The sequence below is a fragment of the Vanessa cardui genome, chromosome 4 (assembly GCF_905220365.1).
Source record: "Vanessa cardui chromosome 4, ilVanCard2.1, whole genome shotgun sequence".
Classification (NCBI taxonomy): Eukaryota; Metazoa; Arthropoda; class Insecta; order Lepidoptera; family Nymphalidae; genus Vanessa; species Vanessa cardui.
Window position 1 is genome coordinate 15250253 of NC_061126.1, and position 60948 is coordinate 15311200.

The 60948-nt window shown below is 36.0% G+C and overlaps 6 protein-coding genes across 6 annotated transcripts; 2 read left to right on the top strand and 4 right to left on the bottom strand.

Annotated features, from left to right (window-relative positions):
- The first annotated feature begins 16821 nt into the window (after positions 1–16821).
- On the top strand, positions 16822–38467 carry LOC124544302 (liprin-beta-1). Its single transcript, XM_047122783.1, has 12 exons — positions 16822–17410; positions 17728–18359; positions 18720–18893; positions 26576–26725; positions 28945–29101; positions 30430–30589; positions 31173–31389; positions 31456–31897; positions 32376–32487; positions 33800–33896; positions 34900–35016; positions 37549–38467. The coding sequence occupies exons 1-12, from the start codon at positions 17134–17136 to the stop codon at positions 37624–37626; spliced, it is 2613 nt and encodes an 870-aa protein (XP_046978739.1). The 5' UTR covers positions 16822–17133; the 3' UTR covers positions 37627–38467.
- A 118-nt stretch (positions 38468–38585) lies between these two features.
- LOC124544468 (testis-specific serine/threonine-protein kinase 3-like) lies at positions 38586–42513 on the bottom strand. Its single transcript, XM_047123033.1, has 5 exons — positions 42223–42513; positions 41537–42145; positions 41216–41375; positions 40387–40518; positions 38586–39932 (listed from the first exon to the last, which is right to left on the bottom strand). Exons 1-5 carry the CDS (start codon positions 42334–42336, stop codon positions 39859–39861), a joined length of 1089 nt encoding a protein of 362 aa, XP_046978989.1. The 5' UTR covers positions 42337–42513; the 3' UTR covers positions 38586–39858.
- Positions 42514–43216: 703 nt separating this feature from the next.
- Positions 43217–43804, bottom strand: LOC124544259 (testis-specific serine/threonine-protein kinase 1-like). Its single transcript, XM_047122730.1, has one exon. The coding sequence runs from the start codon at positions 43802–43804 to the stop codon at positions 43217–43219; it is 588 nt and encodes a 195-aa protein (XP_046978686.1).
- Positions 43805–44001: 197 nt separating this feature from the next.
- Positions 44002–45783, bottom strand: LOC124544398 (testis-specific serine/threonine-protein kinase 1-like). The gene is made up of 6 exons (XM_047122929.1): positions 45544–45783; positions 44670–45444; positions 44457–44590; positions 44274–44351; positions 44092–44196; positions 44002–44017 (listed from the first exon to the last, which is right to left on the bottom strand). Exons 1-4 carry the CDS (start codon positions 45637–45639, stop codon positions 44292–44294), a joined length of 1065 nt encoding a protein of 354 aa, XP_046978885.1. The 5' UTR covers positions 45640–45783; the 3' UTR covers positions 44002–44017; positions 44092–44196; positions 44274–44291.
- A 298-nt stretch (positions 45784–46081) lies between these two features.
- On the bottom strand, positions 46082–50067 carry LOC124544165 (ER degradation-enhancing alpha-mannosidase-like protein 2). The gene is made up of 8 exons (XM_047122623.1): positions 49440–50067; positions 49072–49368; positions 48743–48986; positions 48220–48370; positions 47724–47903; positions 47360–47616; positions 47030–47274; positions 46082–46930 (listed from the first exon to the last, which is right to left on the bottom strand). The coding sequence occupies exons 1-8, from the start codon at positions 49583–49585 to the stop codon at positions 46222–46224; spliced, it is 2229 nt and encodes a 742-aa protein (XP_046978579.1). The 5' UTR covers positions 49586–50067; the 3' UTR covers positions 46082–46221.
- A 435-nt stretch (positions 50068–50502) lies between these two features.
- LOC124544356 (cyclin-A2-like) lies at positions 50503–60098 on the top strand. Its single transcript, XM_047122872.1, has 8 exons — positions 50503–50888; positions 50957–51249; positions 51779–51995; positions 57571–57794; positions 57947–58151; positions 58591–58744; positions 59237–59375; positions 59833–60098. The coding sequence occupies exons 1-8, from the start codon at positions 50742–50744 to the stop codon at positions 59939–59941; spliced, it is 1488 nt and encodes a 495-aa protein (XP_046978828.1). The 5' UTR covers positions 50503–50741; the 3' UTR covers positions 59942–60098.
- The last annotated feature ends 850 nt before the right edge of the window (positions 60099–60948 follow it).

Below are 60948 nucleotides of genomic sequence, written 5' to 3' on the forward strand. Positions count from 1 at the left end.
TTCATCGATGTGAACTTTAAAATTGCAGAGCGTAAAATAGTTAGAGCAATGTACAGTTTCCATCTATTCATCTGTGTTTGAATATTTCAATGCGTTAAGCAAACAATTCACGATCCGATATTATCGATTCTACATTCGACTGCTGGGAGACAAAAAACAACTGTTATTATGAATCATTTGATGATGCTGTGACATGCTGGTATCAATGTGAGGCTGGGGTAGACAGATATTAAAGATAAACATCAATATCAAAATTACTTCTGCTTTTATTTTTATTATATTTTATGGTATAGCTTGGCGGACGAGCATATGGGCCACCTGATGGTAAGTGGTCACCATCGCCCATAGACAATGACGCTATAAGAAATATTAACTAAGTATTCCTTACAACGTCAATGCGCCTCCAACCTTGGGAACTAAGATGTTATGTCCCTTGTGCCTGTAGTTACACTGGCTCACTCACCCTTCAAACCGGAACACAACAATACTGAGTACTGCTATTTGGCGGTAGAATAACTGGTGAGTGGGTGGTATCTACACAGACGGGCTTGCACAAAGCCCTACCACCAAGTAAATTTTTTATACAAAAGATTTTAGAATATATAATAATGTAATTTTAAAAGTAAAAAATTTCATCATAGCTAACGTATGCAATTCTCGTAATACGGTAAAGGCAAATCGGTCGATGCAGCCAGTGCAAGTTTTATTAAAGCCTTGGTTTCAACATTAAAGAGAAAATCGAATATCGAACTTCGGGTTCCACCCAATCAGTGAATAGTTTGAATTCCTTATTAAAGTTTTTGAATCTCGTTTGACACTTTGGAGTTTAATCAATATTTATTTGAATATTATATATAGGTATAGTACGACACAACTCAGATGTAGCATCGGCAAAATTCGTAAATCCGATCGCATCCGAATTAAGTACGCTATCCCAAATTATCAATATATTTATTTCTTATGTGAATATGATCTTTACACAAACGTTATATATTCGTCAAATTGACACGTCGCTTTACTTGAACTTGCTTTCTAGGATTGAGCTACGCGAGAATCTATAGTGAGCAATAGCGTCGAATGGCGCGATAGGGAGTTATTTCCATTGGTTGTATAAATCGACAGTAATCGGTTTTAGTGAATTTGCCGGTGCTACATCTAAGTTGTGTCGTACTATACACGTTTTTTTAGACGGGAAAATCAACATCGTTATCCTGCGTCATCATTTATTGGAACCCTTTTCAATAGTAATTTAACACGCTTGTGTAATAGTAACTAACAATTGTTTTAGCGTGGAATTTAGAACAGTAGGAAATGAAATTTCAGAAATAGTTTTAATTAGTCAGTCAGTGCTTAAACCAGTTAATATGGAAGTTAAAAATTCACAATAATCAACACGGGAACATTACAGAAAAATACATTCAGAACTACTAACACAAATAACAATTCTCTTTAAGACTTTAAAATAATTTCTTAACGTAAGATAATAAAATAAGATGTTAACAAAATAATTTATCATTTTAAATGTTCCTCCGCACGAGAGATTGGCGAAATAATCTGTGCAATCTCTCTCGGCACAAATAAAAATCAAAAAAAAAATTAAATGCTCGTAAAATGACTGCGTAACTTATTTTGTAGCGTTTGTGGAAAAGTGCTTCGTCAGCTATCGCTCGTAAACTGTACAATGTGTATGTCGAGCGTAAAACCGCTTTAAAATTGGAGAGCTCGCACTAGGGTACCAGGTGACACGTACGAGATGAAAGGATCTTGTTTACTGACCAGGATTGCGCACGCCTGAATGGAATCGTGTACATCACTTAGCGATTCATTGGGGCATCCCTGAGAGGAGGTAACTAACCCTCTCGTGAATACTCGGCTGTGTCATCGTCGTGTATGTATGTGCAATAGGTCAAGCAATGGTTTTCGTAAAACAAAGCGGTAGCTAAATACTGACGTGTAATTCGTATTTTTTTTTCATCGTCATATTTTAGATTAGATAGATGATGAATGAAAAACGTGCATAGAAATCTTTTATGAAAGTTCCATTGTGAATATCTACGTCAAAATCGTCTTTTGTCCGCGGTTTCCTAAGGCTAAATAAGTTCTTGAGTTCATTGATCAACAAATAATATAGAACAGCGGTAATGGTTACGTTTGAAAATGGAACACGACCAAAAACATTCTACATTTACAGTTTTGGTAAAATGTAAAAAGTTTTATAGGGCATACGCGTTATAGTCTATCCTGTGCCAAAAATTATGTATTCGAGACTATTACACATGCTGCCAGGTCAGTGGCCTATTAACCTTTTAAACGCTTATAATATTAATTAACCAAGGCAGGTCGTGTTCCCTGCAGACTAGATACAGGCGAACGAGCGTTCCATTAGTGATAATTAGAATTTCTCCAAGCCTACCTGATAGGTAGCTAGTTATAAGTGCATACTAATATATAAACGTCCCCAAGTAGTCAATTTATATTCGAGTAATAAATATACACGAATACGTGTATTAGGTGCTTTTATATGATATATATTGTACTAAGTTTTATTTCATTGGAATTCATGGCAAAGATTTTATTTCACGCTTAAAAGGATATTGTTTTCAGAGTTCCGTAGCCAAATGGTAAAACGAAACTCTTATAATTTCGACTTGACTTATTGATCGTCGGTTTGTCAAATCGTGTGGTGGTAATAAAATTCCGCAGAAATTTTTAACTTTGCCGTCTCGTAAATTCAAAACGTTTATAAAAAATACATTGGCGTATTATTCGACACAAGATTTTGTAGATGATGAAAAGGCGTGGAATTAATACCTGTTGACTTCCAGGCAGGATATATTAATTTAAATAATTGTATTATATCACTTTAATTCTGGCTTCAATAAATAAATAGTTAATTTAAAATAGTACATGTAATAAAAATTTTAAACACTTGGTAAGAAAAATTATTTGAATATAATGTTGAGGACTTTTTTTAACTTTCAATCTTAACAATGATCGACACAATTTTGGGTGTTTTATTATATCAGTAGTTGCACGTAGCTTCGCTCGCTTTTTAGGATGGCAAAAATGCCTAACACATGGCCATAAATAGACTATATCCTTACTTGGAGTTCAAGTTTGCTTCATACAAAATTTCATCAAATTCGGTTCAGCGGTTTAGTCGTCAAAGAGTGACTGACAGACAGACAGACAGAAAGTGGTACTTTTATACATGATAATATTAATAATATAGATTAGTATTGAATGCGATCTTAATGTATTTCATTTACGTTGTTAAAAAACCAAAATTTTACTTTTTAAAATAACCAATTGAGTAACGTAAGATATCAAGTAAGCCACTAAATAAATTAAAATGAAAAAAGCTCGAGTCTATATTCCATTTAAAAAGGAAAATAGAATTAATGCGCCAGCAATTTCCTTTTAGCAATGATTCAATCGGGAATTCTTGCTACATCAATGGGAACAGGCGCTCGATATAAATAGGCCTTTATTTATAAATGGCATTGGCTTTAAGTAAAAAGTTCCATTTACAGCGGAAATGTAACAGCTAATGAATGTGACACAAACGACACGTGGCTAAATTGAAATTTTTGATGTATTTTCCGGATGTCTCACATCGTAGGACAAATTTTGTAAACGATGTAGATTATTTTATTCCTGAAGTTTATTTTAGTAATTACTAACACATGCTGCGGATATCGGGTATAAATGTTATGGTTTTGAAAATTAAAATAGGAAAATAATATAATAAGAAATACATACTACGAAACCAATCACTGTCTGGTGCGACACACGTTTTGTGATGTGAGTTATTGGTTTCGTAGTTTGTAAATATCTTCACTTTCATATTAATATACTACTAATGTATTCATTAATTATGATTTGTATATGTTTACTTAAGTTCTAAATTTCAATAAATATGTATATAAACCTTCTCTTCAATGTCATTTAAAATGTATTGATACTAAATATCACCAAACGTTAAAATTAACGCCAAAATTCAATGTTATACCATAATACGTCACACGTCTTTCAAAATAAGGTTTATTTTACCGTTTGTATAAACGCTCATCAGTGGGTGTGAAAGTAGGCTTCACGTCCTGTTTCCGGCGTCGAGCTGCCACCCGCTTCCGCTCAAGAGTTCTCCAGATTCTCCTTGACTGATTCGTACTTGACCGTTTATATTTTGTACTCGTAATAATGTCTCAGCTAAGTTGTACCTAATTTTGTGTCTTTCTTTTGAGTATCGCAGCTGCCTTCCTCTTTTACGTTATATTAAATTTTTCATCTCGGTTTTATTATAAAGCTTAGGACGGGATATTTTTAATTTCAGACATTGTCAGTAGGGCGACTTGTAATCCTTCTCGGTGGTAGATAACAGTCAATAAACAAGTATAGCGCTCTTATTTTTAATAAAGATTTTATCTTGATTTTACAATAGTCATAAAAATAAAGAATTTATTCTTTATTGTTTGTAGCTACAATAGAATACCAAATGTGTAGAATTTTAACAAAAAATGGGTCTTATTATGATTCTTATCATTTTAAATAGATGGTAGCATTCTGTAATATAATCACAAAGAGTATCGTAGTAAATAAACCTGTCTATTCTTTTTTCATAAGATAGCAAGGTTATTTCAAACAAACGATCAGTTATTTTTTATGATACAGGTAGGGAGGAAGGCAAATGCCACCTGATGTTTACTAGTCACATTCATGAATGCGCCACCAACTTTGGGAACCAAAATCTTTTGTCTTGATTACAATAATACTAAGTATTGATATTTGTATAATGCATAAGTTTTTTATAGGATTATCTATCTGAAAATAACAGCGAATAGAGATCAATTCAATACCTCACCTCCTCTGTTATTTCTTACATCGTCAATGTGCCACCAACCTTACTTAGAAGTTATGTCCCTTGTGCTTGTTGAACTTAGTTGTTATGTCCCTTGTGCTTGCAGTTACACTTGCTCACTCACTCTTCAAACCGGAACACAACAATACTGAGTACAGATATTTGGCGGTAGAATAACTGATGAGTGGGTAGTACCCACCCAGTCGGGCTTGCACAAGGCCCTGCCACCAAGTAAAGATTAGAAGTTAGCACATGTGAGTCTCAATCACTTTTGCTAATTTATTTATATTTTTCATTTCCTAGCTGGAAATGCGTAAACAAACATCCTGCTTGTGTCTTATCAAATCTCCCACACGTGTATCCACCATGCCTCATCGGAGAAGAGTGGATAATCTCCAAGCTATTATAAATAATTTACTTCGACCAGCATTGGAATATTTACAGGCTGCCACTTTAATATTTACATGATTAATTTATTATTTGGAAAATTCGCTACTGGCACTTAAGCGCCGTGAACATGCTATATCGTCAATCTATGTCATCGAGGCTAAAATCAAATTTAGTAATATATTTAATGGAAATTAACATGTCCAGTAACGATATTGGCTTTCAATACCTGAATACTTGTTTGCGTTAAATTATTTTGCAATGACAACGTGACGGCGTCGTACATTGTATTCGCAATTGGCAAACCGTGCCAATACCGCGCGGCAATATGTTCCCCGGATATGGAATGCGAATGTAATAACACATGTTACTGTTCCGATCGGTTGAACGCATCTTTTCGATCCTTTTTAGACATTTTATTTGTTTATACCCAACATAAAAACCTTTTACTTACTTAATGGTAACGCTCATAACAGTGTAAAGGGACAGTAGCCTACAGGATCGGAATCGAACTCCAAACGATCAGATCACAAGGTTTTATTCTGCCGTTGGCGCTTGATCCCTTCTGCCGCTGAGCTATTGACGCTTCATGTGGAAAGTTAATCAGGGGCTAACAGTATCCAATGTAAAAATATAAATTGATATTTATTACAAATATTTGACTACCAATTGAATCGTGTTTATGTTATTATTGTTATTCAATGTTCCATTTCTAATATTGGGATTACATTTCCTCTCCGCTTGACAAGCTTATTCCACCACGCTTGTTCGATGCGGGTAGATCTACATGTGGTGAAACTTCCTCCAACGCATGCGGGTGTTCTCATGGTGTTTTCCTTGACCGCCAAGCATAGACATATGCTCGAAATAATACGCAATACGAATCTTCAAAAGTATAGATCTGATGCTGATTGCTTTAAATTTAAGTATACTTACTACTTTTACGACCTAGACGTTCAAAATAAGAGGATTTTTGGAAAATTTCAACGGCAAGAGGTACAAATTATAGGACTTACTTTTTATGATTAAAGTTATTAATTGCGGGATATTTAACATATTTTTTATTTTTATTCGGTGGAGCTCGATATTTCGACATTATCTACGAATGTCTTGTTCACGAGTCTCGTGACAGACATGCGAACTCTAGTAATAAAAATGATCATGTTAATTTTAAATCTTATGTTTTATGAGTTCTATCCATACAAAATCGAAAGGAACAGCTAAATTACTAAAAATACAAGCGCATGAAATCTTTGATTACGTTGTTTTTTAGAGATATACTCGAGAAATCTTTTGATCCAAGAACGAATGCGTTTCTTCTATCAAGATGACTGACGGATTCTACTGCACTGGCGTTTCAAATGTGAATATTCTCGACACGTATATCCCTTTTATTACGTTAAGAAGACGGGAGATGCATATTTACAATGGGAACAAGGAGCATCTGTACAAACAAGAATTTTATTATTAGCCAAATCTATGTGGAATTTTCACCCATTCCATCAAATAAACAGCGTATCTAGGCGTGTGTACAATTAACATAGTTTCACATTTTACGTGACACATATATGATGTTTTTATTGTTTAAAATAAATAATATTCATTAAAATGTTGCATAATATTCAACATGTTCACTGTACTGAGCCGTGTTTACTGTCTGCCTCAGCAAATTCGCTGTTGTGCAAAGAGTAATTTAAAATTCAGAGCGCTCAGTCGCGTCAGCGTCGAGCCTCTCATTATTGCCTTAGGGCGAGGATTACACATCGAAAACTTGTGAATGACATCGGAAACTCCTAGTTTTGCATGTTGTTTGAACACACGCTGCGTGTAATTATATGCAGGCGATCATTTTCTTACTTCTATAGTAAAATGCTTCCTACGTGGAGTGAATGATAAACAACTGCTAGCTCGTCCCGACTCCCAAGGCGACGTCGCACGGTAAAAATAAAGAACAGGATTGTGGTCTCAATCTCTTTGACTGAACTTGTATATATACTCAAATATCTTAATAACTATTCTTGAAACTATTGGTCCTAATTGCAATGAAATTACTGTTTTGTATGTTATGTATGGGATGTGTTTAGAATGTATGTGTCATTTTTTTGATTGGAATATTAAAGTTGTTTATCTCATCAACGTATTTGTTAAATGTAAACTATGTTAGCGTGACGTGTCTATTAAAAAAATATAAATAAGTACAATATTGAACAAAATATAATTGTTATCAATTTTATTTTTTGGTAGATCAATTTTCAGGCCGACTAGAGTATGGCTTACAATTTTATCTCTAACTACGTTCTTTTGTATTGAATTGGATATTGAGATTCAATAAAAGAACTATATAATAAATATTCTTACATTATACATAGTTTTTATCTCCTTTCTCTATCTACTTCTGCACTTACCTGTTTTCGTTCTAAGCTTCTAAGTTCTCAAAGGTTGTCTGAAGACTCCTTTTGCGTAAATTTTATCTATTAATTTAATGTATTTTTTGTTTGAATTTAGAAAAGCAGAACAATAAAGCTTTAAAGGTTGGTGGAATACACATAAGGTAGAATTTCTATGAAATTAGACACATGCAGGTTTCCTCATGATGTTTTCCTTCACCCCCGAGCGCGAGATGAATTATAAACACAAATTAAGCACATGAATATTCAGTGGTGATTGCTTAGGTTTGAACCCGTAATCATCGATTAAGATGCACGCGTTCTAACCACTGGGTCACGTACGTATAAATAACAGCCTAAGTAATATTGGAGTTCAAGCTTGCTTTATACCAAATTTAATTTCATTCAAATTCAATTCACTGGTTTGAACAACAGACAGACAATCGAACAGAGCTTCGCATTTATAATACAGATGATATATTATACTATCTATATTTTAAAACGAAATCAACGGAGCATGTATAACACACGTAGCAACAACAAAGCGTTTTCGAATTGATTCCCAAGTCTGATACATTGAAGTCTCCGAGCGAATTGTGCGCCGTTGTAGCTCGTTCCAAATAACATAAATAGCCTTATTCGTAATCCGTGTATTATGTAAACAGTGTTGCTCTTCCGATTTCAACAGGCAATAATTAAATAGAGCAGTGTATTATCGTTAGTGTTTTATTTATAGACGTCGAAGCGTCCATTTACCGCCCACTGGGCCCTAAGGGTGTCGACCGAGAAACGCTAGCGTAAAATACACCGTTTCCCAGCGTTCGCGGTGGAAAAATCGGTTCACGGTTCTTCTTGTATGTTGGTATTATATTAGATTCTTTGTTATTTTTTTTGTCGCGATGATTAAAAACGTCTTTTGTTTGGAAAAAAGAAATGTTCGAAGTTGAACCGCAAAGAGCAATACGTATTTGTGTCAATTTCGTTTTATAAGTTGGTCTCTACTGTATTTTCACGAGATCTCCATTGTTACGAACAGACAATAAAATCATGTCATATCAAATCATATATTTTGTGTTGTCTTAAATTTTCGCGATTACACATTGAAATAAAACTAGTTATAACGGATTTGAATCGCGTATATTAATTATTTTTGGCATCCCGACGTTTCGAGCACTTTACAGCGTTCGTGGTCACGGGTAGACCCTTCAAATCCGTTATAACTAGTTTTATTTCATATATTATGTATTTCTGTATGGAAATACTAATATTGATATTAGTTGCAATTCAAAATGTAAATCCTATTGAACGTATAATTGATATATACTAATATTATGTGTTTAAGCTTGGATCGCTGTATCGATTTAGATGAATTTTGATGTGGAGATAGTTTGAGTCCCGGGGAATGACATAAGATATGTTTTAGTAGCGGAAATTATCCCTTAAAGTGCATAAAGAGACCTTCATTTTGGGAAAGTTTTTTTTTTGAGGAATCCATCATTTGTTATCATCAATCCATCATCATAAATATATTTTTATTAGCTATCCACGTGAAACGCGAGTATAATTAAAATACGAATTATATGTAAAATATAATTTTTTTTTGTTACAAAATCCTCAACCTGATTTATATTTGCTGCAGCGCCATTTACCGATCCAATCTAAACCATACAGGAACCCATCAAACGCTCAAAAATAAATTATTAAAATAGTCCACTCATTTAGGAAAAGTTATTTGATTTACAAACATACACAATAAATGTACGTATATTAAGATGTCCTTATATAAATAGATACAAATTAAAAAACACAATGTACAAAAATATATATATTGTAACCTTATTTCCCACATCCTCATTCGACAATAACGACGTTACTATACCGTCTTCCCAGCCGCCTGTCATTTTCACCTAAATTCCCATCTCAGGGCACTGATAATGTCATTAGACTGGGACTCTTACATGACGGAAGGTTTTTATAATACCCGAGCACAATAGAACGCATCCATTAATCGTTTACGTAAAAGCTTCACTTTGTTTGGTGGCAGAGATCAATTTAATCCACTGAACGTCTCGAAAAGTAACAGGCGGAAAAGCTGCCGGTCGTAAAAGCTTACCAAATGCATATCTAAAACACTTTATACACGTCACTCTGTGCAAGCCCATCTCACTCGTCAAATTTGCCACCGTTAAACATTGCTAGGTAATAAAATTGTTTTGTTTTGTTCCGGTTTGAAGAGTTAGTGAGCCAGTATAACTATAGGCACAAGGGACATAACATCTTAGTTACTAAAGTTGGTGGTGCATTAACGAGGGTTAATATTTATTACTATGCCACCGGAAAGTGGTGACTACTTCATCCTACTGTTACAATTTAAAAAAAAAAACTATTAATAACTTTCTTAAAAACAGCTATTCATTTGTATCAATTCGATTGTATGTTAATATATACGTATTCTAAGAATAAATTAGTTGTATCTATTTAAGTGTTTCTAATATAAACGTCTCACTCTCCGAGCTGATCACTTTCGTGACAATTTCAACATTTGGCATCCGCTATCCGCAAGGTATACTTGAGATTTTAATTAATTCATCAGTTATTCGCGTACATAGTGTCGATAAAAAAATGTGTTAATTATTGAGTTATAATAATCGAATATATATTAAAGTGTGTGTGTCAAAGAATAAAATCATCCTGGACTCAAAGCCGTCGATAAGTCAGGCGTTCGGTCGATGTCAAGTTAAGGTTTAAGTTGGTGTTGTGGACTTCTTCTTTTGTAATTTATGTTTCGTGTTGGAGTGCCTAACTACGTAAACTTCGAAGCGGTCTAGACGTGGCTATATTTTTTTATTTATACGCTAAAGCTGGACCGTAAACTTTCTAATAGTTCTTTTCGTTTTACGTTGTGGGTAAAATAATAATAGCTTAATTTGAAATGTTTGACTAAGCAATATTGCGGTCACATTGTATGTGTTATTACCACAAATACATCCAACCCTTGAAACTCAAACTCAAATAACTTTATTCAATACAGAAGTATTACACTTTCTTATTGATGGTCAATTGAAACAGTACCACCGGTTCGGAAAAGAAATACCCTGACCTGAGAAGAACCCTTCAAATTTATCTCCTCTATCTTATACCTGTGGCTGTCCAGCATACACTTTATTTACTGAACAATTACAAATTTTGTGTCCTAGTTTAACACAATAAATTTGTAGTTTGTTTTTCAAAACTTTCAATTAATTGATTTTGTACCTTTATTATAATTTAACTTTTTGTAATGAATATGTCTCTATTCGGTGTACGAAGTAAATATTAAATTTTACATAAGTTTGTGTATTTTTATTGTTGATACCGGTATTGAATGTTTCTTTTGTAATAATTGCATCATTCGTTCGCTGTTTAACTCAGGATTAACGCGAATAATTAATTTTAACATCATGTCTGTCTTACCATAATCTAAGCAAATAATGCCACACAACTCACTATATACAGAATATATTATTTATTTTTATTTCAATATGTACTATGGAGTGTTTTAATGAATAAATCGGTAATATTCAATGGGCATCTATAGAACGTGTTCTTATCTGAGAGAGGCTGCGCACCTAATCCGATGCGCTGTTGGTTGGTAATTTTAAAAATACAACAAGAAAGCTTCTCCATTATTATATTTCCAATATTGAAAAGCTTCAAGCAATGTGTGAAATGTTTGTAACGTAATACTCGTAGTCCGTAAATGACTTCTAAGTAGACAATGGCCTCCACTCCTGAACGAAAAACTTTGTAGCTTGCTACGCAACGCTTCTTTTTTTATTTATTTAATAACATTCTCGCTCGTGCCTGTTTTAGGTATGTTATTTTTTTTAGTGACTGTATATTGGCAGATCTTCGCCGGGGTTGTGAAGCAAGTTAGTCTTAATATTTTTTTAATTGTTGGATTCATACGGTGGTATTTTGTTGGAATTAGAAACATGCAGGTATCATAAAAGCAATTTCAATTGCTAATGAAAATTTAGTGATGATAGCCTGGGTGTGAACCAGCATCGTCAATTTTATAACGTCTTATGAACCGATCTGATGATGGAGCTTTCGATAGTTACTACTGGTATTAGTAACTCAGGTTTTATCTAACAGTGACATAAGAGGCTTATATGTATAAAATAATAATAATAAATAAATATGATGTTCACATACATTACTCTGATCCCCAATGTAAGTAGCTGAAGCACTTGTGTTATGGAAATCAGAAGTAACGACGGTACCACAAACACCCAGACCCAAGACAACATAGAAAACTAATGGTAATCTACATCGACTCGGCCGGGAATCGAACCCGGGACCTCAGAGTGGCGTACCCATGAAAACCGGTGTACACACCACTCGACCACGGAGGTCGTCAAATATGTATATTGAACCTATGATTACTTGTAACTCTGCACATGCAAATCATGAGGTTTTAATTAATAACCATAAGGTTTTAATTGGATTCTGCGTGCGTGAGATAAACAGTATTTTCATTAAAAATGTTTTTTGGTGCTCGTAGGTACATGCTATAGTAGTAGTACGAGTTACGTGTTATACTTAAGTAGTTTGCCATGAATTCGCTCATATATTTTAGTATATAAATAAATATTGCTATGATGATATAATGTATGCAATACATGATTCTGATTCCAATGTAAGTAGCTGAAGCACATGTGTTGTAGAAAATCACAAGTAACGACGGTACAACAAACACCCAGACCCAAGACAACACAGAAAATTACTGAACTTTTCTACATCGAATCGCCCGGGAATCGAACCCGAGACTTCAAAGTGGCATACCCATAAAAACCGGAGTACACACTACTCGATCACGGAGGTCGTCAAATACATACATCAATATATGTTCCACTGTTGGGTTATGATTGGGAGCATAAGATGAGTGTTGAGTGTGAAATCAACAATCTGCTCCCTTACGGAGTGGGCACATGTTTAGAGCTTCAGGGAAAGTAGACATATACAGTTTTACTTGTGATGTGTTCTTTCACCGCTCGGCTCGAGATGAATTAAAAACACAGGCGCAATCACTATCACTTACCACTGGATAAAGGATATTCCAGCTCAAAAGTCACTTTCTATATTTATAAATTGGGTACATATGATCATATTTATATATAAGAGGTTTTCTTCGTTTAATTGGTGTTTAAGTGATATATATACACATATAACTCATACTATTAAGATACACAGCGTAGTTGTTAAATTATATTTGATAGTTATTGCTCAATTCAAAGTAGTCTATCTAGATTTAAATGAGGACCAATTAAATAAACTTGAGCGTCTTCAAAATCTAGCTATACGGTTCATATTTGGCTTACGCAAATATGACCATGTCTCTGAATTTCGTACTCAGCTCAAGTGGTTACCTATTCGTTTTCGCCGGAATCTACATATTGTTTGTCTTCTGTACTGTATGTTATTCAATCCTCACTCACCTATTTATTTGAAAGAAAAATTTAAATTTTTGAAGTCTCGCAATGTTATTGACGGACACAACATGAACTTACGTTCATCTGAAAATTTACTTTTAAATCCACCTGTGCAGAAAACAATTTTTTCCAAAAAATCTTTTACGGCTGAGGCTACTCGATTGTGGAATGCCCTCCCGCTTAATATCAAATCTGCAACCTCTTTAACATTATTTAAAACTAAAGTTATTAATTATTACCTCACACTCTCACACTGAATGGCAACTAGATACCATTTGTTATTTGTATATATGACTCTATGTATATATGTATGTATAAATGTATTTATGTACCTAGCTATATGTATGTAGTAGTTTATTTATGTATTATATTATTTGTATCTATGCATGTAGTCTATTTTACACCACCTACCATTTCTCTGTTGGCTACTACTCCATATCACCTCGGTTGTCTGGAAGAAATCGCTTTAAAGCGATAAGACCGCCGGTTGTACCATCTATTTTTTTTTTTTATGTGTTCTTACTTATCTGTTTAATTTGTGGTGTACAATAAAGTGTTTAAATAAATAAATAAATAGTCTGAGAGATAACTTTAGTCTGTGTTCATTTTCAACGGACGCTGGCGAAATTAAACTCGGTTTGATTTAGATTTAGATATTATAAATATTGACTGAAATGTACGTCGCGTGATAAAACATTAATCATATTCACGTATAGTACGACACAACTTAGATGTAGCATACGCACAATTCGCAAAACCGATCACTTCCGAGTTAAGTACGCTATGTCAAATTATGGTAGCTTCACTTAATTGTTAAATGACGATTCAAAAGTGCTTGTAAAAGCCCACTTGAATAAAGTATACTTTGATTTTGATTTTTGATTTTTATCAATATTTATTTCTTATGTGAATATGATATTTACACACACGTAATAACTTGTAATGTCATATGACCCAATATATTCGTCAATTTGACACGTCAGTGACGCGAGACTCTATTGCGACGAATAGCGTCAAATTTCGCAATAGGGAGCTATTTCCATTGGTTGTATAAATCGGCAGTTATCGGTATATAATTTGCCGATGCTACATCTAAGTTGTGTCTTACTATACAGTCGGCGCGATGCGAGTACGATGAAGTCATGTGTTATATCTGTTGATGATTGAATTCTAGTATTTAACAAAAGTCTTTGTGAGCCGAGGCCCAGTGGTTAGAACGCCTGCATCTTAACCGATGATTGCGGGTTCAAACCCAGGCAAGCACCACTGAATATTCATATGCATAATTTGCAATGAAAACATCGCGAGGAAACCTGCATGTATCTAATTTCATAGAAATTCTGCGACATGTGTATTCCACCAATACGCATTCCAAACTTTCTTCACAAATTGGGCCAGCGGTGGGAAATTGACAGGCTGTTGTTGTATGTAACAAAACGAATGTATATATAATGAACGGAGGCAAATATAACATAATTAATGTTTTACCGAAGTCGACGCCGGCCAATGATCAATGAGCTTGTTCAATTTATTTTAACAAAGTAAATTCCATTTAAGAGCTCCGGAGCCGCCGCTCAATTTATACCCAGAGCTGGGCTTTCATGAGAAATACTCGGGAGTCGGGGCTGGTTCGATCGCGGCGCGCTCGAGTGTTTTCATTAAGTTCGCTTAATCAATTTTTTATTCCAACCGGTGTCTGCTCCAGCGATAACTGCTGCTAAATTAATTTATCATAATGTGTACGTTCTGATAATCTATAGTAATATTATAAATGTGAAAGTAGCTTTGTAGTTATGTCTGTCTGTAGCTCTTAACTGCCAAACTAATGAACCGAATTTGACAAATTTTTTTTTATTTCAAATTTTTATTTTATTTTTAAATTTGAACTACCAACCCCCCAAAACTGCGAGCAAAGCTGCGCCCGATAACTAGTTTACAATATATCTGTATCTCGATTTAATATACTATTGTGTAACGTTATGAATGTGTAAGGCATCAATAAAACAGTTACTTTACTTCTCAGATTATATCATAAATATAGCCAAATAGAACGCGCGCAAACTAGCAGTGAGGCAATAAAAGTGAATACAATCATACTTATAAACAGACAAATATACTATAGTAAAGTAAAGTAACAGCCTGTAAATTTCCCACTGCAGAGATAAGGCGTCCTCTTCCATTAAGGAGAGGGCTTGGAACATATTCCACCACGCTGTTCCAATGCTAGTTGGTGGAATGCACATGTGGCAGAATTTCGATGAAATTAGACACATGCAAGTTTCCTCACGATGTTTTCCTTCACCGCCGAGCTCGAGATGAATTATAACACAAATTAAGCACATATATACATATAGTGATGCTAGCCTGGGTTTGAACCCGCAATCATCGCTTAAGATGCACACGTTCTAACCACTGGGCCATCCCAAATATACTATATAACTTGTATATATATGACTAATAGGAGTATAAGATTGCGTCCCCTCGACATCTGTCAACGGAGGAAGCATAGACGGACGTCAAATTATTTACTATATTTAAAAGATAATCTTGCAGTAAAATAAAAAAAGATATGTTTTTTCCTAATAAACTCTCCACACAAAATGTTGTACATTTGATTTATATATTTTCTAAATTTAATTGATGTGTAACGTTCGTCTCGATTACTTTTCACTGATAAAGAAAGTAAATTAAAAAAAGTTCACTGTTAGTTTTGTATTATGAATTATTTATATAATGCACATCTCTCCTAACATTCTTGAAAAAATTAAACGCACGAAACTATCGGTGTTAGAAAACGTTTTATTTTTAAATAAATTATCATTGGTTTACGTACTCGATACTTAATATAATAACACGTTGTCAAACAGTTAATTTAGATATGGTCCAGTGGATAACTTAGATCATATCGATAGCGGGTTCAAATCAGAGTACTATTTACTTAGTTTGCATGTTTTAACCAAATCTTGAGGTTATCTGCGTATGTCCAATGAAATGCAGCGTGGTGGAGTAATCTCCATGTTTCATCTTCAAAGAACTTTCGAGGAGGCCTTTTTCATACTTTAATATCTATTGAAAAAAAAAGTATGATTACATTGTTACTCAATAGTAATATTACTTATTGCTTTATTCTTTTATAAGCATGTAAACTACGCGTGTGCCCCCATTTATTTATAAATAGAATCACATACTTATCGAAAATTCTGTCGCGACAGCTGTCGTTCTATTTCCGAAACGAGGGGATGTTTTTATTGCTGGCTTAAGACTTCGATATATTATGCGGCACCTAATAAATGTACGTAGTACTACAACACGGAACATATTTTCGAGTAAATAAACACTTTCTGTAGCATATACAAAAAGAATAGTATAGACTGTACTTCGGAGTTAATTATTTCTGTTTTGTGTTTAGAATTAAGTGATCGTATTGTACAACGTATTACTTGTGTGTATATACAGATTGGTCGAGAAAATTATGAATTGCCTAACAGCCCGAAGTGGAAGTAAAAAATTAGATGAAGCAAATGCCGCGCCCTATTACCCACAACAGCCACCTTATAATCCAGAGTTCGTCTTTGGAAACGTCGAAAATAAATCAAATTATGTCTCGAGTTGGGGCGTCTGTTACTCTGTACAATACACTGTAATGTCTTGCGAAGACGAAGATAATAGCGGCGGGCGGGGGCGCCGATCGCTGTACGAGGGCGTCAACTGGATGCCGGTGAGTGCGCAAGTGTATCTACTTGTGTGCATTGCGGCGCACGCTCTCACTGCGCTTACGCATTTATCGTGCTGCCGTTTGTATAAACGTAGCTCTTGCCTGAAGTGTGATTAATATTGAATGCTCGTTATCGTAGTTGTAATATAAAATGTGCTTGTTCAAAAGAAAAATACATGCTAGTTATGTCTAATAAAAGAAGGATCAAAGTGTAAGGGTGTTGAAACTGCATCAGACGCAAGTACCGAGATCTATTTCCGAGCACGAACGATGGCCGTATTCGTATAGGCGTAGCTCATTTTGAACGAAAACATGCGTGAGCTCGGCCGCGGGGGCTCACTCGTGGCGGCCACCATCGCCGCGCTGCACAGCCGATCGGCCGTCGATGTGAAACTTCGTTCAATCAACTCTCGATCGACCATCGAAGAGGACTTAAACGTGCCTCGACCTTCGAGGGAATTTAAGACTGAGGAATTTTGTTCGCGCCGGGTATCCGAAGTGAGCGAGCGTCCCCTGTCTACTGCATCGGAAACATCAGAACGTGACTCGGCCTCCGTTAATTCTAGCGAGGACCCACCCCCACAAGAGAGTACGTAACTGACGCTCTGTGAACGAATCACTGACGTAGTATAATTATGCTGGAACTTAGCCAAATTTTAAAATAGAGGCAAATCGGTGACTCGTACTTAGAGTTTGTCGCTCAGTGTCGTTTAAAAGGGGCCTCATGTCCGACCAGGAGTATCTAACCGAGCCCTTTGATGAGGAGCAGGAGCGTGCGGTGGTGGGCTACGTGCACCCCGCCGTGCGCTCCTACATGTACTCACCAATGGGTAGGCATAGCAAGTTCGTTGTGCATGAGGCCCTGTCTTTAAACTATTTCATACAACAATTCTTATTTCGTGACAGGCGGTGACTCGGATAGTCCTGATGAGACGACCGTAAAATGTTCCACTTGGACGGAACGCGCGGGAATCCCGGCAAGAGCAGAGTCTTCGGACTCCGATAGTTCTACCTCGGGAGATGATTCCGATGAACATGAATATGAAACCGGCGGCTGTGACGCTGATTACCGGACTCTGACGCCGAACAGAGTATTTGATAACACGACACTTCGTGACAACGATTTCACATGGATGCCAAGCGCTGACACAATGCATAATCCAGACGAGCCACCTCTAGCGGACTCCAATGTTGTGGATTTTTCCGCTGCCAGCTTAGACCGGAGACGGAGAACGCCGGGTGATCGTAGTGACCGTGACAGGAAAACAAGGTCATCGACGACAGCTAAGCCCCCGCAGCATCCGACAAGTGTACGCGCCTCGCCGCGGTCTCGCCGCTCTCCTCGAAATGAAGAAACTCCACCCGATTTTCAGCGCCGATGGAATTCATATGAACATTTTCGTTACCCCGAAGGGGGGTGGTGGCCACCACCGATGTGCTGGTGCCACGGACCACCTGTTCCCCCGCCGTGCTGTATGCACGAGCGCACTTGGCCTTCGCACCCTTCTCTCTCAGTAACCTCGCGTTCGTACAACAAGGTATGCATACTTGCTATTGCTGGACTCAGAAGGGAAGTGTCTCCTTAATGTAATAGTGTACTACTGTTTAGTGATTTTAATATGTTTTAATTAAAGTTCTTCCTACGATTATATAATATACTGTGTGTTACTAATACAAATATTAATTTAAAGTGATTTTTGTGAAATTTATTTTCATTTGTTTTAATTATCGTATTTGACTCACATAGTGGCATTCTTTAACTAATAGTAAAAAAATATATATTTTTTATTAAATGTGTTATTTCAAGTGAGTGTAATATAGACAGTTTATTTACAAACTATCTTTAACTCGTTAAAACCAAGCCAGTAAATATACACTGTGTCGTGTTATCTTTTCAGAATGACGCCGAGGATCGCGTGCGTCGCCTCGAAGCAGATAAGGAGAGCTTACAGCTTCAAGTACAAGTATTATCCGAGCAAGTCGCCGCGCAGACCGAGAAGATGGCAGACTTGGAACGATCTCTCCACGACACGAGACAGCGACTGGACGACACCGAGCAAAGGCTACAGAAGGTATTTTGTCTCATATATTATGTATAACACTTGTGAAGATAGTATATAAAATAAAAACACTTGCAATTAATTTAAAAGTAACCTAGGTGGCTTTATGCTAACCTGTATAAGTACCACTCACTCTGTCAGATATTCTACCGTTAAACAGCAATACCCAGTATAGTTTTATTAGAGTTTGAAGGGTGAGAGCCAGTGTAACCTACCAAGAGACGTAATATCTTAATTCTCGATATTGATTGGTAATGTATTTAAAGGTTAATATTCCTTATCGCACCATTGTCTATGGGCGGTGATGTACATTTAACATCAGGTGGCCTCTTTTGCTCGTCCGCCTATCTATAGCCTAAAAAACATACTCTAGGTATTAATAAAAATATTACTAAGAGAAACAAGCTTGAAAGTTCGAATTGGACACCTTAAGCAATTGTCCCAAACGCGTATTACTGTTAATCGTAGAGAAATATGAAAATTTATAGCTGTACGAAAACTGATGCTTATAATCTTCAAAAATGATAAAAGGCTCGAGAAATATCACAAAAGTACGGTTCGTTCTTTAATGTAAAACCTTTTAGAATTCAGAACACATCGTGCCAGCGGAGTTGTTATTGAATAAACATGATTGGTAGGGCCGCGTAATTTCTAGCTGTAGGTTTCTGTACGTTTTCTCTTAGTTGTTAGTCTATAACGGGCCAGAGATCTCAGGGATTCAAATCCTTGTCGGACTTTATCGTAGGTATATTTACGCGTTAAGATACTATATACATCATACAAACGTTCATAAGGTAAGCTTTAAATATATTCATTCAACATAATGTTGTCTTAAATTTTCGCGATTATTACACATTTCAATAAAACTAGTTATAACGGATTTTAATCGCGTATATTAAATATTTTGGATATATTTTGAATATTTAATATACGCGATTAAAATCCGTTATAACTAGTTTTATTGAAATATATTCATTCAAATGAAAAAATAACTGCGTTAAAATCTTATATCAGATCCATTGACGTTTTAGTAATGTATTCAAAATCAAAAATCAAAATCAAAATAAACTTTGTTTAAGTGGGCTTTTACAAGCACTTTTGAATCGTCATTTAACAATTAAGTGAAGCTACCACCGGTTCGAAAAGTAGATTCTACCGAGAAGAACCGGCAAGAAACTCAGTAGTTACTCTTTTTCAACATTTAAAAAAATACAGTCATGTTAATTAATACAATTATTTAAATTAATATATCCTGCCCGGGTATTAATTCCACGCCTTTTTATCATCTACATAATCTTGTATCGAATAATACGCCTTTTTTTCCAATGTATTTTTTATAAACGATTTGAATTTAAGATAAATTTTTATAAACGGCAAAGTTAAAAATGTCTGCGGAATTTTAATATGGAAACGGATACCTTGCCCCAAGAAAGATTTATTAAATTTAGTATATCTATAAATAAATTATAAAACAAAATCGAGTTCTGTGTCTGCTTGTAACCGTTGAGGGGCTTAGAAGAAGATAGAGGATTTGATTCTTATACGTGTCTCATTTCATAAATATTCTGCAACATGTGTATTCCACTAACCCGCATTGGAACAGCGTGATGGAATATGTTTCAAACCTTCTCCTCGAATGGGAGAAGAGAGCTTAGCCCAGCTGTGGGAAATTTCTGGGCTATTATTGTTGTGTTGTTGATGCTTAAAGATATACATGTCTATTAAATATTCTCTTGTCAATTTCTGTCTCACTCTTTATTACTCTTATTAATAAAATCTGCCTCATCGTTTTTAATTCCATAAATAGAAAAAAAAATGTATTCCATGACGTCACGCCGATTGATTTCCTATTATAAAACGGTTTGTTCAGAGAAAGTGACGCCTCATTAGCAACGTAATGCAACGTAAATGAGTTCTCAGTTGAAAAATGTGCATTAACATACTTTAACACGTTCTATTCAGATTTAGGAAGTTACGTATTACTTTAATAAATCTAACATAACTGTAATAAAACTAGCGGCCCGTCCCGGCTTCGCACGGGCGGACATGATTTATTTTTATACATTTATATATGTATAAATATATGTATTTTTGTTGCTTTTTCCGACATGATAACAATTTTTGTGCTATTTCAACTTATTTACAAGAAAAAAATTAATAAAGTATATACCTAAACCTCCCTTATGATCTCTCCTGTCTATTAGTGAAAACCGCATGAAAATCCGGTCGGTATTTTTGGAGTTTATCTCTAACATACCGACAGACAGACGCTCCCGTGAGACATTGTTTTATAATATGTAGTGATATCACTTTGCGAATCGATAAGTGACGTAAGACACATCGATGACGTCATATCGTAGATGCTAAGACTGCTTAAGGATAGTATCTACTTTATATAAGATATTATATTTGTTAGTTTAAAAAGAAATTAAGATCAAAATATTTTAAAACAAATATGTACAATATTTATATGTAAATATTATTGATTTACAGTTGAATGTTATCTGTGAAACATTTAAAACATCATATATATAGAAATGTCTTAAAGAGTTTTTTTTTAATATCTGGTTTTCATCAAGCTTTGGAGTTATCATTACCGATATTCGGAACAGGCCACGTGTAACTGATGCGTAAAAATGTACAGTGAGTCATACCTCGTCTGGTAGATTAATAAAACGGTGGGCCTGTGTTAGATTTATACAATTTCATCATAGATTTCACAACTAGAAACCCGAGGCTATACTCGCGCCAAATTTAACTAAATTTTATAGAACACAAACCTTCATTGCTATTTTACTTCCTCGAATACTGGAATAAAAGCATGTAAGCATAAGTCCTTCTCTGGAACTCAAACTATCAACACACTAAAATACATCTAAATCGGTTTAGTAGTTTTAGCGTGATGAGGATACGTAATACATAGAGTTACTTTCGCATTTATAAAATTAGTGAATACAAATGATACTATCGCACTGCTTTAGAGGGGAGCTTTATTTCCCTAGAATAAATCGTAGATTTTAGTCATTTTTCTGGAAAAAACATTATAAATAAATATAGGTTTATGTACATCAATAAATATTTGAGTATTTATAGAAACAGGAATAATATTTATTTATTATACGCTTTGGTTTCTGACCCCTGAAATATTGAAAGGCCCATGGGGACAGTGCCTTCCCAAACATTAATCGTTCTAGAAACTTATATAATACAACATATAACCTTTTGTTTAAAATGAATCCCATATATAAAAAAGAATTACCTACGTTTAGTGTGAATACAGCATAGGTAATAACAACAATAATGCGCGGCGATACGGACTGAAATTTCCTGAATTGTTTTATATATTATATATAGGTATGTATTATTTAAATATATGTGTGGACTCTGATGTACTTATAAATCGAATTTGTGTGTTTTATTAATGTATAATTAATACTAATTACACATACATAGTTATCAAAAATAACTTCCTAACGTTAACTAATTCAAGAAGTTAAATTTTCATTACGCCTATGACCTATTTCGTAACACGATTTACGCGCATAGAGACGCAAATGGATGAAAAAAAAGTAAAGCTACGGCTTTGGTACCTCTAGTGTGTAATATTTAAAAACGGACGTAAAAGCTCGCCTGCGAAATATTTTCTAGTATTAAATGTTTATAGTTTTTAATGTGTTTCTCGCGCTCGGAACGCGGCCGGTCTGATAAAACAAATAGTTCTAATTTTGTATTCCATTTACATCTTACGTGTACGGCTCCTCGCCTCTAAGCAGACGTGGGATTTTATTTGAGATAAGAGTAAATGCAGCTATAAAATGTTTGATTGATAAAGTTTCTCTCTCGGGCCGACGCCTGTTCATGTTCCGTACTGCTTTGAGTCAAAACTTTTTATTTCTGCCCTCCTTGCAGCGCTTCATGTATGTTCTGTTTAAAATAATTTTTAACTATATTTTGTTTTTTTTTCTTATTGTCATCCGCGGCTTCGCTGGCGTTTAGGGCTAGGTTCTCAGGGTTACAATTATTTATTATTTTTTTAAAAAGAGTAACTACTGAGTTTCTTCTCGGTAGAATCGACTTTCCGAACTGGTGGTAGCTTTACTTATTTGTAAAATGACGATTCAAAAGTGCTTGTAAAAGCCTACTTGAATAAAGTTTACTTTGATTTTGATTAAGCATTAAAGTAAACTATAACTTTTCTTGGATTTCGAGCTTGCTTCATAGCAAATTTTATTCTGTTTAGTGGTTTGGTCATAAAAGAGTAACAGACAGCCAGAATTTCTTAATTTCAGTCTTTCATTTTTGTAATATTAGTACGTATAGATAAGCCGAGATAGCAGCAGATAGCGTTGACTAGAAGACGTGGATCTCAACAAAAGTTCGCATCTAAATTTTCATGGGTACATACTTATAATGTATCTAGTGCTTGGGCGTGATGGAATCGTGGTGATGGAAACCTAAATGTCTTAAATAAAATCCTCCCATGTGCATCTACCTCGAATATACTCGAAACATTATCCACAAAATGGATAACCAATAACTCATACATTTACCGGCTATTTAATATTTTATAATTATACTTTTAAAAAATGTTGTCGACCTCCGTGGTCGAGTGGGGTGTACACCGGTTTTCATGGGTACGCCACTCTGAGGTCCTGGGTTCGATTCCCAGCCGAGTCAATGTAGATTATCATTTGTTTTCTATGTTGTCTTGGGTCTCGGTGTTTGTGGTACCGTCGTTACTTCTGATTTACCATTACACAAGTGATTTAGCTACTTATATTGGGATCAGAGTAATGTATAGTACGACACAACTTAGATGTAGCATCGGCGAAATTTGTAAAACCGATCACATCCGAATTGAGTACGCTATCCTAAATTAGCAATATTTATTTTTCATGCGAATATAATCTTTACACAAACGTAATAACTTGTCATGTCATATGACCTAATATATGTATTCGTCAATTTGGCACCTCGATCTACATGTACTTGCTTACTCTGACGCGAGAATCTATAGCGAAAAATAGCGTCGAATGGCGCGATAGGGAGCTATTTCTATTGGTTGTGTAAATCGGCAGTAATCGGTTTTATTTTCATTCCATTGCACTTTCCGATGCTACATCTAATTTGTATCTAATTTGTGTGTGTACGTGATGTTGTCTCATATTTATTTATAAAAAAAAAATGTAATCATATTTCTAGATCTGAATATCTTGTATATTCCAATTGTATTCTATAGCTGGGTTTGCAATAGAATGATAGAAGTGTCTCCTTGTGTCAGATCTCAATAGGCAGGTCAGTTATTCTTACTTTATTGGAGTAATCCGTTCATCTATCGTGGTAGGACGTCCTTTACAATTGATACCTCAATTATTTTTATTTATATGTCCAACGGTTGATCAGTTTTATGTCTGATAACTTTTGTTGCGAAATAATAAAACATAATTGTTCACTAATGTTATAGTGGCAATTGGTCATTGAGATAAAAGATTATACAGCTGATAAAAATCGTGCTGTTAGTTTTCGTTGATTAATTACCAGGATAACCAATAATTCAGTTGTATTTAAATCATACAATTTTTTACGAAGCTAATTTTGTGTGTATTTGAGGTACATTTTTGGATCCGATAGATCATGCTGCGATCGGGAAGTAAGTAAAATTCTTATTTCACACAGGCGAAGTCGGGTCGGGAAGTAAGTTTATATGTTAGTGATGCTGTACGTAGGTGTCGCTGGAAAAAGTTTTTACTTGTAGATGATTTGCAGAGGAATGTGGGTCAGGTGTAATTATGCGCATTTCTGTGTGATGTGTTTACTTGCGTGTTACATGTACATATATATATATACGTTACGCATTGCATATGTAATTAATAAATGACGTGTAATGAGATTGCAACAACTCGCAAACAAATTATATATTTCGCGCAATATTATTATCTATTCGGTAGAGTTGTTTCTCGAAACTCACCACAAAAGATTATCATTAAAGAAATTAACATTTCTTTCTTTCTTTCTCTTTTTCTAATATCATTATCTATTCTATAGAGTTGATTAACTCGAAACTCACCACGAAAAACGATCTTTAAAGTCGAAAATGTTTTCGAGACGTTGACTGTTTTAATAATAACGTTAAAGGGATACTGATCAAAATAGCATATCACCGTAAGTCGGCTTTGAACAGTTCACGATTGGAGCACAAAGTTAGTTGCTGGTTGAAAGGCAGATGGAGTTCGGAACGCGATTAGTTACGAAAGCGAATTTATACTGATATTATAAATGTGAAAGTAGCTCTGTCTGTCTTTCACTTTAAAAGCAATGAATCGAATTTGACATTGACGAATTTGATTTTGCTATGAAGTAACCTTAAACTCCAAGGAAGGACATAGCCTACTTTTTTTCCAAACACATGATAATCAACTCATAAGACGCGTGAAGCCGCGGGCGACAACTAGTACTATATAAATAAGTGTCAAATTATCATTATATATCTTAACCACCAAAGAGATACACCGTGATACATGAAATTGGTATATAAAGGGCATGCTACTTAATTTGTGTGGTATCTCATTTATAAGTGAAACGTTGACAATTAATAAAATAAAAAAATAAACTATCAAACTATATCAAAATTAGATTTGCATAAATGTTATTATTTGTGTATGAAAAATTGCTAGTATAATATGAATTTATTAAACGTGAGAAGAGTGAAAAAATTAAAGAGGTATTAGTGAAAATACGTTTCGAAAAATTTGTATTCGCATTACATTTTAATTTCGTTTTTATTGCTGCACTATAATATTTTTATTTTATTGCCATTAATTGTTTTATAATCTTACACAATAGCATTAATTAATTAAGTAAAATAACAGCCTATAAATGTCTCATTGCTGGGTTGTTGCAATGCACAAAATTTCCTTGCGGCATTAACTGTGACCACTTACCATTAGCTCGTTTGTCCGTCCACCGAATAAAAAAAAAACGTGCGAAATTCGAACGCGCGCTATACTTAGTACTAAAAGTCAAACTGTGTCTGTTTTGTTAGACAATATTGGAAATCGTAATTTCGAAGTGATTCGTTTTATTTAGATACGCTGCGTCGATGCCTGTTTTATTTGGATTATATATTTGTGTTTCCATTGGCTTTGTTGGTCTCTGAATAATTAAAATAAGTTGCAAACACATAAATTTCCAACTACTTTAGTGCTGATGTACATAGACATGTAGTTCCCAAAGTTGGTGGTGCATGTAGGTTAATAATATTCTTGCAGCGCCATTTAGACCACTTTGGTGACCATCTTCGCATTTGCCCTCCTTCCTACCTATGTAAAAAAAACCTTTTCCTTACTGAAAAATTCTAATTTCGGTGATAGTTTTTTAACTAGAGGTACACAAACACATATATACATATTTAACTTATAATAACGCCTCTACTTTGAGTTTTCATATTTATTTTCTTCTTAAAAATCTACTGTTTTATTTTATTAACAAGATTATTCACCAAAGGGAAGTCCATGGTGAATAATCTTGCCAATAAAATAACCTGGGTTAATTAAGAATTCTTTATATAAATTAATAAATGTTTGAGGGTTTGAGATTAAGTAAATGTAATACTATATTTATATAAAGGTACATAATGAATTGCTTCTGGTTTTGACCAAAATAGTAATTAAACGAGAATGCTATTTCGATTGCAGGAAATGCTGCAACGTTCGTCGCTAGAAACTCAGAAATTAGAACTGTTATCGAAGTTAAGTGAAGTTAGGCTGCGGGCCGCCGAGCGAGGCCTCGTGGAGCGGTCGCCCCCGCCGGAGACGACGCCTGTCGCGCGCCCAGCTCCACCCAGGGTAAGATATATTAAATGTCGTATTATCATCCTATTTAGATTTAACCACTGGGCCATCTCGACTCTCAGCTATTTATTTTATATTTATTATTTTGCAAATAAAAAAATGACTATCTCTTAAAAGCTGACGCCAACCAACCTTATTTTTTTTCGAAAGGTTTTGTTTCCGACCTCCATATAGGGTGTTAAGACTCCAAGTAATCCCGCTATTGACGGACACGCCACATAACAGTAATTGAAGTCGATACTTATTCTTATTTTAGTCTCATATGTAACGTGGTTTGGTCATGCATTATTTTAAGAGATAAATAATGATTTGTCAAATGTATGCGAATAGTTGTTGGTAGAATAAATTATTCCATGTTTTGATTGTAGCGTAGTTAGTTAGTACATTTGATTAGTTTATGATAATCAATCACGTGCTCAACGCTGTAGGAAAACATTGTCTGGAATTAGTAAGTGTGGTGGAATAAGGTCTAAATTTACGCATAGTGGGGAACGACTTTTGCCCAGCTATGGGCTACAGATGACTCTACTATTTTGTTACTGTCTTAATTATATACAATTTAGTCGAAAGGTCTTTGATTATGTAGCGATTATTATTTTTAGGAATAAGTCTCAAAGCTATAAAAAATATTTTTAAAAATTTAATTACTACATTGAAATCACTTTCACACGTTTACCAAAACGGTCAGAATTAACCTGATAAAGCTAAAAGTTAAGCCGTGCAAAATACACCTTAACCACATAAATATCTTCCTTATTCCCATATGCATAGCAATGAATTTCCCTTGAGGATAACTTACGAAATAGGACGTCGCAAGGGACGGTAAAGACAAGCGGGACTCATTAGTCGCGCTCTGCGGGGTTTAACGAATGCCTAATGATCCATATAGACTGCTACAGACTGAACTACATATATCATTTACACGGATAATGCACAGCTTAGATAAGGACAAATGGAAACCGATACTGTTTAACGTCTGGAAATATAATTCATTACAGTAAATCTATCCTACTAATATAAAATATTATATTGAAAGTCTGTGAGGATATATGTATGTTTGTTACTCTTTCAAGTATAAACTACTGAACGGATTTGTATGATTTTTTAAAGTAATATAGGTTATACATAAGAATAATACATAGGCTATGATACATATCAAGTAGCCAGGGCTAGTTCGCTAGTAGAACTAAAATATAATGACTGCATTTATGAAGAAATCATTACATATTTCATTAAAAAAAAACGCTAAATGTATGTGTAATGATATATGAATAAAAAGTATATTCAACTTTATAAACGCAACAACAAATTTTCGTATATTTCTACTACAGTTGTGTTCCAGTTTGAAAGGTCAACCCAGTGTAATTACAAGAACAAGATATATAAAATTAAAATCTTTTTCCCTAGTTTGAGAGATTAGTTATGCCAGAAATTGTTAAAGTTCCATACGGCTCCTATGCATAGCGGAACCCACTTACCATAAGGAATTTTGAGGAGTACTGATTTTAATAAATACCTAATACCTGGTCACCCCTTTCCTCCTAACTATTGGACGTAGCCGCGACTGCAAACTATATTTGTGAAAATAAAAATTAAAACATGTGATGAAATGGTTTCATTATAATTAAACTTATTGTTTATGATTGAGCTTTGGATCATCTGCTATCTGATTTTTACGAAGAGTCTCATGTTATACTGTGTGTCATAAAGTAAAGTATAAAACTCATCGTTAGATATTACATAACTAATAAGAATAAATTTCTTAAAATAAATAAGAAAACAACTATAGTGTTGAGTGTTCCCAAACTTTTTTTTGAGCTGCACTTTTTTTCCAAGATCTTTTTGCCCTTGGTGTGAATAAGACAAAATAAAACACGCACAAATGTTGACATTAAAGTATAAAGTGTAATCGAGACGTAATGTTATTATCGTTCTTTCCACCTTTGCACGCGGTCAAGATTTATACAGTAACAAGTTTTAGTGGATATTTGTATATACAACAACAACAGCCTATAAATTCCGACTGCTGGGTTAAAGGCCTCCTCTCACTTTGAGGAGAAGGTTTGGAACATATTCCATTACGCTGTTCCAATGCGGGTACTGATTTGTATATATTTAAAAGTCATTAATACTAACCTATGTTATTAGTTGATATATTTGCCATGGGAAAACCTGTGTTGCCGTGTGTACACCGCAGTGTCGGGCTGTTGCAGACGCCGCCGGCGAACTACGGGCGTCAGATCGAGCGCAACACGCACGTGTACTCGTCGCTGCCGCGCTCGTCGGCGCTCGGCGCGGAGGCGCGCGTGGCGTTCGGTAAACACAACATGGTGGTGGCGCGCGGCCGCGGACACTCCGTGCCGAACCTAGGTCTCTCCCGTCCCAAACTGCACCCTATTCGTAGCGCGTTGAGGTCGCTTCTCGCTTGCCCGCTTTGTTTGTCCCACGTGACTAGCCTGTGTTAACTTTAGCGAGATTTTAAGTTTCGAACTTTGTAATTATGCTTTGACCTTCATTATAGTAATGTGGTCCCTCTCAGCTAGTGCTAACATTAATATTTAAAACATTGCATCATTGATGTTGATGTTCAAGTTTGACATTTCATTTAAAACTTGACCAATCAGTAATTTCCTTTTTACATTAGACTAACTAGTATCGTATCTGGGACATATTTGGGAACATAAATCATGACATCAGATTATGAATCAAACGATAAGCGCGCGATGATTCGCCTTGATGGAGTTCTCTTTTACTAAAATGTATAGATTTATTATACACCTTAATTCCATTGGGGTAAGAGTTTTTTACAATGCCACAGCAATATTATACTTTACTAATAAAAAATAACTTCTTTAACCTATTGTAACATTTTGTCTAATCATAAAGGCATAATCTTAATAAATTACCGTTTCTGGCTAGCTGGAAACTTGATCCCTTTTGATATTGCAATTTCAATTTAAATGACCTATTTTATATTTTTGCAATATTTTACATACAAGCTGCAAATAGACTGAATCGTAATTTATTTTATGATAGTATTCATACACAAAGTCACCTTGTCGCAGAACGTGATCTTGAAATAAATGCTGAACTATATTCAGGATTATATTTAGTGTCTGTATATAATTGCGTAATTTTATAAATAATGTTAAGATAATGCCACTTTTTAGATTTGCTTTTTCAAAATTTTAATATATGTGTTTATTATAAGTTTATGATTTTATTTAGAAAAATTACGTGCGATATTCCTGGCATGTTACCGCTTAAGCCTTTTATTAATATGTACTGTAGACACTTAATATTCAATTTGTAGTAAAAAAAAGTCCAGAATAAACGTAATCAAGAATTTAAAATGAAAAGAAATTCTTCCGATTACATTAAAGTATACTTTTTTTTATAAAATAATATCTCACCACTAGTTTAAATTGTTGCCTTCTGCGTGCAACCGGAACGTTACTCAAGATATCAATTGAGAAATCGTTGGCGGTAGTTGTTAATAATATTTCCTTTGTTCTTCAAATAGACAAATGTCACCTTAGTCTACCCGTGACCACGAACACTGCAAAGTGCTCGAAACGTTGGGATGTTTAAAAAATAATTAATATACGCGATTCATCCGTTATAATTAGTTTTATTTAAATGTGTAATAATCGCGAAAATTTAAGACAACATTACTCATGGTGGTCCCGCCCGCGCAGCCGAGAAGGAGGAGACGGCGCCGCGCGGCAGCCCGTCGCCGTCGCTGCGCGAGGCGCGCGGCCGCCTGGGCAGCGCCAGCGTGCGCCTCGAGGGCGACGAGCTGGCGCGCACGGCGCTGCGGGCGTCCGTGCCGCGCCCGCGCGCCCTCGCCATGCCCTGGTCAGTGCTGCCGGTTTTTTATTTTTCTTTTTTTATTTTTTTTTTTATTTTATGTTATAGGTTGGCGGGCGAGCATATGGGCCACCTGATGGTAAGTGGTCACCATCATCAATAGACAATGACGCTGTAAGAAATATTAACTATTCCTTACATCGTCAATGCGCCACCAACCTTGGGAACTAAGATGTTATGTCCCTTGTGCCTGTAGTTACGCTGGCTCACTCACCCTTCAAACCGGAACACAACAATACTGAGTACTGCTATTTGGCGGTAGAATAACTATCTGTCGCAGGCTAACAAAGATCCTAGTCCACTCAAAGTAAAGTCCATTTAAAGAATATTATATTATATTAAAGAATATTATATTAAAAGTTCAATAGATGTAATTTTTTCAAAAATTTAGGAAAAATCTTTGAGATGTTTCTCGGGGCTCCATCTCGGACCCATGTCATATCCATATATTTACTGAAAAAAAAAGTAGAATCGTAGATTTTAGTTTACGACTCAGTCGGCCGTTGAACATTCCACTACGGGGTTAAATCAAACTCGCAAGTACCGCCGTTCAAGCTTACGCGTGTGTCAGGCAAACGACGGACGTGCGCGAGTGGGACTGCGACACGACGTGCGGCTGGCTGGAGAGCGCGGGGCTGGAGGCCTACGTGCCCGCCGCGCGCGCCTGGCTGGCCGGCGCCGCGCCCGGCGCGCTGCACGCCGCCGCGCCCGCCGCGCTCGAGCGCCACCTCGCGCTGCGGCACCCGCTGCACAAGAAGAAGATCCTGCTGGCGCTCGCCGACCTCGCCGTGAGTACCGCGCGCGTGCGTGCGGGGGGTGTGGGGGGGGTGGTGTACTGACGCGCGCGTGTGCAGGGCGGGCACGGCGACGCGCTGCTGTCGGCGGCGGGGCGGCTGGACGCGGCGTGGGCGCTGCGCTGGCTGGAGGACGTGGGCGTGTGCGGGCTGCGCGGCGCGGCGGCCGAGGCGGCGCTGGACGCGCGCGTGCTGCACCGCCTCACGCACGCCGAGCTGCACGCGCACCTGCGCGTGTCGCTCGCGCTGCACGCGCTCTCCGTGCGCCGCGGCATCCAGGTGCTGCGCGAACACCGCTTCCACCCGGAGACGATGATCCGGCGCGCGGCGGAGGGCGCGGTGGCGGGGGCGGCGGGGGTGGGGGCGGAGGGGGCGGAGGGCGCGGGGGCGGAGGGCGAGGGCGCGGGCGAGGCGCAGGTGGCGCGCTGGTCGTCGCACCGCGTCATGCAGTGGCTCAAGGAGATCGACCTGGCGGAGTACGCGCCCAACCTGCGCGGCGCGGGTGAGTACATCGGAGCTTAGGCATTCAGTCTCCCGTAGTCAGTTTCTCGTAAAACCTAATTTAACCACGACTTATTTTCTATTTTTATTCTATATTTAAGAGATGATTATAAAATTATATATTTATTAATGACTTTCATAAGGAGGAACTTCCTTAGATATATTCATCCCCAATTTCACCCACTTAAATTTGTCTTGTTATTATCACTCACGCACTCGTAATTATACTAAAACCCAAATACCAATTCCTATATTTCTACCATGAATATATATAATTTTAAAACAAACCATCAGCCTCTACTTAATCCTTTGGGAAACGATGAAAATTTGCAGAATTAATAATAATAAAAGAAAAATTCGTCCTGCTTTCATACCGTTTTGAATGTCCTTTGTACTTCAGTTATTTTTTTTTGAAGTATATAAGAAGTACAACTATATATTAAAATTTCGGCATATTTTATTTAATGATGATCACGCAGGTGTCCATGGCGGGCTGATGTTGCTGGAGCCCCGATTCACGGCGGAGCTGCTGGCCGCGTTACTGAACATCCCCGCGAACAAGACCTTGCTCCGGCGGCATCTTACACAAAGGTATGGTCTCATCGCCTACCCATTACTTATTCTACCCTTTTTTGCTCATATTTTGACATATGAGAGATGAGATGGCCCAGTGATTAGGCTGAGATGGCCCAGTGGTTAGGCTGAGATGGCCCAGTGGTTAGGCTGAGATGGCCCAGTGGTTAGAACGCGTGCATCTTAACCGATGAATGCGGGTTCAAACCCAGGCAAGCACCACTATATATATGTGCTTAATTTGTGTTTATAATTCATCTCGTGCTCGGCGATGAAGGAAAACATCGTGAGGAAACCTGCATGTGTCTAATTTCATCGAAATTCTGCCACATGTGCATTCCACCAACCCACATTGGAACAGCGTGGTGGAATATGTTCCAAACCGTCTTCTTAATGGCAGAGGAGGCCTTATCCCAGCAGTGGGAAATTTACAGGCTGTTACTTTGACATATGCTCCCAAATCGGTACCTGTATTAACACTGTAGCGTGTGATCCCGAACTTTTGGAAGACAGCTTTGAATATCCCTAAAAATGGCAACCGCTCAAGCTCGTGCAATTATAGGCCTATACCGATCACCTCCTTGTTCTCCAAGATAATAATCCAAAATAATTGCCAACTCCTGCGATACCTAAAGGAGCAATAGCTGATTACGACTGTCAGTACGACTTACGTCGGGTTCGCTCAACTGGTGATCTAATTTACCTGTCATATAAATGGGTGGCAGCAGTTGAGTCCAGAGTCCGAAGTCCAGTAATGCTTCCCGCATTAGCAGCTAATTTAAACATAACAAAGACTTCGATCGCGTATGGTACGAAGCGCTTCTTTCAAGGCTACCTATCGGTTGCCTGGGCCAGTATGCAATTTGATTACCACCATTATGGCAAATCAGAGCATTAAGGTCGTTGTCGAAACTGACTTAAAATGTCGATATGTTCTGACTTAAAATTCGTCAATTCTGGTGTACCATCACCAGGCTATCATCACATAAGGCTGTGTACCATCACGTACTCTACCAATTCTACTTGTCAATGACTTATTGCGAAGTAGCAACATTTACTGCTAGGCACAAAGTCGGCTTTATTCAGTACTCCATGTACTGCTTTCACCAGCGCGTGCTTTGGGTCTTCAGCTTCTTCCATCATCCAGGCTCGAATTATCGGCGATCAAGCTCTTTGCTACCTTTTTGATACTTTGACTTGAAGAAATGTTGGATTACTCTGTGCCTTCTACCGTATTCTTCTAAAGAGCAATAATAATTAATAAATTATTAGAAACAATTTAAGTGTTTGTCTATGGTCTTCTGATCAAGATGTATGTTGACATTTTCAGGTTTAACGACTTGCTCGGACGAGATGTGATTCAGCAAAAGCGGAATGCGGAGCAGACCCTCGGATATCAACCGCTCACAGCTACTACCAAATATAAGGTACCGTTGACACAAAATATTTGTCACATCAGCCTCGACTTAAGTAACAAGCGCCCACGACCCGCAGAAGATTTTTAAAAGATTGTCAGCGAACTAATTGTAATTCTTTTGTTTATATTTGTATGTTATTGTTTTACTATTATTGTTAATTCTTGTCATTTTTAACCTTGATTTACTAACAATTAATTATTTGTGATTTTGTCATCTCCAACTTTATCTTTGCAAGTGGTATTCACCTTAATAGGTAATGCATTTAAGTTGCATTAAAATTGTATACCTTTGTACGTGTTTATGTATTTACCACTGGTGAATCTTAAATAAATAAATAAATAAAAGATCTCAACGATGAGCTCAGACTTGGGTCCCAAAATCAAAAAGGTTTTTAAAATCTCATGTTTATTGAGTTAAAACGGTCCTCTTTCTCATTAAATACTTTTTAGGACTTTTCTTATTCTCGCTGCCTCATTACATCTGCCATTATTAATAGCATATTTTCCCATTTCATACTTCAGATACGTTGGATAGAGGTCTTAAAGTATCTAGCAAAGTTGTGCTTAAAAAAAATGAATGTCCGCTGAATTAATTGAACGACGTTCTATTACGCGCCTTATAGTAGAGTGATCTATAAAACCATCAGAAAAAAAACATTATGATCTGTTTATATAAATGGAGTGAAGATAGAATGATAAAGCCAAAGTTAGATTTAGTTATTCTTCCGCCAAATAACAGTACTCAGTATTGTCGTGTTCCGGTTTGAAGGGTGAGTGAGCCAGTGTAACTACAGGCACAAGGGACATAACATCTTAGTTCCCAAGGTTGGTGGCGCATTGACGATGTAAGGAATAGTTAATATTTCTTACAGCGTCATTGTCTATGGGTGATGGTGACCACTTACCATCAGGTGCCCCATTTGCTCGTCCGCCAACCTATACCATAAAATCAAAAATAAATAAATAAAAAGTACTTAAACGACAATTTCATTAATAACAAATATATTTAAAAGGTACCAAAGAAGAGCCAGTTCTCGTTAAAGCGAAAGAAGAGCAAAGACGACCTTGACCTCGGCGACCTCGTGTGTCCTCTGCACGACGACTGCTCAGGTGACCTTATGGCCTCGCCCGTAAGTTGCCCACTAACAATACTAATCGCTACACAGCACATTTTTATTTACTGTTTAATATATACTATACCCTCTCCTTTAAAGAATATAGCTGTGTGTTGGTCCGCAACATGGTCGACATATAGATATATGTGATTTGATATTACGAATCAGGGGCCACATTTTGCCTAACATTAAACACAAGCAGTAATATCTATACTAATAAGTGGGGATTAGTTTTTGTTTGAATGCCTAATTAATAAAACTACTAAACCGTTGTACCCAAAACGTACTACAAGTATTTAATACGGGATATTTACCATGATTTTTAATTTTATTTGGTGGATTTCGGTATTTTGGACATTATCTGCGAATGTCTTGTTCACGAGAAGAAAATAATACGTTAGGCTTTAGTGAAACATTTGACAACAGCTGCGACCACTAATCCCGCTTACTTTGTTCGCGTAGAATATGAATATATTTACAAATTAACTTAAAATATTACGTTGATGATTGGTATACAAAATGGTTTTACCCTTAGTTTCCAAAAAAGTAATATGTCCTTTCTCAGGCTCTAGACTATTTATGTAACAAATTTCATTAAAATCGGCCCAGTAGTGTTGGCGTGAAAACGAGACAAACAGACAAAGTTAGTTTCGCATTTATAATATTAGTATGGATTTAATAAACGTTTCGTGTAATAATCATTTCTAGGTATGCTAACAAATATGTGTTTACTTTGCTAATAGTAGTTGATTTTACTTTTTGATGTTGAAATGTAGTTAATAGCTCGGGAAAAATTGTAAGAGTATTCAGATATTCACGTGAAAATTAAAGCGTGGGAAGAAATTAGTACGCAGTATTTTCTTCGCTTTCTTTTTCTCCCGAGTCTCACGAGTTGACAGAGAACGACCGTCTCTTCGAATAGTGTCTAATCCATAGTGGCAAATGACATGACACTATTAATGAGCACACTCCACTTTGGAAACGTGACGTAACAATGACAATGACAAACACTTTAAAGTCCCCGTGACAAAAATCACCAGTGCGCGCTAGCTCTTATTTACACTTTTACATGCTATGCAACTAATGATTTTCCGCAACGACACCTTTTGATTTTATCTATTCGATAAAAAAACTTGGACATTTATTTAATGAAAAAATTTGGTTTACTGGCGGTTTCTATTCGAAAAATTGCTACGTTGACTTTATATTCAATTTTAAGGAAAATAATATCGTAAAAAATAATTAGCCGTTCCTTCGTCGTTTGTCATATAATATATTTACTATTAAAACAACGTTATTTACGTAATATGTAATTTAATTAAAGTTTTAAAACATCCAAATAAAAATCAATGTTAAAATACTAAGAAAGATAAACTAATCTTAATAAAAGTACATATTTATCGTAATAAAATTTGCGAATATTTTGTTGTACTCTTTCAATGTACAAAAATTCCAATTTAATAACAAACTACTTTTCATATATTCAAAATAGGTTATTGGTATTGTTTAATTACTATATTTTAGATTAATTTATTTGCAGCGAATACACTAATACAGGACAATGAGTCCCATAGAATGACACTATATTTAGGAAACTCAAACAGTATCGTCTTAATAATGTATATTGACTGTATTAAAATACAACGAAGCTGTAAAGCAAACAAGGCAGTTTTAATATTTTTATTACAAATTCTATAATTAACATTAACGTAATCTTCATCAGTTATGTTGTAAGACAAATTTATAGTGCGACACAATTTCGATGTAGTATCAGCAAAGTCAATAATACCGATTAATGCCTATTTACACAACCAATAGAAATAGCTCCCTATCGCGCCATTCGACGCTATTCGTCGCTATAGATTCTCGCCGCAGTTCAACCAGAGAAAGCAAGTGCATGTAAATCGACGTGTCAAATTGACGAATATATTAGGTTATATGATGTTACAAGTTATTATGTTTGCGTAAAGATCATATTCGCATAGGAAAAAAATATTGATAATTTGGGAGAGCGTACTTAATTCGTATGTGATCGGTTTTACGCATTAATATGATACTATGCTCCGTCTAAGTTGTGTCGCACTATAATTAATTAACTGTTTTTAGATTTTTTTACTCGATCGAGGTATACACACGGTTTTTTATAGTAATATTTAGGGTAATGTAATGTATGTTTATTTTTATCAGTAGTAGTAGTAGTACAGGGTCGCTGCCTGAGGTGTAATAAATCGTTAACGAATAAACAAACGCGTGTTCGAAGCGACGATTATCGATACATACAATTTGTTTTCATGAATCAATATATTTTAACAAGGAATTATAATAGAGGTTTTAATAAAATTATGTAGTTTATTTATCACTATTCGTTGGTACGATTAACACGTACGGTAACCGCCCCCTTCCCCCCCTTTATTACCCTGCTGGCAGCGAGTCCATTCCCCTAGTGTAGCTCCCTTAACCGATATAACCGGGTGTGGTGTGGTGTACTAACGTGGTTTGGCGTGGTGTCCGTGACCGTATACTGTATGTGTAACCCGGCGCCCGCAGACGATGAGAGTAAAGTCAGCAACAGCGGGCGTCGCGTCGGCTGTCTGTCCCCCGCGTGACGCGGCGCGCGCCCACTAGTGGGCCGCCGCCCGCCACGCCGCGCTCGGGCCGCGCCCGCCACGCCGCAGCTCGCTCGGACCTACCTGTGAGTCGTTGATTCGTTCGCTTCACTCCTATCGTTTTGATATTTAACTGGAACATATTTAAAGTATTTTTGTAATGTTTTCGACGTGCGACAGCTTTAAATTCACTGTCCCGATTGTATCCGACTAGTGTTGTGTCAGCCGGCGTCCCGACCGGCGCGATGTATATTTTAGATTTGTATAAAGTGCTCGGTCAGCTCCGGGGTGTTTCGATTGTGTACCAAAAATCATTTCATGTGTTCTATTGGATTTTAGGTTTAAGGAGAAGTTAATTTAAAGTTATTTAATACGACAGTAATTAATTATGTTTTGTAAAGGTACGTGTCCACTGAAATGGAGTTGGCAAATTTTGTGTCTGATTTTTTTTTATTTGGCATTTTTTAAACCATATTTTTAATTATTAAAATGAAAATAATATATTAATAATAACTAATTATATTTATAATGTCGGTGTCAACTGTACAAGTATGTGTTAATCGTCTACTAACGCATTGTAACAGACACAAAACTTGCCAACTTTAACAGACACAGCTTAACGACAAATGTAATCTATCACAGTATGATAATTTGCGACCCAGTTATAATTTCGGACATCTTTGTTACATTCCAATGTATCTAGATATGAAAATTAAACAATAGTTTACTTTTAATTCATCTGTAGTCTATTCCAAATGCTTGGGAGTAAAGATAAATCGATAACTTGCTCGAAGTTTTAATTAACCTGTGATGTTCCTTTGCGAAAAAATGGCGTTATTACTGAAACTTTGAGAATAAAATAAAATTAATATAAGGGTAATTGCGTTGTATAATAAATAAATATATATAAAATATAGTAAAACAAATGCCTGTAAATTTCTTACTGCTGGATTAACGTCTCCACTCCATATCTGCAATGCAGATTGGTGGATTGACATGTGACAGAATTCCGTTGAAATTAGACACATGCAGGTTTCCTCACGATGTTTTCCTATACCGAGCACGAGATGAATAAACACGTGTGCTAAACATGAAAATTCAGTGTTGCCTGCCTCGGTTTGAACCCGCAATCATCAATTAAGATGTATGCCTTCTAGAAATATAGGTATAATTGAAAAGTGTTTGAATTGCATATCAGGAGAGCCAATCCATTGTTTTCTTCTACTTATCTTTACTCCTTCGCATTTCGGAATTGGTTACGCATGGCTTGACAGTTTTGATGATATTTTACTTCCCATGGTACTTGTAACGTTTAATAAGTAGTTAATTGTAAAACGACTGAGAAATGACAATACATACCAGGTATCATTTCTGCTGCTAATGTTTCGAAAGTAAATTATTATAATAAATTCTAAGGGTTATATATTGAAGTCTGTTACTGTAGCTCAGATTAGAATAGTTGAGGAAATACACGTTGAGTTTTCTAAGAGTTTTCATTGTTAGCGTTTAAATGTGTACCTATTTATATATCACATTAAATTAGTACATTGTAAAACATAATTTAATAAAGTTTCCGAATCAGCCCCAGATCGCACAATATAGTGTTCAAAGTACAGCATTTACCGAGGGTTCCGTACAAAATATTTGGACCATAACAATTGTGGAAGAACTTTTAGCTTTTACAATGAGTAACGATATTGACGTAGGAAAGTTTTAAACTTTACGAAGGTCCAATTTTTATTTTTAAGCAATGTCAAAAATTCACGATTGATACTTGGCGAGAAAATTGTAAAATTTTTAGTCTTATACCAAGTTTTGGATACGATTTACTTAAGACTGTATTACGAGCCGTGATCCTGTTCCTACCAAGCTGTGCCAAATGTTATATGAATGTTGTGAAGCCTCCTCGGGGGCGCCTGCGCCCTTTTAGAATTGAACCTCGTTCCGCTAGAGGAGTGCACCATGTTTGCATGCAGTTGTGTATTGCTAATGTAATACTCCAAGTATTATTCGATGTTCGGTTCCAAAAGGGCGCGGCATATAATTTGACCTTTATGATGGACCCTTGTCTTCCATAGCTTTGTAATTGATAAGAGTGCTAAGTATTAAAGGGCGGGAGCGCGTCCCGCCAAAAATCATATAAGCAGCTCGTTTATACAAAAATGTATTAAAATAATTTTTACAATAACTTAAATAAATATAAAATGTAAGAGTTAATAAATACTGAATGAATGAGTACATTTGCTGTTTTTCACTCCGCGTCTTCGAATAAAGGTTGTGATTTAGCGAAATTTGAATCGGCAGTTTTAAGTATTTTTAAACCCTCTGAAAGCAAATACACACCATATTAATTACATCACAAACATACGAAACAAATATATACACTATTGGAAATTTAAAACAACAACTACAACATTATATAATACTATCTATATACACATCGTATAATATAATATACAAAAGATATTCCAAGAAGTTGTTTCGACCAATACAGGAATGCCTGTAACACACATGCCTGCTAGTGTCCTTAAGCACGATTAAACCGGTACACTAACTATGATTCTAGACATGCTTGTAGCTAGCACGTCTGGATTTAGCACTAGCATGCTAGAACTGCGAGCCTCCTCGGTTTACATATGCTATAAATATTCTTCAAATGACAAGCAGTATCTTTTATATATTGGAACAATCCAGTGTAAAATATTTCCTATTTTTGTATGCGAGCAACGTATGTGCATCAACTTCTTACCTAACTAGATAGAAAGATCATACTGCTTACCTTTTCCTCTGCCCTTGCGTCTCAGTTCTGCGAGCCGCTCCACTTCAGTCTCCTCTTCTAAATGTTCCCTTTCTTTTCTGTAAGATTCTTCTTGAGCTTGTTTTAATAATGATTCTTCTAAAAACGTTAGTTCTGTGAACAAATAAACTTAGCATGTTATAATTTATATGAAACATATTTCTTGATATATCAAGATTAACTCGGTAATGAAACTTAAGCGTTTACTTATGTTTTGTGTAAATTTTAATCTGTGGTACGACTTTGAAAATATCAACCAATTTTAAAATATGAAATCTATACCGAATAAAAGTGCACGGCAGCAAAGCTACTTTAGGCAAAATCAAAATGGTCGTCGAAACACATTTTAAAAAATCTTTACAGTCAGCATGAACAGAAATTTGTTGTATAATTTTTGAATGACAAAACATGTTCCATATATTTTAAATACTTAATTATAAATATTAAGAGAGAGCTGAGATGGCCCAGTGGTTAGAACGCGTGCATCTTAACCGATGATTGCGGGTTCAAACCCGGGCAAGCATCACTATATATATGTGATTAATTGTGTTTATAATTCATCTGATGCTCGGCGGTGAAGGAAAACATCGTGAGGAAACTTGCATGTGTCTAATTTCATCGAAATTCTGCCACATGTGCATTCCACCAACCCGCATTGGAACAGCGTGGTGGCATACGTTCCAAACCCTCTCCTTAATGGAAGAGGAGGCCTTATCTCAGCAGTGGGAAATTTACAGGCTGTTACTTTACTTTAAGACTAGTCCTATTTATTTATTAAAACACTGAAATCAAAGGGTAATTGGTTCCTCACTGGTAAGTCTTGGGTCCATAGCTATCCAGGGTCCATTAAAGATGGTGTTGGCAGTGGGCCGGGACTTCGCCTCGGGCTCCATCAGCTGCGTCACCTGCTGCTTGCACTCCGTCGACAGCTGGCTCACCACGCTCGTGCGGAAGCGCCACTTACGCATCACCTTTACCATAAGAATTAAAACTTCGCATTAGCTTTTTTTGGAGATAATAATGAAACCAGTTTGCTCATGGAGAATAGACCAAATTTGTTGTAACACCCTGAAATCGTTGCAAATTTTTACACAACAAAAGAAAACTCATATAATTGATGAAAAGTGTTTACCTGTTTCTCGTACAACTTTTTAACGGACGTCTCATTAAATGGAAGTGCTTTATTGAGCATCGTGTACAAAATAATACCAATAGACCACATGTCGGCTAGTTTCGGTAAGTACGGCACGCCTTTTAACACTTCAGGAGCTGCGTAGGAGAGGGAACCGCAATAGGTTTCACTCAACAAGTCCCTGTCTCGCTGTCTGACATTGCGTGCAAATCCAAAATCGGTTATTTTTACATTGTAATTGGCGGTAATGAGGACGTTTTCACATTTCAAGTCTCTGTGCGCTATGTTCATGGTGTGTATGTAGTTAATCCCGGACAAAATCTGCCGCATCCATAGCCTGCTCTGGTTCTCCGGCACTGCACCATTCTGGGACAAGAAATCGAGCAAGTCACCATTTTCGGCAAAACGAAGAAATATAAAGTACTTAGCGCGACGTTGGAAAATGTTTGAGACGTGAACGATGTGCGGGTGATTTATTCGAATCAGAATGTCTAACTCGCGCGGTAAAAATTTCGTCAAGTAATCCCGTGGAGCTTGTGCTGTGTCTATTACTTTGCAGGCCATCACGCTATGACGGGTTTCGTCGACCATATGGGTTGCTTTAAATACCTACAAAAGCAAAAAATAACTGGTTACTAAAAATAAAACTCGGCTCTGATTTTAGTCGTATTCAATGCGGAGCATACTTTGGCATAAGAGCCTTCTCCTATTATTTTTTCTAAGATGAATCCTTTTTCCTGCAATACTAAAATATCTGACTCTGTGGTGCTCAGATCCAATTTCTCCGTGGCGGGACACATTTGTGTTGATCGCTAGTGTTACACATAGTTATTTAATTTTTACTTTCGTCGGCATGATGGTTTAAAAATGTAAATGTTTTCCATTGGGACAGTCATCTGAAATTTGTTTGAGGATCAAGTACGGCTACATTTTCAAAAAATATTATTAATTTTACTTTATAAAGTTTGTCGAATTGGTAATTTCATATTTGACATTGTCATTCCAGATTTTATCTTTCTAACTATAAACAAGTTCCTATATTCACAAATAAACTTACTACAACTTGCAGCACAAACTTGCTCGATTTACCTCCAAGAAAAGTGGAAAAATGGCAAACTTTCATTGAATCGTATATTTACTACCTAAATTGATGTAAAATCTGTTCGAATGACTAATCGTTTCCGAATTAGAAGTTGATAAATTCATGTGAACGCGGTTTAAAACAACTAATAGACAAACTAGCTACAATTTATTAGATAATTATTGTTTTCGTTTTTTTTTAATCATAAAAAAATATATTATCAATTATATAAAAATACATCAAAATTTGTTTTTTAACGACACAATCCCGCTGAGCTCTAACTCTTACCAAGTTGAGGAGGAACCAACAGATTCACAATTCGTCCTGACAATAGACGTCTCTGGAAGAGGTTCCGTCAGATGTTCCTGGACTTCCAATTTTTTTACTAAACTTTTTTTTTCTTCTCGAGCTTTGTTAAACGCCATTGTTTCTTGAGGTGACCATTCTAAAATATTTTACCTATTATACCCAAATAATTTAAAAAGACGTCCTAATTTTTTTAACATATTTTAATAAATGGCATCTAAAGGGACTTAGGTGACGTGATCTGATCAATATTTACAAACCTACTATTTATTTAATAAGATAATTTACTAAGTTCATAGTACTAAATCACTCCAACCTAGTAACCTAGAGTCCATCGCAATCCATTCGCTGTTGAGGATGCCTTCAATTTTAATCCTATTTCGGTGATTAGGTTCCAACATTAGTGTAACAAGTCGCTTACAATTATCCGACAAAGTATCAATAAATCGTGATCGAAACCTCCAATTCTTATTTATCTGAGCTTGATACAATTGCTTTATATGTTTATCTTCGAAGGGCATAGCTCTATTTAGCATTACATAAATAACAATACCGAGTGACCAAATGTCCGTTGGCTTCGGATAATACGGAGAACCCTGCAGGATCTCGGGTGCCGTGTAAGACAATGAACCACAAAATGTGTCACTGTGAATATCCTTGAGTCTTTTATCAACACATATGCGAGCGAAACCGAAATCAGAAAGCTTGGCATTTTGGTTGGCAGTCAATAGTACGTTCTCACATTTGATATCTCTATGCGCTATTTCTAGCTCGTGCATGTATTGTATGGCGAGGGCCAGCTGACGCGTCCATATCCTAGCCTGGTCTTCTTGAACTGCACCTTTTTGCAATATATGCTCAAGTAAATCTCCGTGCTCCATGTATCTCATGAATATGAAATATTTAAATCTCCTTTGAAATATACTGTGAGTGTGAACGAGATGTGGGTGGTTGAGCTTTATGAGCATTTCTATCTCTCTTGGAAGAAATTTCTTAACAAAATCTTTTGGAGCTGTATTCGTATCGATTACTTTACACGCTAATACTGTAAGTTTATCGTTTTTATTTGGATTTCTATATTCTGCGAGGTAAACCTGTCGGTATATTTTCCAAACATAAATTAGAGCTTACTCGACGTTGTATAAATTAATCTATAAACGTTATTTACCTTAGCATATGATCCCTCATTCACCTTTTTAATCATTTTATATCCACGGGTCGCAAGTGTCAACTGTTCAGAGCCAGATAATTTTAAATCGTCCACTATGTTGACCTACATTTAAAGGAATCATTTTAATATGCTAATAAAAATAAAAATAATTATTCAGCGTGGTAATAACTTTAGGAAACCTTTATTTTTCCCTCCATTTATTCCGCTTTCTTCTGCCTTGCCGTTATGTTCGCAAGAGATTTTATCATTTCACTGGCCTAAAACGCCATATAAAGTATTATTATCAAATTAAAGTTAGTTACTAAAAGTTCAAAGTTAAAAGTAAACTTTAAAGTATTAGTTACTAAAGTTTTCGTATGTACCCTGTTAGTAGACTCTCTATGTTGTCGTTCCAAAATATCGCCCTGCCTTTTTGGTGGAGTTTTATGGATATCTGTAAATCTTTGTCTTTCCTCTTTGGCTCTTTGAAGAGCGGCTGCTTCAACTGCGTTTAGAGCTAAAATAATATACCATTAAAAAAAAACAAGATTTGGACTGATAACAAAAGAATACTTAATCAGTTTGGTGTCACTCACAAGTAAGTCTACTGTCCATAGCAATCCAATCCGAGTTAAGAATTTGGTTCGCCGAATGCCTCAATCCCGGATCTGGTTCGAGCAAATGCTTCACTACCGCCTTACACTCTAAAGAGAGGACACTTGCAACACGTGATCGGAATCTGTACTTTTTTCCCATCTGTTGCTCGTAAAGTTTTCGCATACGTGTGTCATCGAAGGGCATCGATTTATTTAGCATCACAAACAACACGACCCCTAAGGACCATAAATCTGTTGGCTTAGGCAAATAAGGCTTGCCGCGTAGTATCTCCGGTGCCGCGTAGGACATCGAACCGCAGTAAGTCTCACTCAAAATCGGTTGGTCTTCTTCGTCCACGCAAAACCTTGAAAATCCAAAATCAGATAGTTTCACATTAAAGTTGGCAGTTAACAAAACGTTCTCACATTTGATGTCTCGGTGACTGACTTCTAATTCGTGGAGGTATTGCAAACCCAAAGCCAACTGCCGGAGCCAAACTCTCGATTGATTTTCCGAAACACAACCGTTCTTTAAAATGTACCCAAGAAGATCGCCATTTTCGCTATATCGCATAAATATGTAATATTTCGTTTTTCTTTGAAATATGCTATGAACATGGATCAAATGTGGATGATTTAATCGAATGAGAACGTCGATTTCACGCGGCAAGAATTTAACGACGAAGTCTTTCGGAGCTTTCAATGTCTCAATGATTTTACAAGCAAGAGTAATTTTATTATTTTCTTCTTTTCCTATATACTCAGTCAAATACACCTGTTGAAAAATAATTTATTACAAAAGTTCTGGATTATCATATGACCTTTGCGATGTATCGATTCTGGATCTAAAATGTTCGTTACCTAATTCTGTTACCTTAGCGTATGCTCCTTCGCCGACGAACTTAAGTAATTTGTATCCTTTAGCAGATAAAGTATTTTCTTCAGATACAGTAGTTTTCAGATCGTTCATTATAATTCCAACATTTATCTAAACATCGAACATTTTGCGACAAATATTCATAAACGATCTCTCGCTCAGCTGACAGATTCATAGAGAGATAAATAGAGGGCATTTTTAGATTAAATTACATCACTGAAATTTGGCTTTATGAAATTCGCTCATTTCTGACATTATGCCACACTGACACTGCTATTTACTTCTATAGAGATATACTATTACAGACTATAAAGAACAAGAGAACTATTTAGTCAGAACGAAATATTCATCTTCTCTTTGACATCTTTAGGAAGTTTATATATGCTCTATTCTAGTTAATCTGACGTCACATGGGAAAAATGCCTACTATGCTCCCCGAGGCAAAAGACTAAAGACCTTCAAATTGTAAGTTGCTAAGACCAAGGAATGAAAGCTTTTTCAAACGAATCACCATAATATAAATAAAACAATAATCTGAATTTGATCTACTTTATTTAATCTCGAACTCTACATTCAAGTGCAGCGCGTACAGTGTATCTACAGATATGCGTAGCGGCTAATTATAATCAGATATTCCAGACAAAAAATTATAGGTATAATCATATTCATTATATGTCACAATTCCACGTGCTTTCTATTCAGAAATTCTCCAGCGATGCAAACCCTTTGCATGAAAGTCGGAGCTGCCGTCAGCAGGATTCTGTATTTATTGATATCAGGGTGTTCCGGATACCTCTTCTCGCTTCGGATTCTCTCCAGCATCCGTTGCGGCTCGCACGTCGTCTTGGCTCTGTAATCATTATTTATGTAATCTTGTATCACTTTCGGCAAGATTTTGATAACTTCCTTCGCTTTCGTGGTGCTCGGTAGCTGTAAGGTATCAGATTCAGTTTTCTGTGGTATAATAATATCATCAACTTCCACTTTTGAAACGGTTTGGGTAGCTGGCTCCTCGGTGATTGTATCCTTGTTGCTGTCATTTATAGTTGTATTATTGTAGTAATTGCTGATGTGATCCTTCAAAATATCGCCTAAGCTTTCATTTTTAGTCTTTTCTCTTTCAGTGCCATCGATATTGACATATCCAGTCCTTGTCTCTGTTTTGATTGAAACTTGATTTTGTTCCACTTTAGGAAAATCTCTAATTTCATTTGTCGTTGCAGTTGTGTTAGACTTGAAACTGGTTGCAGTTTCGGAGTCCGTTTCATTTTCTGTGGTATTAGTGGTATTCCTATTCATTGAGGCATCTATCATTGTCATAAATTGGATGTTATCTTCCTCGTCTAATATTTGGGAAATTCTGTGTACCTCACTAATGTTTATACTGAAAAAATAATAATAATATGTTTATTTGATTGTTTAAATTTGATATACATTGGTATGAATCAAAATATTTAATATTTTCTAAATAATATTTACTGACCCTTGCCTCGCTTCATGGCAACAATACAGCATGAGAGGATCAATGGGGTGAGCCTCTGTGTTGAAAATATATCCACCCATATCCACTATACATTCACCATTTGGCGTATTTATAACTGTCCCGTGGACACCTGGGTTGTGTATGAAGTTGTCCGGGTCAAACAATAGATATAGGTATTTGGTTGTCTCAGCGAGGAAGAATGATTCCATACGATCTTCCTTACGGTGGTCACGAACATCCTTAATCTGGAATATATTTAAAAATGACAATTGTTAGAATATGGAATACTATTTAATAAAAAAACAATTACAAAAAATAAAATATAATTACAGTAGCATATCCACAAGGTGTTCTTGCACTGTGCTGTATGCTTCTCAGTATATCTTCTCCCATTTGCAGCAGTATAGGATCTCTTGTTTCTCTATACAAGTACATAATAGACTCTATTAGTTCTGGACGCAAGGGATAGCTCTCCCTCGATGATGAGGCCTCACCGGTACCGAGGTTGTAAACCTCTGGAGTAAATCCATATTGTTTCCATACACTGTGGTAATTGTGTATAACACGCATTGCTGTGTCGCTTTCACCTAAAATATAAAATAAGTTTGAAACTCAACATAGCACGTAAGTAAGTGTATAATAATACTACCTATATATTATATTATTCAATTACATAAAAAAAATAAAAAACTACCTATCAAGCTTAATAAGCCAGGCCAGTAGGATTCCAGGGACTGGAATACAGGAAGGGTCACATGTCCTTTCAGCATGGTGGCCCACACATACCAGTCATCCTTCTTCAAATATTTATCAATGACAGTCCGAGCTTCATTAAACATTGACATTAGTTCTGGCCTTTCTAAAAGTATTGCACCTGAAAAACGAAAAATGAAATTGTAATAATGTAGGTATTTAGAATTACAGAAATAAGTGTAACAATTAGTGCTGTAAATACTAAAAGCCAAATCTATATTAACATAATGTAAAAGATACTTAATTATTGAACTTCTTGCATATTAGATTTTTTCTATGTATCCCAGAAACAACTTTTATATTTAGAAAGTTTTTTTGCTATTTAAACCTAAATCTAATGTCATTTTTCAATGAAAAATATTTTCTTCATAAAATTTTAAATAATACTTATTATATAACATACATTTAAATTATAATAAAATATTTAAGAAACATACCCTTGACTAGATATTCAAAATAGGAGTCGACTCCACCCCCAATACCAGCATCTTGAGCTGTCCACCTCCCTGACATGACATCAATGTGGTTTCCAACTAGACCTATAGGTGATCTATGATGGTATAAAGCTTTTAGTGCATTCAGTGCAACCTGCAACGAACAGTCTCATTTCAAAACTGATCTATAACATCAATAACAACAACAGCCTGTAAATTTCCCACTGATGTGTTAAGGCCTCCTCTCCCTTGTCGAGAAGGTTTGGAACATATTCCACCACACTGTTGCGATGTGTGTTGGTGGAATATACATTTGGATGAAATTAGACACATGCAGGATGCCTCATGATGTTATCAGAGCGTGAGATGTATTATAAACACAAATTAAGCACATGATTATTCTGTGATGCTTGCCAGGGTTTGAACCCGCAACAATTGGTTAAGATGCACGCATTCCATCCACTGGGTCATCTCAGCCATAAAATAATTGACTAGCAAATAAATATAAATATTATAAGATTCTCACCTCTTCATACAATGGGTCTCCAGTTAACCGACTTAAAGTACCAAATTCTATAATGAATGTACCCACACCAGCAGTACATGTGATACTTGTTTCTCCGGGTGGAACACCAGATCTTAAATTTATGGTGCCATATGGCATCCCAGTGGTAGTGTCAAAAGCAGCTATTAGCCTGTGTGCAACATCCTCGGCTAGCCGAAGTAGAGGTCCGTTGCATGGCCATCCTGGTTCTAGTTTCATTCCAGATCTTAAAATGAATAAAATGTTAAATAAACTCTTAAATTAATTAATTTAAGAAACCACAATTGTGGTAATTGTATCAATATACTTACTTATATGACAAGAGATGTGCACTAAGTAAGCCCCCAATAATTCTAATATTGGTTTCAAATACTGAAACATTGATATCTGTGTCAAAGTTTTGTTTTTCAAGCACAATGTCAACGACCCTGTTGAATTCCGTGTAGTTTCCCATTATCACAAGCATATCTAAAGCATCTATAAGTGTAAGCGAGTAACTGCCCCATGTATCCACTCCATCACAGCTCAAAGGGCGGAGCTCGTCGTAGGGGTACGCATATCGCAGATAGCTGTCGTATGCATGTTGAAACATTTCTCTTACTTCCTCTCTATAATTGAAAAATAATATTTTAAGCTGAGTTGTGATGATAGTATTTTATTATCAAGAAAAATCATATACCTTAGTTTTAAAACATCTTCTTTACTGTATTCCCTTATGGACAAGCAATTATCGCAATGCAGACCCAGAATTAAAAATGAAATCAATAGTGTTCGATACATTTTAGCTATCAATCGATAAAGAGGTGAAGAATAATAATAGATCATTAATTTTTCATTTTATACGAATTCCTAGATTTCAAATTTTAAGAATCTTTCAAAACACTATGAAGTGGTTCAAAGACATTGGACATTATACTATATTTTCCTTAGCTGCATAATAGTTAGGATCAATATTTATATTTATAGGGGAAAAACGTCGTAGACCAATGAATGCACACTGAAAACTGCATTCAATAACTGCAGTAGGGTAGAGATGTTACCTGAATCTCACTTAATACAGTCTAGGTTTCTAGTCGATTAGAAACACTATAAATCTAGACAAAAGTATCGAGAATTAATTTTCACTAAAATTGTGATAAATTGCCTAAAATGACTAAATAAAATTATATAAATAAAAACTTTTTCTTAAATAAATAAATTAATAAAATGTAATTTCACAGCCAGAGTTTCCTTTCAGCATTTAATTCAATCGATAGTAAAATACTTTCGCTAAATCGAGTTCAATTCAATAGATACGAAAGACGACATCAGCCATCTCTATTCTCTACTCTCCAGCTGTTTTGTCTTATGACGTCTGACATTGACAGTTAATATATACTTTGTTTAAATGAAAGTGGTATTTCCTCATTCAGCTAAGTGAAAAAATAATCATCAATCAATAAGTAATCAAATACATATTTTTTTTACACAAAATGAAGTTAAATTATTAGTTATTCTAATTATTCACAATTATGATTAAAAATTAAATAAATTTAGAACATAGTGTTATTTCCCTGAAATTATTAATCTTCATCTTCATAAAACAATAAATATTGAAGACGTATCTATAATAGTAATGAAATAAAAGAAAAATGAAAATATAAATAAATAATTTAATTTTTTATAACGTTTACTCATAGACAAAAAGTCGCTTCAATGCCATTGGATAAAATTTAAAATAGCATAGATAATAGACAAACGTAAACTGCAACAGCTGAAGCAACCAAAATGTCTGTTGTCCGTTGAGACTGGTTAGCGTTTTTGAGGGTGTTTTCAATTCATATCCATTTAAATTTTAGCACTACTCACATAATTTTTATAAAATGTTATCTTCTTGATATAAACCAAACGTATTTCGCTTTGGCAAAGCGTTCTCTGCGCTTTGATTCATCATAATTACGATTTGAGGATTGTCGTTAAAGTTTACGGAAGAAACGGAATAATGGCATCATTTAGAATTCATGAAGATCAAGAAAACACCGCGTTGGGCTTGAGAAAAGATGCTGACGTATTTTCAGCTGCTTCTCAACGGCGTGCCCTTGGAGATCTAAGCCAGTTTGCTTGTAACCAAAATCGCAATACAAAGCATGTAAGTTGTTATTTTTTGTTCTATGTAGACTTACAAGTGGAATGGCTTTAATTGTTCTATTTTTCCAGGCTGGAATGACGAATGGACCTTGCAAAGTTCAAGATGAGAACCGAACAGTACGTCAGATTAAAAATGAAAAAAATATCGTACCTCCCGTGGCCCAGTTTCGCGCCTTTAGTGTGTATGAAGATAAACCGACAGAAGTCGAGGTGAAGAAGAGAGAACCAACATTCAAGCCATTTGTTGCAAAGGAAATAAGGAAAGATAACTTTTTCATCAATGCTGCAGAGAACGTCAGAGCTCTTTGTGCTCAAGTGGAAAAAGCAAAGCAACAAGAACCAGTCAAAGCACCTCCACTCAGGTAATTATTAGCTCAAACATAATTACCCTGTTTTCAATGTACATTTTCCTACATTTATAGTAAATTAATCAATAACTTATAACTAAAGATATATCTGTAACAATTGAATTATTTATCAATTCCACCCACATAACCATAAATTATTATTTTGTGGAACTAATCATCCAAATAGTTAATTCAATTGTATCTGTAGCCACTAGGGGCTTAGCATTAATATTTCTAATGTGGTTTTTTACAAACTGCTACTGTAATCGGTTGTTGATATTTTTTTCTGTACCAATGTGTATTAGCGGTGATCACTTTCAATTGGTGGCTTATTAGGTGGCCTTGATAAACTAAGAATATGATACTTAATTGCAATTTTTATATAACATCACAACTACACTCAGAATTACTTAACACAATTTCAAAAATAAAAACACCATTTAAAATATCAATGCATTGATTCCAGCAAGCTTTAAATATGTAATTGTAACTTATTTATTAAGCTTTCACATCAAGTGTTAATATTATGTGATGATATTTTAAGACTTCCACTGCAAGAGAAGAAAGATAAAGATGTTATCGAATCACCCATGTCAGTTGTGGATACAAGCATTCTTTCTATGTCAATTTCAAAGAATGCAAGTGATATTCTTGAAGATAATGATGAAGAGGACACAACTACAGCCCAGACTGATCGTGAGATGTTCTTCCATGTCGTAGAGTATAGGCAAGATATATATGACTATATGAAAGAGATTGAGGTAAGTCATACAAATTTTTACTCTTTAATGTAACTGTAAACAGAAATGCTTAAATCACAAACAATTTTTTGTTCCACTTATGAATAACGACGTTTTACCTGCAAATAAAACGTATATTAAACATACTTACCTTATTCGAAGCCTAATTATATATATGAGATATGCCATCGCTTCCGTTCCATTTTTCATCTCTTTTCTCCTTTGTTTTACCCTTTTCTGTCCCTTTCTTTCAATTTTACCACCACCACCACAGTGGCGCCATCTGAGTTAACAAGTTAATGGCGCTGACTTTGCTCGTCATTACGTCTGTTGTTTGCCACCAGGCAGAATTAAAGTATTAGGCTTCGAATAAGGTAAGTATGTTTAATATACGTTTTATTTGCAGGTAAAACGTCGTTATTAAACAACTGTACCGTTATTCGAAGCCTAATTATATATATGAGACGTGTTTGTTATCGCCTGGTGGTGGTGGTCGACGTAATGTGACTATAGCAAATAATATTAGCAACAATTTAAAGACAATTTATACTACAATTAGTAAATTTTATTTTGAAAAAGTTACAGTAACAATAAATTTTAATAGTTTATTATTATTAATTTCTTAACTCTTAACAGAACTAATAAACATAATAATATGATAATAATAAATGATTAATAACAATAATTAGTTCATGTAACAGTTATGTTGTTACGGGCGTAAACAAATTCTGTATTGGGTGACCAGAAACTCTTGTATTAGGAAGAATTTGTCGACAATAGAACTGCTTAAAAGTTTTTTCTGACCTCCAATTGCCTCGAGCAAGTATATCCTCGATGGGGCTATTTTCAAGCCAACTTTTGGAGGCTACCGCGGCTCTAAAACTACCAGCCGATGCCATGACACCAGCTTCTTTAAGGAGATTCTTGATCCAACCACCTATTACAGACCTAGTGGCAGGTCTAGGCTTACCACAGGTTGAAATAAATAGATTTTCGCTATTGGAAGCTTTTCTTCTATCACGCCCAATCATGATTAAACGGTTAATCCAATGAACAGGATCTAAATTTTTATTATCTTTATTAATATTTAATCTCCAACCCGACTGGCGATAATTAATGGAGTCTGTTTTTGAACCGAATGCTGGCCACAAAATAATATAGTCACCTGACAACACACAATCATTAGAATTAATTCGTAATAAAGTTAAATCATGTATCCGTCTTCCAGAGTACATTAAAAGAATAGCAGCAGTAATTTTTGATATTTCATATAAACTCCCTGTTTCTGTGTCTAACAAGGAGATATGATTAAAAACAATCTCAACATCCCAAATCGGTGGTTTTGGTGTCGAAGGTTTTGATAGTGAAATGGATTTTAACATTCGTTTCACTAGCGGATGGCTACTAAGACGCTCCGATGATTCCAAGTCGCATAAGGTTGACACGACAGATTTATGTGACAATATTGTGCTATAAGAAAACTTTTCTTTATAGTGTAGATCACATAAAAAACGTGCTAAATCCGATCCAGTAGGTTTGTTAACAATTATATTATTATCATTAGCCCATTTTACCCATCGTGACCATGCAGTTTTATAAGACTTTAGAGTTGAGGGACGCCAACTATCCATTAAAAGTTTTCTCTGTTCGGGTGACCATCCCTTTAATTGTTCATTCCACCCCCACATTTCCAAACCTCCAGCACCATCTTCGATACATTCTGGGGAGGAAGGCCTGTCGATATGTCTATCAACACTTGTGGAAGGTTCCGTATTGTCCAAGGAGCTGCAATTGCTCGACTTTTTAGATCGGCCCTCCAAAATACCTTTTCCCATCTCGGTGCTACAATGAGGAATATACCCTGACATTGATGCAGATGTTGTAAAACTTTGGGTATCAAAAACGGAGGAGGAAACACCCATGCCAACGGATAAGTCCATACTTGGGATAATGCATTGTGAAATTCCGCTTGATCGTCCCGGCAATCCAGTGAGCAGTATCTCTTTACTACGCGTGCGAGATTCGACGCAAACAGATCGACTACAGGAGTCCCCCATCGTGCAAACACAGGTGAAGTCCCTTGAGGTAGAACATGCCATTCCGGATGGGTACGTAATCGTGACAGTCGATCTGCCTCCGCGTTGTATATGCCGGGAATATGATGGATCGTCAGGCTTATATCCCAATTGTGTAAAAGATGAAATATTTTGTATGTCAGATCCAGAAGGGTTTGTGATTTCGTTCCGCCCTCGTTGCGTAAGTATGCAACAGCGGTTTTGTTGTCGCATTGTAGATGAACAGATGCGTAATGTAGGTTCGGACTGTACTCTTCGAACGCTCTGAGTATGGCTAGTAATTCTTTGTGATTGCAGTGTAACTTCTCTTCCGTTTTCGACCACACACCGGAGAGATTTACATTGTTTATCCTCGCTCCCCAGCCTTGGTCTGAAGCGTCGGTAACCATGTAGTGGGTCGGATGAGGCTCGTGAATTACGGAGCAATCTCGAAGGTGCTGAAGCCACCACTGAAGTTCTGCTAGTCATTCGTTGTTTAGTTTGAAACTCTTTACTTCCCATCTGAGATATGTTATTACTAATTTCTGAAGCTGTCGATAATTCAGCCTGCCCAGCGGAACAACGAAGCTGGCAAAATTAATTTGTCCAATAATGCTTTGAATTTCTTTTATATTCGTTTCTGGTTTTCTTACTATATTGCTTATTGACGAATGTAATTTTACCTGTTTCTCTTTTGGAAGCATTTTCCGATTTTGCCATGGGTCCCATAGAATGCCTAAGTATTCTATAGTCTTTCTGGGAACCAGAACAGACTTTTTGTAATTTATCATCCATCCTAGATACTCTAGAAAATTTATCGTTATTGTCACGTGCTGTTTCAAGGTTGACAGGTCTCTGTTGGCAATTAAATAGTCGTCCAAGTATACTATTAGACGTATCCCTTTTTGACGCAGATATTGAGCCATCCAATTGCTCAGGGCTGCAAATGTTTTTGGCGCGGAACTCAACCCGAAGGGCAGGCAGTTCATTTCCAAAATTTGCGACAAGAGGCGTAGAAAGCGCTTGTGTGCTCTGTGTATCGGTAGGTGAAAATAAGCTTGTGAAAGATCTATTTTCACTAGCCAGTCGTTCGGCTGTAGGAACCCTGGTATTTTGTGAATGTTTATCAGATTGAATGGCGTTGCCAGGACATACTGATTTAGTGTGTTGAGATTGAATATGGGCCTCATTGTCCCGTCTCCTTTTGGTACCAGAAACAAACGTGACAGGAAGCTGGGTGACGGTGGAACTACAGATAGAACGTTTTCGACAATCATCTTCTGTATAATTTGTGTCATTTGCGCAGAAACCGGAGTCGCATGCCCGGAACTTTTTAGGTCTGGTGTAAATAGTGGGGGCTTTTTGACAAATGGGATATGGTAACCGGGAATAATGGTCAGAATGTAAGGTGAAGCTCCCATTTTCGCCCATCTTACTTGGTATTTGGTCAGCTGACCAGCTCGAAAGTGACTCGGTGAGTCAAAACTTTCTTGTTCAACCTCTCCTATCCCGGTGGGAAGAGGGAGAGCTTTTCCTTTCGTGGCGATATTCGTATGTTGGTTCACCTTGACGTCGGGTAGTAATTTGCCTTCCCCTGCCCCGAAAGGGCTTGTTAGGGATGGCCCTCGATACTTGACTATGTCCACCTCTTCTCGAGACTGAAGCGAATGAATTTTGCTGTGGTGCTAAACGAGGTACAATATTTTGATCGGTCTGCGGTACAGAAGCGCGATCTTTTGTACGTTGCCAAAACACTTTACGTACACCACCTGCTTTATCCAATACTGTTAATAATTTTTCAGCTTCAAAAAGATTTTGACACGACGGTGGAATGCTGCGCAGTGTGCTTTTATGTAACGGGTCCTTAACAGAAGCTAAAATTGATTCTCTGCGTTGCTGGATAATCTCTGCCCTGTGGCCGCAGACCAACTGAAGGGCATCGTTAGAAATTTTGGAGAAATCACCAGTAACAAAAATATCTTGAATTTTCTTATTAATTTCAATAAATGATAAATCAGGGGATGTTTTTACCCACAGTAAAAAGCTTCGAAGCTCCTTCTCAAGCACATCTTTTTGTTTAATGAGAGCGAAGCTCAAGGAACCGTATGCTTTGTCAGCATTTATAAGGAATCGATTATTATCGTATTGTTTTAGTTCTTCATTTGCTTCCAATTCAGAAAAACCTGGGAAATGACGATAATTTTTCTGCACATCCGAATACCTAACATTTCGCCATTGTGAATCGCCGAAACATTGCACATTTCTTAAAATATCTAGATAAGATGAGGGTGTTTGTAAAATTTCGGGATCTTTTAATTTAGTACTAATCGATAATGAAAATTGGGGTTCCGGATCACTACAATCATTGTTTTCGTATAGCTGACTACTTACATTGTCATCAATATAGCTAGGTGTTTGATAACTACAATAATCCTCATTATGTTCATTATTATTCAATCGATTCTTAAGATAATTGACCTCTTTAAACAATCTATCTAATTTCTTATCTTTGCGATGTCTTTTAGATTTATTCCGGCGACGCCGTTTTGAATTTGAAGTATCATTTGAACTACTACTCATCGAACTACTACTAGAAGATGATGAGCTCGAATCATCACGATGTTTCTCATGCCTTCTTTTTCGCCATGAATCTGATTTATTTGTATCTGAATTTACTGGATTGATTGTCTCACTCATTCTAATCTAGAAAGAATTTATATTTATTTTTATAATGCATGACGGTATATTAATAAAAACATTACGAACGAAAAAATCCGTTTAATTAATAATAAAAAAGACGTTTGTAACGGTATTTTTATCCAAAGTGAGTATTATAACAATCAAAGAAATTATTTAAATAATAAGTTCATTTTACTGTTGCATAAAACAATATAGTTAACATTAAAAGTTATTAGGTACGTACCTCGGACATAGTGTGCACTTGAATAATCACATTAACAACACTTTTTAAATTTCTCACTTTGGAACCTTATGGAACGAAAAACAACGACGTAATGACGAGCAAAGTCAGCGCCATTAACTTGTTAACTCAGATGGCGCCACTGTGGTGGTGGTGGTAAAATTGAAAGAAAGGGACAGAAAAGGGTAAAACAAAGGAGAAAAGAGATGAAAAATGGAACGGAAGCGATGGCATATCTCATATATATAATTAGGCTTCGAATAACGGTACAGTTGTTTAATAGCAAAAAACAATACATAACAATAAAATTTGTGGACATGTGTTAAGACAATGGCCTATAGTGCAATGCCAAAAAAAAAGTTTGGTTACCAAACTGTATTTTAAAATTTATTTGCATAAAATACACAATTGTATTTGTATTGTTTATTATGTACTGTTATATAAATGTAGACAGTTATTGTTCTTAAACTATTTAATAGTTAATTTGAAGTTATTAGTTAGTATAAACTTGTTTGACCTTTCTTCACAAATGTGACAGCATTCACTCACTCTCATAGTTGAAAAAGGTTTTATACTGTGTAAGAATGAGCATAATTATATATTATCAATTGTATCAAAACAGGTTAAAAATAGAGCAAATCCACGCTACATGCGCAAGCAGCCAGACATTACACAGGTGATGCGCTCAATACTGATTGATTGGATAGTGGAAGTTTGTGATGAGTATGGACAACAGAGTGAGACTTTGCACCTGGCCGTGTCATATATCGATCGCTTCTTATCGTACATGAGTGTAGTTCGCACCAAACTGCAACTTGTTGGCACGGCTGCTACATATATTGCTGCGTAAGTTATGTAAAACGGATTAAGTAGAATTTGTCTTGTTTACACTACTTTATTAGTACCTAACAACTATAATTAAAATTTTAAATATTTTATACTTTTTACATTATTATTTTAAAGGTTTTTTATTAATAATTTATATTTATTTTTATTAGGAAATACGAAGAAGTGTATCCCCCAGAAGTATCAGAGTTTGTCTACATCACGGATGATACTTACACAAAGCGCGAGGTCCTTCGTATGGAACATCTCATTCTGAAAGTGCTGTCATTTGATCTCTCAACTCCTACATCTCTTGCATTCCTCTCACATTACTGCATTTCAAATGGAATCTCAAAGAAAATATTTCACTTAGCTGCTGTGAGTATTTCTGATTACCATGTATCTGATATTTTTAAGATGTATTGTAGATGGATTATAATTTGCGTAGGTTATATTTTCTTGAAAATAATAAATTTAATTTGAACCCACAATGTGCAAATAAACTAAAAGAAGGAATTATCTGTTATAAGTTATAGAACATACAATTTATCTAAATTAAGTTAATTTATTCATTTATTTAAATAATTTTAACCTGCAACACATGAGTGAATATTAGAGAAAAACATAACAAATGGTATGCAAAGTTATCTAATCACTTATAGCAATCTCTAACAGACAATTTTTGGTGATAGAAGTTTAAAAAGACTGGTTTAAATTGTACTGTGTATTTTTTTTTTTTTTTTTTTATGGCTTTTATTAGTGCCGAAAAGGCACAGATTATATTGTACTGTGTAATAAAGAAGCATTTGTTTTTTAGTACATAGCGGAGCTGTCACTACTGGAGTCGGAGCCGTACTTGCAGTTCAAGCCCTCCATCATCGCGGCCAGCGCGCTCGCCACGGCGCGCCACACGCTGCTGTGCGAGCGAGGCGCCTGCCACGCGACCGCACACGCCTCCTGCGCTAACACCGGTACTGTCGCCTACGCTAACACTGCACCAATAACATAATAAATATAAATATGAGACAACATCACATACATCTGAACCCAATGTAAGTAGCTGAAGCACTTGTGTTATGGACAATCAGAAGTAACTATACCACAAACACCCAAACCCAAGACAACATAGAAAACTAATGGTAATCTACATCGACTCGGCCGGAATCGAACCCGGGACCTCGGGTGGCGTACCCATGAAAACCGGTGTACACACCACTCGACCACGGAGGTCGTCACATATATAAACAGTTTATTCAATTAAGTACACCATCACTGCTATCGTGAGATGAATTATAAACGCACGTGAAAGCTCACTTGTACTTTTTCGAATTATTAATTTTATTTGTATTTTATTCAAAATTCAAAATCAAATTGTTTTATAGTTTATTAATATAATATTTTTGTGTATTAAAATATAAAATACAGTTTTAAGTGTGTAATTCTACCATGTAACCACTGCACAGCTTGGCCGGCGGCACTAGTGCAGAGCTCGGGCTACGGATGGAGTGAACTGGAGCCCTGCCTGCGCGAGTTGGCGCGCACACACTCGCATGCGTCACGACAGCCCTATCAAGCCATCCCAGACAAATATAAGAACAACAAGTGACTATCATACATTTCATTATACTTTTATCATATATTTCATTATACTTTGTATCATACCCGTTTCTTTGCTTTTTAACTATGTGATAACTTATATTCATTAAAAAATGATGTGTTCTTGTGATGACAAAAATATATCGCGATACTTTCTCTAGTATACTTTATATATAAAAATACCTTTCTCACTAGAGATTTTGACTATTAATTAACCATGAAAATAAAAGTTAACGATTTTTTTTTGTATATTTTATGTAGTATTTTATTTTATTTATTTATTTATTTATTAAACCAAAAGAACAATACATTAATAATACACAAAACGGTACAACAAAAACCACAGTCGGTTTTCCTGCGCACCGCGGATTCAAACGACGATATCAACATATTAAAATGATAACGAATTATTATAGTATATTATATAATAAATAATTAGTAATTTATTTTAATCATTTTGCAGGTTCGACGGTGTGTCAACAATAGAGCCCAAGCCAATGTTCGCTGTGGCGAAGTACCAGCAGCCCGCCGCCGCCACGCGCGCCCCGCCCGACGCCGCGCGCCACAGCTAGTCAAACATAACCCCCCCCCCCCCCCACGCACCCACCACTCGGACGCTTCACCAGCTATAGTGCGACACAAATTAGATGTAGCATCGGAAAATGCAATGGAATGAAAATAAAACCGATTACTGCCGATTTACACAACCAATAGAAATAGCTCCCTATCGCGCCATTCGACGCTATCCGTCGCTATAGATTCACGCGTCAGAGAAAGCTAGTGCATGTAAATCGACGCGTCAAATTGACGAATATATTAGGTCATGTGATATTACAAGTTATTACGTTTGTGCAAAGATCATATTCGCATGAGAAATAAATATTGATAATTTGGGATAGCGTACTCAATTCGGATGTGATCGGTTTTACGAATTTTGCCGATGCGACATCTAAGTTGTGTCGTACTATACACGGATATACATCGCTCACACTCTAACTCATACGGAAAATTATAATGTTTGTAAGGATTGAGTGGTAAAAATTAATTGATATTATGTTGTCCCTAGTTCTTGTTTTTTCTTAGACTAATAATGAAACAGCTGTGTCATCCAGAAATGTTGGTTGTATTTTTTAAATCATGCAGTAAATTTAGTATCCTGCAGGAAGCAATGAAGAAACTGAAAAAGTCGTCATTACTTGAAGATAGTTTTTTGAAGAAAACGTATGAAAAGACAATGTTTGAAGACTTTGCATTTATTTACATGTGGTGTGTGTAAGTTTAACGTATGTTGCGGTTATGTACCTAGTGATAATGATCAGGGTTATCCTTTAAAATAAAAGATTTTGCGTCAAAGCGTAAATAGCCATCTGTAATTAACGTCGAATAGTCATAGTTGCTAGTATATCGTGTAAAGTAAACATTTTTCAGCGGAAACTAAAAATATTTTGTTCGTATTCATGTCGCTTGTTCTTCAAAGATTAAACCATTTTGTTTTATAAATTAAATGACACAAAAAAGTTAGTGTAATTTGTCGTCCAACGAAATTCAAAGACCGGGGAATATATTGTTAATGTCATAA

What these genes read in the sequence shown, in the direction of transcription:
- LOC124544398 (XM_047122929.1), bottom strand. Translation starts at nt 45,639, where the DNA reads ATGAACGATCTGAAAACTACTGTATCTGAAGAAAATACTTTATCTGCT. An exon ending in GCGAAGGAGCATACGCTAAG is followed by an intron (nt 45,445 to 45,543) that starts GTAACAGAATTA and finishes ATTTTTCAACAG; the next exon opens with GTGTATTTGACTGAGTATAT. An exon ending in ATAGAGAGTCTACTAACAGG is followed by an intron (nt 44,352 to 44,456) that starts GTACATACGAAA and finishes ATGGCGTTTTAG; the next exon opens with GCCAGTGAAATGATAAAATC.
- LOC124544165 (XM_047122623.1), bottom strand. Translation starts at nt 49,585, where the DNA reads ATGATCTATTATTATTCTTCACCTCTTTATCGATTGATAGCTAAAATG. An exon ending in GCACATCTCTTGTCATATAA is followed by an intron (nt 48,987 to 49,071) that starts GTAAGTATATTG and finishes ATTCATTTTAAG; the next exon opens with ATCTGGAATGAAACTAGAAC. An exon ending in TGCCATGAAGCGAGGCAAGG is followed by an intron (nt 46,931 to 47,029) that starts GTCAGTAAATAT and finishes TTATTTTTTCAG; the next exon opens with TATAAACATTAGTGAGGTAC.
- LOC124544356 (XM_047122872.1), top strand. Translation starts at nt 50,742, where the DNA reads ATGGCATCATTTAGAATTCATGAAGATCAAGAAAACACCGCGTTGGGC. An exon ending in ACTATATGAAAGAGATTGAG is followed by an intron (nt 51,996 to 57,570) that starts GTAAGTCATACA and finishes GTATCAAAACAG; the next exon opens with GTTAAAAATAGAGCAAATCC. An exon ending in AAATATTTCACTTAGCTGCT is followed by an intron (nt 58,152 to 58,590) that starts GTGAGTATTTCT and finishes TTTGTTTTTTAG; the next exon opens with TACATAGCGGAGCTGTCACT.
- LOC124544302 (XM_047122783.1), top strand. Translation starts at nt 17,134, where the DNA reads ATGCGTGAGCTCGGCCGCGGGGGCTCACTCGTGGCGGCCACCATCGCC. An exon ending in GGACCCACCCCCACAAGAGA is followed by an intron (nt 17,411 to 17,727) that starts GTACGTAACTGA and finishes ATTTCGTGACAG; the next exon opens with GCGGTGACTCGGATAGTCCT. An exon ending in CGCGCCCTCGCCATGCCCTG is followed by an intron (nt 30,590 to 31,172) that starts GTCAGTGCTGCC and finishes CGCGTGTGTCAG; the next exon opens with GCAAACGACGGACGTGCGCG.
- LOC124544468 (XM_047123033.1), bottom strand. Translation starts at nt 42,336, where the DNA reads ATGTGTCCCGCCACGGAGAAATTGGATCTGAGCACCACAGAGTCAGAT. An exon ending in GAGAAGGCTCTTATGCCAAA is followed by an intron (nt 42,146 to 42,222) that starts GTATGCTCCGCA and finishes TTGCTTTTGTAG; the next exon opens with GTATTTAAAGCAACCCATAT. An exon ending in TATGGACCCAAGACTTACCA is followed by an intron (nt 40,519 to 41,215) that starts GTGAGGAACCAA and finishes ATTTGTTCACAG; the next exon opens with AACTAACGTTTTTAGAAGAA.
- LOC124544259 (XM_047122730.1), bottom strand. Translation starts at nt 43,804, where the DNA reads ATGGAGCACGGAGATTTACTTGAGCATATATTGCAAAAAGGTGCAGTT.